At 39.3% G+C, this 72089-nt stretch overlaps 3 protein-coding genes and 1 non-coding gene across 4 annotated transcripts; 2 read left to right on the plus strand and 2 right to left on the minus strand.

Annotated features, from left to right (window-relative positions):
* The first annotated feature begins 13491 nt into the window (after positions 1-13491).
* LOC131230582 (uncharacterized) lies at positions 13492-14283 on the plus strand. Its single transcript, XM_058226487.1, has 2 exons — positions 13492-13641; positions 13759-14283. Exons 1-2 carry the CDS (start codon positions 13492-13494, stop codon positions 14281-14283), a joined length of 675 nt encoding a protein of 224 aa, XP_058082470.1.
* A 1307-nt stretch (positions 14284-15590) lies between these two features.
* Positions 15591-20687, plus strand: LOC131230583 (uncharacterized). Its single transcript, XM_058226488.1, has 2 exons — positions 15591-15996; positions 20647-20687. Exons 1-2 carry the CDS (start codon positions 15591-15593, stop codon positions 20685-20687), a joined length of 447 nt encoding a protein of 148 aa, XP_058082471.1.
* Positions 20688-28589: 7902 nt separating this feature from the next.
* LOC131230585 (zinc finger protein 8-like) lies at positions 28590-29870 on the minus strand. The gene has a single exon (XM_058226489.1). The coding sequence runs from the start codon at positions 29868-29870 to the stop codon at positions 29331-29333; it is 540 nt and encodes a 179-aa protein (XP_058082472.1). The 3' UTR covers positions 28590-29330.
* A 22279-nt stretch (positions 29871-52149) lies between these two features.
* LOC131232172 (small nucleolar RNA R71) lies at positions 52150-52256 on the minus strand. Its single transcript, XR_009164786.1, has one exon. It is a non-coding gene; the product is annotated as a small nucleolar RNA R71 (small nucleolar RNA).
* Between the last annotated feature and the right edge of the window lie 19833 nt (positions 52257-72089).

The raw sequence follows: 72089 nt of genomic DNA on the forward strand, positions 1-72089 counted from the left end.
TCCATGGAGCTTCTTTAGACTCCTCACAGAGACTTCTCGAATCCACGAGGAAAGAGAGCAAGAAAATAGAAATAAATTCTAATAAATTCAAATTTTAATTGATGAATGAAATAAACAAGTTCATAACCCATTAAATAGGGAAACCAAGCAACGAGAGAGAAATCAAAAGCAAACTATAACTAAAACTCTTATTTATATAGTAAGCTTATTATTTATAGACGGTCGTGATGTCTACTAGTGTGCAAGGTTTTTGGCCAAAAATAGTAAGTGTCCTATTTGGCTTCACCAAGTTGTTCTCCTAATTATTCTGAGCTCTTTTCGCGTTGGGCGCAACTCCTAAAGCCCAACATATGAAGAGTTATAATCAAACTAAAACTTACTATTTATAGTTAAAACGTAATTAAAATAGGGAAACGATCGTCGATCTGGGGGTATTTCGCAAATCTGGCTTGTGCAACCCGGTATAGCGGGTTGGGTGGCTAAAGTAGCTCGTTCTACCCCAAAATAATATATTTTACGCCTGATAACTCAGTTCGGATTGAGAGATACGTTTGATCTAAGGTCTGACAGTCTGGATCACTTTTATCGTCGAATGGGCTTTTTTTGATCCATCTTGGCCATAAAATTGTCCGCGACCCACTCTACATCACCAGAGATCAACAATGTCATCGGTATGGGCATTTGCCTAAGACATTAAATGAATATGGTAAGGGTCGTCACCCAAAATCAATTATGATAGGCTCATCACCTCTATCGGTGCTCAAGACTCTTTGTAGAATTACCAAATCAGTACAGGTTAAAGACAATGTGCACATAGTGTCCCATACCATCGTACATGGCCCATGAGCTGCAATGAGTATGATTGTCAAAGCCACAGAAGTCACTAGATGGTGATTAAATAGCAATGGTAATTGGGTGTTCTAGATTCCATCGAATGTTCGACAACATTCGAAATTATGATTATTTTTGGACTAGACTGATTCAGTGGGCTGAAGGAATAATGACAAACTAGCTTAGCTAGAGTCGATCAGCCAAATTGCATTTCAAACAACTGAAAAAGTTTGTAACGACCAAACCCAAAGTAGGCAATTCCCACATTTATAGTTTCAGAGACTAATCCATAGCAAGTAGGTATATAATCTCCTAAGCATGTTAACTAGTACATATTCATGAAATAACATTGAATTCATCACTTAGGTATTTAACCAAACACTTGGCGTGTAAAACATGCAATTTACATTTTCACAACATCGAAAAAATTTTGATTAGACTCAGGAAAACCTAGATTAGATAAAAATAAATAAATAAATTACAATAGGATGATACTTTACCTCTGATTACTGCTAGGCTTCAATCAATCAGAAGAAGCGACGGTAAAATCGACAAATTCAGAGGAAACCCCTTTCTTCTAAACCCTAAACCTAAAAATTCTAAAATTTTAACCCTTTTTGGAAATGAATTTCATATTATAGTTTTTCCGGAGTCGCACTGAGGTGAGTCACATAACTCACACTCTTAGGTCTTGATTAAATTGTGTGATTCGACGATTAGTTTTGATGATCTAGTTCAAGTACGATGGGAAGTCCACCAAGGCAGAAGATTTTGTATAGTCTTATGATTGTTGGCCCATTGACGAACGATCTAGAGCTCTTTCGGGTATTTCAGCCACCTTTAGGGCGATTTCAGGAATTGGATTTTATGGACCTTAATAATGGATTTATAGCGGGTGCTGCTAAGTATACGATATAGTTTACAGAATGAATTTCTTTGCTACTTAAGGACATCAAATCGAATTAGTTTGGTTCTCTATGATACTAGTGTACTTTATCATTTCGAGTCATGTACTTAAGGAAATAAAGATTTGATTCATTGGTTAGATAGGTTCTTTAGGGGATCTTCATCATGATATAGTTAATTAGGTTTATTGATGAGCTTGGAGCCCATGCCAAACACAATTTTTTATACATAGCGCAACCTTAGTTAATTTAGTTTAGATTCCTCAATTTCTGTCCATCCACGTAGCAGAATATCTAGAGTTTAGGTTAGCTTAGAGCACTACTGTCCAGTGCCATCGTTGTAGTACGTTTAGGAGTAATATAAATATCCATGACCTACCGTTGTTGGATCTCCAATCCACTGAGTCCTTAGAATATCAAACCATCGGTCACATCCTGCTGACCATACACCTTAATTGTTTGTCCATGTAGGTGATCACAGGTATGTCTCTTTCGTTTGTTTCTCTACTCATTTTTATTTATTTGTTAATTATACTGAGCCCCAAATACAAATCAATAAAATCAGCATCGTTAGTCTTAGTTTAAATCCTTTCCATTCATCATTGTTCTATTGAGAAATACAAGGTCTACTATCACCGTTGAAAGAAAATGTCCTTAGCACAAGGTAAAAAGAATCCATTTAGGAGGACCAATCCTACCCTTCTAAAACTGCGTGATCACTGTAAAAACCAATGGATGAGAAGGTGGCCAATCCCACAAATTTGGTCTTAATTGATCTATCTCAACGTGGGGGACACTAGTGTTCAATTGATCTTGAGTTAAGTACAACTCTGGCACACCCATACTTTCATAATCGCACACGTTAACCGAATACAGGCCTTCATTAATACACTAGGCCTCGTGTTTGATTGAATTGTGACAAAACACAAATGATCTTAAGGTGGCATTTGGATCATTAATTACTTTAAATAAGCTACTTATGCAATAAATAACTTATCTTAATTTCTACTTATTCAACAAATAAGTATGTTTGGTAAATAATATATTTATCAACTAAAAAGTAGAAAAGCATGCTTGGTTTCCAACATCATAGGTAATTATCCCTCAACCATCGTGTGGGACCAACCTTTGATGTGGACTATTCATTCATTGTGTGGGCCCCACCTTTGATGTGGGCCATCCATCATGCGGAGCCCACCTTAGATGTGGGTCATTTATCATAATTAGGGCCAACATTTAATATGCACCGTTCATTATATAGGGCCAACCTTTGGATGTGGGCTACTCATCATTAGGGTTGACCTTTGATATAGACCATCCATCATGTTGGGTCATCTCAATATGGGCCATCCATCATGTAGGTCCCACCTTTGAAGTGGGTCATCCATCATACCACCTTGCTTTGGATGTGGCCTATTTCTCACTATGGGTCAACCTTTGATGTGGGCCATCGATTATTTGGGCCCACATTAACATGTGATCATCGATCATGTGAGGCTTACCGTGGACCATCCATCGTGTGAGCCCCACCTTTGATGTGGAAAATCCATCATATGCGTCCTTTGATATGGATAGTGAGAATGCCTCAATTGATATATACAGTGGGAGAGAGAAGTAGAAAAGTAATATGTTAAAAAGGAAAAAAAAAAAGAAAAAGGAAAAAAAAAACAGAAAAAAGAAAAAATTTATTGAGATAAGTAGCATTTAACACATAAGTTACTTTTATAATAATAATGGAAAAAAGTAAGTTAATAACTTAATATAAGTTAAAAAGTTACTTATTCTGGTGGTATCCAAACAAGCCCTGAACATCCCATCAATGATAAAAAAAAATGAACCATGTTAATTGAGTGGAGAAAAGAAAAAATTAGGCGCAACCATTATTTTCAAGCATCTATTTGACAAATCTCACATTACAAACCAATCATTATTTTGAAGCATCTATTTGAAAATTCTCACTCTGTACTGCTTTTGATTTCAAAGCATCACTTGGTTCGGACAATTCTATCCATGTGATCTATAGGCTTAGGATTATTCCGGCACCTAAGTTGCTACCTACGGTACTATTGAATGAACTGTCCTGATTGATAATTGTCTCATCCCACGTGTCATTTAAAAAGGCTTGGGAACACCTCCGGAGATCATAGGGAGGAGAATTGCCTGTGACCCACAGGAATTCCCATCGTCAGAAGATGTGGGGCCCACAGAGATGCCTATGGCAAATGCACTCAGTCCATTAGTTTGTAAAGGCCACGATATGGTAGGGAGTCCACAAGTCACGTAGATCCAAAACTCGGTGGGCCAGAACGGAAATGTTTATATGGTTGTTGCCACTCAGGTACAATGTAAGTAGAAATATCTTCCTGATACAAAGCTTCTGTGAGCCCCACAGTTTCAAATGGTAAGCATTCAATCCTAGCTATTTCGTGCAGTGTGTCCCACATGAGTTTTTGATCTGCCTGATTTTTGGATGCCTGTCCTATTGTGGCCTTTAGAAACTGATGGACGGAGTGGATTTGTCACAGGAATCTCTGCTGGCCCACATAGCTTCTGACCACATGAACCTGATGTTAGCAAAATCCTCCGTTTATTATATGCACTGTGACACATCAGGTGAGGGGACTGCATAGGGCTGAAAGTCAGGCGGGTTCAACCCGATGGACCCTGACTAACTCGACATTGGGTTGGGCTTGAGCAAGATGTATCGAGTTTGGTCTTGAGCTTGGGCTATATAAACACTAATTGGATAAAACTTGGGTTGGTATCGGGTTGCCTGACCTAACCCAAACCCAATCGATATATAAGTTACTTATAAATAATAATCGAGTGTGGATCATCTGTGTTGAAGGCATAGGGAATTCCAGTGTCACCTGATCTTGTTAGTTCACACTGTTTCTGATTACTCAAGCTAACAAGATATGCCATATTTCTCTCCCAAATAGATTGTGTGCTGCTACACAATGCGATTTTTAGAGTAGTCCTATATTTTAGCTTGTTAGTTGAGAAAACATGAAGTTCTTTACTATAAATGAATAAATAAATATATAATTAATAAAATCATAAATACTAAAAATAAGACATGTATCAAAATATATCAGACTAATGTAATCACGATAATATTAGCATGTATCCACCCGACCACCTGGACCGAGCCCACTTGTTTTGAGCTTGGGTTGAGAATTCCCAACCCAAGGTTCGGTTGGGCTGGCTTAAGGTTGATGTAGAGGAAACTTGGGCGACCGGTTCCGGACTTTCAGCCCGAGGAGTGCCTTTTTCTTTATGTGCAAAAAGATTCCGTAGGATGGCTCACCTGATGGGAAACGGATTGGCTACTCCCCCTCCCACCATCCTTTTGGCTGATGGTTGGTGCTCTGTGGGCCCACCATGATGTATGTGTTTCATCCATTCTGTTCATCCATTTTTACAGATCATTTTATGGCTTGATCCCAAAAATGAGAGGGATATAAATATCAGTTGGACCACACCACAGGAAAACAAATAGTGATTGGAAATCCATCATTAAAGTCCTCCAGAAGCCCACTGTACTGTTTATTTGACATCCAATCTGTTGATTAGATCATACAGACCCAGATTAAGGGAATAAACAAAGATCAGCTTGATCCAAAACTTTTATGGCCCCCAAAAAGTTTTTAATGGTTGATACTCATTCAACACTGTTTCCTGTGATGTGGTCCACTTGAGATTGGGATATACCTCATTTTTTGTGTCATACCATAAAATGATCTATAAAAATAGATGGAGAGTATGGATGAAACACACATCATTCTGGCCCCACAGAGCACCGACCACCAGCCATTGGCTGGTGGCAGTGGGAGTAGCCAATCCGTTTCCGAATCGGATCGGGGACGCGGATTTCCTGCGAAAGCCTTTCGCAGGAAGTTCCTGCGCTGGAAAACGGGGTGGGGCCCAGCATGATTTTTTTGAGAAATCCACCCCGTCCATCTGTTTTCTGAGATATTTTTAGGATGATAAGACAAAAATGAACCGTATCCAATACTCAAGTGAACCTAAAATGTGATTATTGAAGGTATACAGTTGAAATATTTGTGGGCCACAGAAGTTTTGAATCTGGCTAATATTTGTGTTTTCAGTTCATCCAAGTAGAAATGACGTTATTAACGGTATGGATGTCATGTAAACATCACTTTCTACCCCAGAAAATTTTCAACGGTAGGAATTTTCCTACCCACCTTTTACTCTAGTGCGGTCCACTTGAGTATTGGATCCTTCTCAGTTTTGGTCTCAAGTTCTAAAATGATATCAGAAAACGGATGTACGGGGTGGATTTCTTAAAAACATCACGTTGGGCCCCACCCATTTTTCCAGCGCAGGAACTTCCTGCGAAAGGCTTTCGCAGGAGATCCGCGTCCGTTTTCCATATTGTACAGAACAGTACACGCGTTGGGAGTAAAGTAGTCTTTTTCTTTGGGGGTCACATAATGGGTTTGGATGCACTATTGAATTGGATTGTAATTTCCTTGTCAATCAATACTAGGTGTCTGGACTCCAAATTGCCATCATGGTGGTCTTATGCTGGACTTGAAAGGAACGTCACAACAACGTGCAGGATGCATTATTACAAGGTGTCATATTCAGTGAAGGCATCCCTTGTAAGTGCCTGACCTAGCAGAGATCTAAGCAAACAACATATATGTCAGAAATCTGATCCATTCATCAGGCAGTATACACTGTAAACATGCCTAGGATCGAAAAAATAATGCAGCCAGGTGAGAGTGTGTTGGTGTGTGAAAAATTAAAAATAAAATAAAATAATTTTTTTTTTTTAAAAAAAAGCCATGGAATGAAAAAAATAATGTTGTACGGCTTAATACCATCCATTAATTGGAGTGCTTGGATAGCGAAATCCCAAGCTAATAAAGTCATTAAAGCCTAAGCCAATGCCGGAAGTAAAGCCCAGGTCCATTGAACCTAGTGAGAGCATCGGTGAAATTAGAGGTGGGCATCGAGTTGGGTCTAACTCGACTCGATCCAGTTTTGCCAACTCTCTGACCCGAACTCGATCCGACTCGAGACCAAGTCCAGTAGGCCTGATTCAATCCGAACTGAATCTTGGCTGGGCTGACCTGAACCGAGTCTGACTCGGTCAGAGAAACTAAGTCAGATGGAGTTGAGTACGATTCGAATTGGGCCACCAGAAAAGTCGAGCAAGGCGATCCACCAATAAGGTCGAGCCATGGCGGGCCACCATGTCCTAAAACGATCTCTCCAAATGGATGGATGGTGTAGATACAACACATACATCAATGGGGCCCAAAAAAACATGATGACATCCCTTGAGTAGCTAATTCACATCTGTCTAGAGCCAAGGTGGGCCACGACCGAGGTCCTGATCTCGATCGGACCAACAACGGCCTGCACCCAAGGTCCCGAGCCAGGGCGGGCCGCCAACGACCTACACCTGAATCCCAAGCTGAAAAAATACAAAAAAAAAACCTTAAAACATAAACATACCTGATGAATGGATGAGGATGATCGGTAAAGATCGAGTGCTGAGCTGCTGGTTGGCCTATATTTCGATCGGGTTCGGTGCGGCATCGGCGCGGGTAGGGTTAGAGTAGATAAAATGATAAATGTAAAAATAAAAAATAAAAAGTTTAATTTATACTACTCGATTCCGGTCTGAGTTGGGTTTTGGATCGGATCTGACTAGATCGGGTCCGTTCTGATTGGATCGGGTCGGATTCGATCGGATTGGGCCAGATCGGGTTACTCAACTTGGTTGGGATTTGGATCAGGGTGGGTCTACTCGATCCGAATTCGACCCTAGCATTCGGTTCGGGTCGAGGCGGGTCTTGCCCAGCTCTAGGTAAAATGTGGAAAGATATCTTTCTCGACCCAAGAGGTTACTTGCTAGGACGTGGAGAAACATTTGAGTGTTGAGGAAAAGTGTGGAAATGTAGAGATTTTTTCCAGCCCACTTCTAGGGTCAGTGCTCTATCATCGGCAACGAATCCCATTTGGAGAAGTGTTGAAACTTTACGGGTGCTCAGATTTTGTGGGCCAGTAAAGAGTGTGGTACCTTCGAAGTTGTCGATTTTTTCAATTGTCTAAATTGTTGTTTCTTGATTTTTTTTATTGACTATTAGGGTTAGTGTTATGTTCTAAGTGTTGGCTTTATTAAGATTTAAGACCGTATACTGACTAAAAGAGAAAGGGAATTCTAAAAACTATCTATATTGAATTGTCCAAGTACCTGCTTACATTTAATGTGTAATACCGCGACCTTTTATATAGAAATTTACTTGCATGTAAAATGACCAATATGCCCTCATTCTAGAGAAGTTTATGTGAAACAAGGTCATTTACATTGGAAATCCAACGGCCTCTATTAAATGAACTTGTTTCCAAAGCATGGGAAAACCAACGGCATCTATCCTTAGCTGCCAAGAAATACATACGGATGAACCTTAAAAATACCACGGAGAATGGATGGAACCGGATGAATTTGGATCGTCCAGAAGGTCGGTTTGGTTTGGACGTTCCAATACTAAGAACGATTGTGATCGGCTGAATCGTGGCTAAGGATATTTTTATCAGTGGTAAGCAATTTGGGTGCTTAATATAATGTACATGAGAGAAATTGCATGGGTGGCCAAAAATTGAGAAAAAGCAAGTCATATGGACCGAGACGAGAGAAAATTAATGCATAACTTTACGTTTGGTTATTCATTCCGTGCGTATGATATGTTGTTTGTTTTCCAAAATAAAGTTATTTTACGGAATTTTTTTTAAAATTTTTTTTAATGAAATTTTAGTAATTTTAGGAAGTTATATGTTTTATTATTTTTAGGTATTTTAAGGTTGGGAGAGTCTTAGAGTAGCTCAAAGTCCTTGTGTAAGTCATGTGAGAGAGTTTAAGTTGCTTTAGAAATTTAATAATTATTCAAAAAATTTACTATTTTACGATAGTTTTATTGTTTTGAAAAAATTGCAAAATTAGGATTTTGGCTTATATAAATTATATGAACGGGCTTTTAGACAGACTTTCCATTAATAATAATAATAATTTTGTTTCTCATTTTTAAAAGATTTCTCTCTTCTTATGAATTCAAGGCTTTTTGTTTTAAAGAAAAAACGCTATCATCTTCTCTCTACGGAAGCACTTACTACGGAGTTGCTACACGTTAGTATCAAAGTCATCATGCCAATAATATTGAAGTGGTGGTGTGATTACGCATGAGAGAGTTATGAATACGTGTAAGATGCATTTGCATTTTCTACTAGTACACGTCTTCTTTCCTCTTGCTATTCTCATGTGTGAAGCCTAATTTTGGTGAGTGCTCTCTCTATCAGGTGTGCTGTCTATAAGAGAGGAATGCATGTATAGTGAGGTGATCTTCCTTCAAGAGGAGATTCCTTGCACAGTGGAAGCATGAGAGAGAGAGAGAGAGAGAGAGAGAGAGAGAGAGAGAGAGAGAGAGGCATAAGCCTTGTAATATCTATTTTCTTTTGTTCTAGTAATGAAGTAATACCTATAACTGCCTTGTAGACACGTTGAATCAATTAAATATTTATCTCTCGCCTCTTGTTATTTCTTGGATCTTTTTGTTCGTGATTTTGCTGCTTGTATCAATTATGTGTGGGTATTTTTGGAGTCTAAAATTAATGTTTTAACTACAGTGACTTTTGAAAGGTAAAATCATCTCTTTTTGTTTATATGTAAAGTCCATCTATTTCTAACAAGATCATTGCCGATTGGGGTGTTTTCACTTGGGTTTCCTTCACTAGAGTGTAGGTTTCCTCACGACATCATGTCATCCCTTACATGGGCAATGTTCCAATTGTTCTGTCAGTATCATGCAAATCATGTAGGTCAAATTTGTATAAGAAAAGTCGACAGGTAGAAATAAAAAAAGAGTTGAGGAGCCAAATTTTAGCATTATGGCATGTTCATAGTGCATACTACTTGATGAATGGCCCAGATCTTGACACGTGTACCATCTACAATTTGTCCAGATCTTACAGATTTGTGGGCATCACTATACATGGTGAGGGCCCACAAATCGATACATGTGGCACTTGTACTTTAAAGCAACAAGATAATTAGAAAAAATAATATTAATAATAAAGGGAAAATAACAAAATACCTTCTTTATGGTTTAGCCCTAGAATCACAGTCCTTATTAATGTGTTGGAAAATTATAGAAATAATATTTTCTGTAAAATGTGAAAATCAAAAAATTCGAGTTGATCTGAAATAAGGACAGGCTGAAGCATGTTTGGAATGTTGTCCTTAAAGCGTTATTTGCCCATACTCAAGCGAATTGAATATGCTGAAAGGTTATAGACAAACCACTTCTAGGATACGACGAGCTTGATATGGGTCTGCGTTCAGCAAACACGAAGGCCCATTAATGGAACTTTGTTACACAGTCTGGCAGAAATACATAAAAAAAAAAAAAAAAAAAATTCAGAAGAAAAATAGAGAAGAAGATTTTTGTGAATAAGAATACTGCACTAGTCTGTTCTTCCTGTTCTTCAGCTATTGAACCGTTCTAAACCACACCGCTGGTCTGATTTTCCGGCAAGGGTTCAGAAGAACTTTGCAGTATTGCTGGAGTCACTGGTCTAATGGAGTAGAGAGGCTATGATTCACATGATTATGCTGGAGTGAGTTGTGATGGATTGGAAACCCATCTAGGTTCTCTTTATATAGAATATGGTGGCTAGGGAGTTATGGTCCAGGGACATAAATCTCATCAATTCATTTCTAGCTGTTGGAAAACTAATCATTATTTGATTGTTTCTAATTGTTGTGCATGGCTCATAATAGCAGTTGTATGCTGACTGTTGTGTGAGCTGGCTAGCCGTTTTCTATCTGTTGGGCTAACCATGCAGCAGTTTCAACATGGCTCTGCAATGAATTGCATAGCTGTTACACATCTGCTGCAACAGTCATATTCCAGTCTCTATATATACTGAGGGACCTCTCTCTCAGTCCTCTAGTCTCTCTTCCAACCAGCCACATGCCTTAGCCACTTAGTCGCACCGCAACTCACACATGTCTTGCTCCGGTTCGCGAAGGAGCAACCCTCTGTGACATGATGCGGACGTGCGAAGTGTGCCACTAGCGCCTCTACAGCCACACTATCTCACATGCCCATGCTCTCGCACCAAGCCCATGTTCGAGACCGAGCTCGTGCCTGAGCGCGCGGGTGTTCCAGTATGTACATGCAAGTTCCATTCTCCTTTGGACCATGTGGGTAAGTATTATAATACTCCACCGCTATCATATATATTCAAAAAATTTCTCCTCTTTTTCCAACGTAGGACTATTCCCAAAACCCACAAAAAAAGGTGTTTTTCAAACTTTTTATAATATATATATAATTTTTTATTATTAAAATATATATTAAAATCAATATTTTCCAGCATAATGTTCCCATAAAATCGCCTACTTTTAAAGTTTTACAAGAAAGAGCCTTTGTAATTAAAATCCATTCACTTGAATATTTTTATTCTACACATCTGCCATTGGTTAATGTCAAAAGATGGACAGGTTACCCTTTTCATGTTGATTGATATGGGGGTGGAGATTAAAATCGACCCTGACTTACACATGTTTCAATCTAAGTCAATCTAAGTCATCGAATGGACCCCACATGTGGCTGTTGATCTTGAATATTAGATCAATCTTTGTAACCATCCATTTTTCTCATAAAGAGTTGGACTAGTTGATCATCCAAATCAGCTAAATTTTTAATCTACATCAAATAAATGTTGGACATCACCAGATGAACGGCCCAGATCCCACACAGGTGTTATTACATTTACAATAGAGGATAGCATTCAGCTGGCCACTAGCATAGCGCCCCTCAAGGGCTGATATGTAACGGTTTTCTGGTCCAAATGCTTGTAAGCAAGCGGCTGTTGGATGCGGACTGCCTACTGACGCTGCCAATAGCGAGGTGGCTACCGGACGATGCTATATGGGCTCCACCATAATGTATGTGCTTTATCCAAGCCGTCCATCCATTTATCCATTTTGGATCATTATTTTAGGTTATGAGCAAAAAAATGCGGCATATCCAAGTCTCAGGTGGACCGCACCACAGGAAAACAGTGGTGATTGAATGATCACGATTAAAAACTTCCTAGGGCTCACTGTAATGTTTATTTTCCATCAACCTGTTGATTAGGTCACACAGACCTGGATGAAGGGAAAATAAAAATATCAACTTCATCCAAAACTTTTGTGGCCCCGAGAAGTTTTTAATGGTGGGTGTTCAATCACCACTAATTCCTGTGGTGTGGCCCATATGAGATTTAGATCTGCCTCATTTTTTGGGCTCAAGCCCTAAAATGATCTGGAAAAATGGATGGACGGCATGGATAAAACATATACGTCATGGTAGGGCCCACAGTGGACCGTCAACTGGCTACTGGCAGCATCAGTAGGCCATCCGAGTCCGGGGGCTGCCGGCCATTCTCAAGAATAAATAAATAAACGGGAAATTTATCAAAATTAGTTTAGTTTTTCCAATATATTCCAAAATGGGATTGGAAATCGCATATCATTACAGAAGTAATCCTTTAGAAAATATTTCTTAAAATCCCAGCTTTGCACTTTAGTGAAAGTGGGCTGGATTGCTAAAGAAATTCGCAAAATACAAGCCATTTATTAAGAATAATATGTATATGACAACTTTAGACATCTTAGATCTAATATTGATTTGGGAGTGTGACTCACTTCAAGACCGAAACTGGTACGACTTGTTCTGATTTGGTTCCTTAAAAGAGTGGTGATTCGTAACATATCAGATAGATTCGAATACTACTGAGACAAGTGGAGTGCCATGTTTTTTCAAACCATATTGACACAGTAAAAAAATAGTGATGTAGGTAAAATAAAGAAGAAGAGAATAAAAAGAAAATGAAAAAAATGTAATTCTATTTTACCCTAGTCAAGCCACTTTACACACACACACACACACACACACACACATAAAGTGGCTTGACTAGGGTAAAATAGAATTACATTTTCCACCAGATTCAGATAGCTGAAGAAGAGTTGGAAGGTGTCGATTCCAGCATGCAATCAGCCCCCTCAGAAGATCTATCTCGCTAGTACATTGAAGCCAAACACAAGCTTCACCAACTCCGGATCATGGAGGAGGTGTTCTGGAAACAGAAGTCTAAAAATTCTTGGCTTCTCAAAGGAGACAAAAACACAAAATTCTTTCATTCCGCCGCAAATGAAAAAGTAAGAAGATGCACCATTTCTTTCATCAGAAATGCAGCTGGGGAAATTGTCTCCTCGAGCCAAGAAATAAAAAATGAAGCGATTAAATTTTTCAAAAATCTTTTTCAAGCTGACCAAACCAATCCCAATGCAGATTTCGACAGGCTATCCCCCAGGTTATTACCCCTCTGGACAATGATTCCTTGCTTGCTCCTCCTTCGATGGAAGAGGTTAAAGCTGCTGCCTTCTCGGTGCCTCAAGACGGAGCCGTGGGTCCGGATGGTTTCTCCGCGGCCTTCTATGCTTCATGTTGGGACATTATTGCTGAAGACATCCTTAAAGTAGCAAAGGACCTCATAACTGGGACTACCTTCCCTAGAGCTTTCACTTCAAACCTCATCTGCCTTATCCCTAAGTCTCCCGCAGCTACGTGCTTTGCTGAATTTCGTCCCATAAGCCTGTGAAATGTTATTTATAAAAATTTTTCTAAGCTACTAGCTAATAGATCGATTAAGCTCTTTACTTCCCAAGATGATTTCACAGGAACAGGGTGCCTTCGTGAAAGGGAGATCAATAGCAGATAATATTGAGGTAGCTCAAGAGATGATTCATCATATCAACAAGAAAGTCAGGGGAGGCAACCTCATCCTCAAATTGGACCTTGAAAAAGCTTATGATAGGGTAAGTTGGGATTATCTGAAGTAAGTTCTCCTCAGGTTCGGGTTCAGCCAACGATGGGTCAGGATCATGGAAAGCTGCTGGGGTAACAATTGGTTTTCCATCCTTATCAATGGGAAGCCGACGGGTTTCTTCAGATCTTACAGAGGCCTGAGGCAAGGGGATCCTCTCTCCCCGACCCTCTTCATCATTGCGATGAAGTCTTTCTCAGTGAATCTCAACCTAATGCTCTCGAGCGGAGGATGCCAACAGTTTTCCATTCGTCGTAGTTGCCCCAGTCCGTCCCATCTACTCTTCACCGACGACATTCTTCTCTTCACCAACAGTAAAAAGGAATCCCTCCTTCAGCTAAATCAGCTTATGCTTATCTTCCAGACAGTTACAGGCCAAAAAATCAGTCGTCAGAAGAGTCGATTCATATGCTCAAGAGATTTAAAGCCAGCCATGATTAGAACTACTGAAAGAACCCTCGATTTTCAGAAAGTCAGGGACAATCTCATCTACTTGGGTGCCCCCCTATGTAAAGGAAGAATCAAAACTGCAGCCTTTCAATTCTTGTTGGACAAAGTGGACAGGAAAACTTCAGGTTGGGCTGGAAGACTGATTTCTCAAGCAGGCAGATTAACGCTATTCGTCATGTTCTAAGCAGCCTCCAATCCATATCATGGCAGCAATGCATATCCCCCGACAGGTGACGGATAAATTGGAAAGCAAGTTTTCAAATTTCTTTTAGGGCTGGGCGGATGGAAACAAAAAACTTCATTGGCTAGCTTGGAAAAAGATTGTCAGACCCACCGAGGAGGGAGGTCTGGGTATCAGAAGATTGAAAGATGTCTTAACTGCTCACCGTCTTAAATTAGCATGGACGGTCAAATATGGGGATCCTTCCAGTCCCTGGGCGAAACTCATGAAAAGCATACATGCCAGGGACATCCACGTTACTGATCAAATGTCAGCTTCACCAAATGCTTCTCCTCTTTGGAAGCAAGTTTGAGAGCTCTTCCCTATTCTCTCAAAGCACATTCAGTGGTCAGTCGGCAATGGGGAGCTCAATTTCTGGTCTGACAACTGGATGGGCAGGGGCCCTCTCCAATGCCTACTCGAATGCCTTGTCCCCTCTGAGCTCCAATAGCTGAAAGTGCGACATGTCCTGGGTCGTTCTGGACCCTTCCCTCTATCTCGGGTTTTTTCCTTTCTCCCCTAGCACCTAATCGATGATATAATTAATAGAAGATTTTCTATTTGTGAGGAAACTCCTAAGTGCGTATGGCCGCAGAATCTTCAAGTCGATTCTCCATTCGCTCAGCCTGGATATAGTGCTGCGCCCTCCCTCCCCTCCTAACCAGTGGTCTAAATGGATCTGGCTTCGTATTCTCTCTCCAAAATTCTCCATATTCATGTGGAGGGCTCTTCAAAATGCGTTACCCGTCGATATCAGGGTCCAAGAGAAAGGCGTGGCTATGACTTCTACGTGAAAATGCTGTCTACAAGGTATGAACCCGTCGCCTCAGCAAGAATCACTTCCCCACCTATTTCTTGTTGGTCACCATTCGCAGGCCCTTTGGGCAGTATTCAGCTCGATGTGTGGTATTCCTCCGTTACTTCACAATTTGATTGCAAGCAAAATGTGCCATTGGAGAAATGCTTCAGCTCCTGGCGCAGTGCATTGTTCGGTCAGATTTCTGCTGCCCATACTTATTCTTTGGAAAATCTGGCGAGCCAGAAACATTGCAGTCTATGACAATATCCCGATGACCTTGAGCACTTCAGTAGCCCGAGTCAGGTGGTGGGCAAAATTGGTCCTAGGCACAGATTTAATGGAAGCTGTCAGCGGGAATTAGGAGCTGAAACCCAGGAAATCGACTGTTTATCATAAATGAAACGACTTTATTCTGGTGAAATGGAGCCAGCCCTCCCTGGGATGGGTGAAATTAAACATTGATAGATCGGCGATGGGTAATCCGGGTCCTTCGGGTGGGGGAGGCATATGTAGGAATGATAATGGGACATTTCTATTCGGCTTCTCCATGGGATATGGGGTTGGATCTAATAATATGGCAAAACTTCGCACGATTCACGACGGGATGCTGATATGCTTGGAAAAAGGCTTCGACAGGGTTATAGTGGAATCTGATTCAAAATTGGCTATTCATAGCCTCTCTAATCAGTCCAAGACCCCTTGGAAGTGGGATTCTTGGTTGTCTCGTATTAACCGCTTACGTAGCCTGGGTACTTTTGTTTTCACTCACATTCTCAGAGAAGGCAGCGAGCCGGCGAATGGTTTGGCTCGGGAAGAGAGTCTTCTTCTACAGTCCTCGATCTACCTCCATTACAGGTGCCTTCCTCCTATTGTCCAAGGTAGGATCTTTTTGGATAAGGTCGGTTTAGGTGTGCTTAGACCGATGGATTAGCTCCATTGCTTTGTTTTGTTTTACTTTTGGTGCGTCTTGTACATTTCTGCTTGCCTTCACTGTTGTTGTTCGGGCCTGCATTTTTTGTTGGGGTCTGCCCTGATGGTGGAGAGCCTTGTATAGCCTTTTTCCCTGTGGAATGAAAGTTTAGTTCTATATATATATGTGGGAAAAGGTTCTATGCGGTCGAGCTCAAGGGAACTTCCCATGAGGTCGAGTTGTGTGGGCCCACCGTGATGCGTGTCGAACAGCTACCCCATCAGTCAGATGCACCATTCCATGGTGGGCCTAGGGCTTAAAAATCAAGTCAATCCATGACTTGTGTGGGCCACACCACATACAAAAGTCGAGAGGGGTTTCCCTCCATTAAAACATTCATAATCATTTGTTGGGCCCACTGAGATGTGGTTCACAAATCCAGCCCATCCATTATGTGTGTCCCACTTGGACGAGGGGTCAGACCAAGTTTCATATGCATCCAAATTTCAGGTGGGCTCCACCAAATGCCTTTATATGTTTTAGGCATGTATTTACATGATTTTAGATGGTATGGCCCACCTGAGTTCCGTATATGGCTGATTTTTGGGATATATATATATATATATATATATATATATATATATATATATATATATATATATATATATATATATATATATATATCCGAATGCTCAGTTGCACACTACTTCGCATGAAACTCGTGTGAACTTTTTTGAGAAGTCATCATACGTGATGTGACTCTAAAATTTGAATGATCCACGTGAAGCAGCACCTCATGAAACTTCTCAGGCCCAATTTTTACTTTGATCCAAAACTTTGGTGGGCCATGAAAAATGAAAACAGTTTCCTCATTTGATTTGCATTTCTCCTTGCTATGGCCCACCAAAATTTTAGATCGGGGTGACAATTTATACTTTGGATTTCATGGGATTCGGCATCACATAAATCGTTCGGATTAGACGCCCATGACACATGTGCAAAGGTACGAACGTGCATAGGTGCGCAGGTGAGCGTGACTCTCTCTCTCTCTCTATATATATATATATATATATATATATATATATATAGAGAGAGAGAGAGTATATATATATATATATATAGAGAGAGAGAGAGAGAAACGCTCAGCTACGCACCGATTCACATGTCATTACGTGCGAACCTTGCTATCAACCGTCGGATAAGGCAAACGGTTTGAATGAAGGCACTCATAGCGCAAGTTTGAAAGAGTGAGTTTCCTTCTTCGGCACGCCTCTTCACATTCTTCTTTAACTCTCCGAAGGATGCGACGGAAGCCTTTCACATGAAGTTCTTCCATTGGAAACCTAAGTGGGATCCACCGTTCGGTTTTTGAGAAATCCAATCCGTCCATCTGTTTTGTGAGATCATTTTAGGACATGAGGTCAAAAATGAGTGGGAGACAATATTTAAGTGGGCCGAAAACATAAGGAATAAACACACACAATTGAAATATTCCTAGGGCTCAGAAGCTTTGAATCAGGCTAATATTTGTGTTTTTAGTTCATCTTAGTGGTAATAACATTACGAATGGAATGAATGGCGTGTAAACATCACAGTCGACCCTAGGGAGGTTTCAACGGTAGAAAATTCCCTACCCACATTTTCCTTTAGTTCGGCCCACTTGAGTCTTGCATCCTGTCAATTTTTTGTCTCGAGTCCTAAAATGAGCTCAAAAAATGGATGGACCAGGTGATTTCTCAAAAACATCATGGTGGGCCCCACCTAGGTTTCTAGCGCATGAAAGGCTTTCACAGGAAATCCGCGTCCGAAAAAACTGCGCTGCAGATTTCCTGCGAAAGCGTTTCGGATGTTAGAAACCTAAGTGGGACCCATTGTGATGTTTATGAGAAATCCAATCCGTCCATCCATTTTGTGAGATCATTTTAGGATATGAGGCAAAAAATGAGTAGGATACAATACTTCAGTGGGCCGAAAACGTAAGGAATGAACACACAGTTGAAATATTCGTGGCGCCATAGGAGCTTTGAATCAGGCTAATATTTATGTTTTCAGTTCATCTTAGTAGGAATAACGTTACAAATGGTATGGATGGCATGTAAACATCATTGTCGACCCCAGGAAGGTTTTAACGGTAGAAATTTCCCTACCTACCTTTTCCTTTAGTTCAGCCCACTTGAGTATTGTATCCTGCTCATTTTTGGCCTCATGTCCTAAAATGATCTCACAAAATGGATGGACGGTTTGGATTTCTCATAAACATCACGGTGGGTTCCACTTAGGTTTCCAGTGTGCGAAAGGCTTTTGCAGGAACTTCCTACGAAAGGCTTTTGCAGGAACTTCCTACGAAAGGCTTTTGCAGGAAATCTGTATCCGAAAAAACTGTGCTGCAATTTCAGCTTTCGCAGGAAGTTCCTACGTTAGAAACCTAAGTGGGACCTACCCCGTCCATCCATTTTTTGAGCTCATTTTAGGACCTGATATTAAAAATTAACAGGATGCAAGACTCAAGTGGGCCGAACTAAATGAAAAGGTGGGTGGGGAGTTTTCTACCACTGAAACCTCCCTAGGGTAGACAGTGATGTTAACATGCCATCCATACTGTTCGTAATGTCATTACCACTGAGATGAATTGAAAACACAAATATTAGCCTAATTTAAAGCTTCTAAGGCCCAGGAATATTTTAACTGTATGTGTTCATTCCTTACGTTTTCGGCCTACTTGAGTATTGTATCCTGCTCATTTTTGGCCTCATGTCTTAAAATGATCTCACAAAACGAATGAACGGATTGGATTTCTCAAAAACTGAACGGTGGGTCCCACTTGCATTTCTCAAGTGGTAGATTGAGGAAAGAAACTCATGTTTCAACACTGAGGTCTTGGTATCGATTCCCTAGTGGGGGTGGCTAACAGTGGAGTGTGTACTAACATTGGGTGTGTACGAACAAGCTAACCTAAAAAAGAAAAAAAAAAAAAAAAAGGTTTCCAACGTAAGAACTTCATGTGAAAGGCTTCCACCGCATCCTTCGGAAAGTTAGAGGATAAGGTGAAGAGGTATGCTGAAGAAGGAAACTCGCTCTTTCAAACTCGCGCTAAGAGTGCCTTCATCCAGACCACCTACCTTATCCGACGGTTGAGTGCCGGTTCGCACGTTATTACATGCGAACCTTGCTATCAACCGTGCATTTCCTTTTATATATATATATATAGACACACACACACACACACACACACACACACACACACACACATATATATATATATGTGTGTGTGTGTGTGTGTGTGTGCGTGCGCGCGCGCTACACACACACACACATATAGTTTTAGTCCCTAACTTATTTTATTAAGCTAGGACAGGGTAGTTCCTTGCCCAGCTCTATCTCTTAAGCTCTAGTCGTGGCTTAATCCACCTAAGAGGGCCTTTCCTAAGCTGGGCTAGCCTTATAACGAAAAGAGTGAAGTTATCAATTAATGATTAAAATAATCTCATATATAAGAGTGCCTTTGAACCACACATGTATGTGGATTTGCAATTGGAAGCGCTCAAAGATAAAAATGTTTTCCTTGATCGGCTACATTCTCATTAAATAGATGTTAGTCATTCCCATGATGAAACTTATAGCTAAAGTTCTATTTCAGGTTCACATTAGATAAATGTGATTAAGAAGGCTTAAGTAATATTGTACTAAGAGATGTACAACCACGTTGATGTTCATACATTGAGGTGTGAACCACCCTCTATTGTGAAAAATAAATGAAAATATTATGAGTGATGAGACCTATCAACCTTCAATCCTAAGAAACTACAAATGATACTAATCATAATCGAAATAATACAATTATTTCATTAGTCTTCTAAGCGATTAATATATGACCTGATTAAAAAGTCAAATCATGAGAATATGAGATTAGCCATATATCAAATGTGAAAACATGCGTATTGTAGATTCGACATGTATCTAGTATAGTCTAATTTTTAGTGTGGATTGTAGCCACATGCATGAAACCATTACCTATATAATTCGTTGATTTGATCTAATCATTGAATCATGTGAATAGCTTGTTCAGTATATGACTCTTTATGTCCTTATCTATCATTCTCTTGCACATAAGAGGATGAAATTAAGTGTCACTACTTTATTGTACATGATGAAGGTCCGTAGATTGGTTGTACTTGGGTATGCAAGAAAAATGGCTTAATCGATTCTGAATTACATATCTGCATGAAAAAAAAATATCCCGTGACAGTTACAAAGTTTTTAAAACTATTAATAAACACTTGAAAACTTATCCACATAGAAGTATTGGGTTTTGATAAGGTTTTGTAAATAATATTCTTTCAAAAAAGTATACATAGTATATCATTACTTTAAAAGGATTTTAAACCAATGTTTGTAAAAAATGAGTTTTTTAAATAAACTCGACAAGTTGGATAATTGCATATATTATTCGAGTACCTTCAATCAAGAGTTAACTCTACTAGGTGTAGTCGCAAACTTGGACAAGCATAACAAAGGTCAATTATTGAATTCTGGCTAGTTTGTCACTTAGTACTTAAAAACACGTGTGAAAAGACAATAGTGTTCTTGTTGGTTTCATGCTTCTAATTCTTTTGATCAGGCTCTTTTAGTATTTGTTACTTGCCGCAGGGAGGGACGTGATGAGGTCAATCACCGTCTTCCTCAAGGAATAACTACTCTAAATCTGCGGAGCTCTCTAGACTCCTCACAGAGCTTCCTCGAATCCACGAGGAATAAAAGTAGGAATAATTCCTAATAAATTTGAAATAATTTGATTGATGATAAAAAAATAAAAATAAAAATTTACAATCCTTTAAATAATGAGCTCAAACCTAGGACAAAGTTTTAGGCTTAGACTCCAACTCAAACACCCTAAAAGCATGACTTACTATTTATAGGCGGCTTCCATTTCTACTAGACTTCATGGTTTTTAGCCAAAAATAGTAAGTGTCCAATTTCGCCCAACCACGTTATTCTACTGACTTTTCTAAGCCCTTTTCATGTTAGACACGACTTGTACAACTCGAAGGATCACAAGTTATACTCGAACTAAAACTTACTATTTATAGTAATTAAACATAAAATTAAATGGTACTTTTGACCGTCGTTATGATGGAATCTTGTAAATTCAGCTTGGGCAACCAATCTAGCTTAATTAGCTTCTCCTACCCCAAAATCATATATAATATGTCGAAAAACTAATCTCGGTTTGTGAGATAGGACTGATTTAAGGTCCTAACGGTCCGGATCATTTCTGCTTCCAATCGGGCCTTCTCTGGTCCACCTTTGCCATGAAAGTGTCTACGAGTCGCTCTAAATTAGTTATTATGATGAGGCAAATGAATAATTTATATTTAGTTTTCCTATAATGTTATTAAGTGGGAGAATGTTGGAAATGAGTTTTTGTGCCTGCTTGTGGAAAACGTGGGTGGTTCCACATAGTTATCACTCATAACATTTTAGGTTGATGTCCTTCTCTCTTTCAAATTCAAACGAGAGATGGTTGTAATAGGGTAGATAATTTGAATAGCTAGGATAAGCCCTATCATATCTAAAGTCTTCCTCATCCTCTTTGTTTTTCCCTGTATTGTTATGGTAAATGTATAATTCTTCAGAAAGAAAATTGAGAGAAATAACAAGAGAATATCGATTGTCCATTAGGCTAAAGTGGGACATCTATCTTCAGGACCCCTAAAATCATGTAGATACCATCAAATCCTGTGTATCCACCCATTTGGGACTTTAACATACACCCACATCTCTCTCTCTCTCTCTCTCTCTCTCTCTCTCTCTCTCTCTCTCTCTCTCTCTCTCTCTCTCTCCTGCATGTGTATGTAATGTAACCTCAGATCTAGGCTTTGATGGAAAACCAAAAAACTTCTAGAAGACACAAAAAAGGAAGAAAGACAATTGAAGATCTCATGAATTTCGATTGCAATTAACTAATCAAGCACTTTCTAAAAAAAGATTCTTAGCTCCAACTCCATGCTCCCAAAGAAGCCCCAATATTTTTCTTTTGCTTACATCCAAGCCTTATATGACGTCGCGGACTATTAGATGGAAAATAAACATCACAGTGGGTTTAAAAAGATCTCAACGAACACATTATTATCCCCATTGCTTTTCATTGTTGGTCCACTTTAGCTTTGGATTTGCCTTATTTTTTAGTTCACGTGCTTAAAATAATTTGAAAATATGAATGAACGGTGTGGATATAATACATATATCATGGTGGGATGACAGAACTTTGCCTAATTTAAAGCTTCTAAGGCCCAGGAATATTTTAACTGTATGTGTTCATTCCTTACGTTTTCGGCCTACTTGAGTATTGTATCCTGCTCATTTTTGGCCTCATGTCCTAAAATGATCTCACAAAACGAATGAACGGATTGGATTTCTCAAAAACTGAACGGTGGGTCCCACTTGCATTTCTCAAGTGGTAGATTGAGGAAAGAAACTCATGTTTCAACACTGAAGTCTTGGTATTGATTCCCTAGTGGGGGTGGCTAACAGTGGAGTGTGTACTAACAGTGGGGTGTGTGTACTAACAAGCTAACAAAAAAAAAAAAAAAAGTGAACTAAGTCAGGCATCATTCACACATGTTCAAGTGAGCTAAGTCAAGCATCATTCACACAAAGCCCAATTTGGAAATGCCTTTCAGAACAGACTTATCGACGTTAGAGCGCTTGTACTATTACATCAAACCTCTATCAACCGATTCCTTTTATTTATTTAACACACATTACATCGAACCTTTCTATCAACACAATCATTAATTTTTTCTCTTTTTTTCTCCCTACACACACACACATATAGTTTTAGTCCCTAACTTATTTTATTAAGCTAGGACAGGGTAGTTCCTTGCCCAGCTCTATCTCTTAAGCTCTAGTCGTGGCTTAATCCACCTAAGAGGGCCTTTCCTAAGCTGGGCTAGCCTTATAACGAAAAGAGTGAAGTTATCAATTAATGATTAAAATAATCTCATATATAAGAGTGCCTTTGAACCACACATGTATGTGGATTTGCAATTGGAAGCGCTCAAAGATAAAAATGTTTTCCTTGATCGGCTACATTCTCATTAAACAGATGTTAGTCATTCCCATGATGAAAATTATAGCTAAAGTTCTATTTTAGGTTCACATTAGATAAATGTGATTAAGAAGGCTTAAGTAATATTGTCGTGTACCTCTATTTTTTTATAATGTATCTTTTATCTCTTATTAGTAATTGGTCATTCTTTTTTCTTATATTGTGCACTATTTTTTACTTGGTATGTAAATCATCAACATTTATTTTGAGATCTTGAAAGATATTTAATTATCTTTGTTAACAAGCGGATCACCCACCTATATAAGTAGAACAACCCTGAATTACTAAGAGATGTACAACCACGTTGATGTTCATACATTGAGGTGTGAACCACCCTCTATTGTGAAAAATAAATGAAAATATTATGAGTGATGAGACCTATCAACCTTCAATCCTAAGAAACTACAAATGATACTAATCATAATCGAAATAATACAATTATTTCATTAGTCTTCTAAGCGATTAATATATGACCTGATTAAAAAGTCAAATCATGAGAATATGAGATTAGCCATACATCAAATGTGAAAACATGCGTATTGTAGATTCGACATGGATCTAGTATAGTCTAATTTTTAGTGTGGATTGTAGCCACATGCATGAAACCATTACCTATATAATTCGTTGATTTGATCTAATCATTGAATCATGTGAATAGCTTGTTCAGTATATGACTCTTTATGTCCTTATCTATCATTCTCTTGCACATAAGAGGATGAAATTAAGTGTCACTACTTTACTGTACATGATGAAGGTCCGTAGATTGGTTGTACTTGGGTATGCAAGAAAAATGGCTTGATCGATTCTGAATTACATATCTGCATGAAAAAAAAATATCCCGTGACAGTTACGAAGTTTTTAAAACTATTAATAAACACTTGAAAACTTATCTACATAGAAGTATTGGGTTTTGATAAGGTTTTGTAAATAATATTCTTTCAAAAAAGTATACATAGTATATCATTACTTTAAAAGGATTTTAAACCAATGTTTGTAAAAAATGAGTTTTTTAAATAAACTCGACAAGTAGGATAATTGCGTATATTATTCGAGTACCTTCAATCAAGAGTTAACTCTACTAGGTATAGTCGCAAACTTGGACAAGCATAACAAAGGTCAGTTATTGAATTCTGGCTAGTTTGTCACTTAGTACTTAAAAACACATGTGAAAAGACAATAGTGTTCTTGTTGGTTTCATGCTTCTAATTCTTTTGATCAGGCTCTTTTAGTATTTGTTACTTGCCGCAGGGAGGGACGTGATGAGGTCAATCACCGTCTTCCTCAAGGAATAACTACTCTAAATCTGCGGAGCTCTCTAGACTCCCCACAGAGCTTCCTCGAATCCACGAGGAATAAAAGTAGGAATAATTCCTAATAAATTTGAAATAATTTGATTGATGATAAAAAAATAAAAATAAAAATTTACAACCCTTTAAATAATGAGCTCAAACCTAGGACAAAGTTTTAGGCTTAGACTCCAACTCAAACACCCTAAAAGCATGACTTACTATTTATAGGCGGCTTCCATTTCTACTAGACTTCATGGTTTTTAGCCAAAAATAATAAGTGTCCAATTTCGCCCAACCACGTTATTCTACTGACTTTTCTAAGCCCTTTTCATGTTAGACACGACTCGTACAACTCGAAGGATCACAAGTTATACTCGAACTAAAACTTACTATTTATAGTAATTAAACATAAAATTAAATGGTACTTTTGACCGTCATTATGATGGAATCTTGTAAATTCAGCTTGGGCAACCAATCTAGCTTAATTAGCTTCTCCTACCCCAAAATCATATATAATATGTCGAAAAACTAATCTCGGTTTGTGAGATAGGACTGATTTAAGGTCCTAACGGTCCGGATCATTTCTGCTTCCAATCGGGCCTTCTCTGGTCCACCTTTGCCATGAAAGTGTCTACGAGTCGCTCTAAATTAGTTATTATGAGATAAGGCAAATGAATAATTTATATTTAGTTTTCCTATAATGTTATTAAGTGGGAGAATGTTGGAAATGAGTTTTTGTGCCTGCTTGTGGAAAACGTGGGTGGTTCCACATAGTTATCACTCATAACATTTTAGGTTGATGTCCTTCTCTCTTTCAAATTCAAACGAGAGATGGTTGTAATAGGGTAGATAATTTGAATAGCTAGGATAAGCCCTATCATATCTAAAGTCTTCCTCATCCTCTTTGTTTTTCCCTGTATTGTTATGGTAAATGTATAATTCTTCAGAAAGAAAATTGAGAGAAATAACAAGAGAATATCGATTGTCCATTAGGCTAAAGTGGGACATCTATCTTCAGGACCCCTAAAATCATGTAGATACCATCAAATCCTGTGGATCCACCCATTTGGGCCTTTAACATAAAGCCACATCTCTCTCTCTCTCTCTCTCTCTCTCTCTCTCTCTCTCTCTCTCTCTCTCTCTCTCTCTCTCTCCTGCATGTGTATGTAATGTAACCTCAGATCTAGGCTTTGATGGAAAACCAAAAAACTTCTAGAAGACACAAAAAAGGAAGAAAGACAATTGAAGATCTCATGAATTTCGATTGCAATTAACTAATCAAGCACTTTCTAAAAAAAGATTCTTAGCTCTCCTCTCAAATTCTCTCAAAATTATGTTATAATCTCCCAAAACTTATTACAATGCATAGAAAACAACTATGTATACAAATCCCTACAAATTCCTAACTAAACTTTCAACTAATCCTAACATCCTAACTAATCATAGTGATTTTGCTGTTGTATGTCATTTCCTGTTATAAAGTTGGAAGAGTTGTTATATGGGTTAGCTAGTTGTTTTAGCAACTAATTCACTAGGTTGGAGATTAAGAAGGGTTTGTTATATATGATTAGTTGAGATTGTCTTATAAATTCTTCTTCTTTAAATCAACGCCAGGTTTTGTTTTGAAATTGAGAAGGCTTTGAGAAAGAGGGAGAAGTTTCTTTTTACGAGTTGGAGAGGTGTTTGGTTGCCAATATCAATACAAACACCTCAGATTCTCAAAATCTCCCTTTTCCACTTTGCCTTTCTAATCACAAGGTAGAGTTCTGTTGAGCTTTCTGTCCAAGCATAAATCCAGCTCTCTCTCTCTCTCTCTCTCTCTCTCTCTCTCTCTCTCTCTCTCTCTCTCTCTCTCTCTGTGTGTGTGTGTGTGTGTGTGTGTGTGTGTGTGTGTGACCCATCGCCCCTACATGTGCTACATGCTCCCAACATATCCATGAAGGTCATGAGTATGAAAGTAGAATTTGGATACGTCATGCTACATGGGTCCATTACAACATGGTTTTCCAAACCTCTTTGTAGTCATGTGTATGAAAGCAAATTCTTTTAGCATGACCCTAACTTGCAAGAGTGAGATATATGGTTACCATTAGATGTTTAGACGAATGGAATTAGTTAAACTTCATACTTCATAAACACTTAACCAGCACATTTGACTGTTTTAAGTAGATTTTTACATGAACTACATCTTTCATGCATAGGCTTTAATCACTATCTCAAGGTTATTTAATCATACCTAATCAACCAAGTTAAGGGCACAATATTGAATCATACCAACATTCCTATAATCTTTTGATCATTTTATGAAGGGCCCAAGATGATTTGTGGGAATCCATCATGCTTTTGAAATGGGATTTTCATAAAAACTATCACACTAATGCAATATCCAATCGCACAGATGCGCACACACATTCCTATCATTTTTATTTATGAATTTATAAGGAGCCTGACATTGTTGAACACAATATGAACCGATTTCATGCATAGGCTTTAACCACTATCTCAAGGCTATTTAATCATACCTAATCAACCAAGTTAAGGGCGCAATATAGCATCATACCGACATTCCTATAATCATTTTATCAATTTATGAAGGGCCCAAGACGATTTGTGGGAATCCATCATGCTTTTGAAATGTGATTTTTGAAAAACTATCACACTTATGGAATATCCGATCTCTCTCTCTCTCTCTCTCTCTCTCTCTCTCTCTCTCTCTCTCTCTCTCTCTCTCTCTTTCTCTCTCTCTCTGTGATTGTTTATGACATGATTTACATGCCTAGGCCTTGACTTAAACATAAGTGAAGGTATCATATGAGTTGCAACCCATCACCCCTACATGTGCTACGTGCTCCCAATGTACCCATGAAGGTCATGTGTATGAAAGTAGAATTTGGATATGTCATGCTACATGAGTCCATTACAGCATAGTTTTCCAAACCTCTTTGTAGTCATGTGTATGAAAGTAAAAATTTTTAGCATGACCCTAACTTGCAAAAGTGAGATATATGGTAACAATTAGATGTTTAGAAGAATGGAAATAGTTAAACTTCATACTTCATAAACATTTAACCAGAACATAGAACTGTTTCAAGTAGATTTTTACATGTAATACATCTGTCATGCATAGGCTTTAACCACTCTCTCAAGGTTATTTAATCATACCTAATCAAGCAAGTTAAGGACGCAATATGGAATCATACCAAAATTCCTGTAATTTTTTATTTACTTATAATTTTATGAAGGGCCCAACTTCAATGCACACAATAAGAAACAAATCTCAGCGTACACATTTCTCCTACCAACCAAAGACGATTTGTGGGAATCCATCATTCTAATTTTGAAATGGGATTTTTAGAAAACAATCATGCTATTGCAATATCCAATCACACGCACATTCCTATCGGTTTTTTTTTTTTTCTTTTAAATCAATTTACAAGGTGCCTGACATTGGTGAACACAATATGAACCGATTCTCAGTGTACACATTTCTCCTACCACTCAAAGATGATTTGTGGGAAACCATCATGCTTTCGAAATGAGATTTTTGAAAAATCATTACACTTTTCCAATACCGAATTAGAAACGCACATTTCTATCATTTTTTGATCAATTTACAAAGAACTTGACATTGGTGCATGTAATATGAATTGATTCTCGCTGCACACATTTCTCCTACTACCCAAAGATGATTTGTGGGAATCCATCACGCTTTAAAAATGGGATTTTGAAAAACCATCACACTTTTCCAATATCCAACCAGACATGCACATTCCTATAATTTTTTGATCAATTTACAAAGAGCCTGACATTGGTTCACACATTTCTCCTACCACCCAAAGAAGGTTTTCGGGAATATAGCACGCTTTTGCAATATTCGATCATATCCACATTCCTTAAAAAAAATTTGATTTACAAAAACTCCAACATTGGTGCACACAATATGAACCAGCTCTCAGTGCACACACTTCTCCTACAACGCAAAGATCGTTTGTGGAACTGGTCATGCCTATAAAATGTGATTGTCAAAAACCCAATTAGAAATATCTGTTAGGATACCTGCTATGCCGCTCTCCAACTCTCACTCCACCCTGTTAGGATACCTCTTCTCTTAGAAAAGCTTGTGTAGCTAATTTTAAATCACTATCAAGCTTATATGGTGTTGCATCTCACCTTCAAACAATACTAGAAAGAAAACCAGAAATTCATTTCATATTAAACCCCATTTTTTAATCATAAGCATCTTCATAGAATTCATGAAATATGAAAACATACAGAAAGCCCCATTTTTTAAAATCACAAGTACAATCTTCATAAAACTCATGAAATATGAAAAATACAATGCAATAAAAGACATAGCTTAGCACCACTAATATAACTTTTCTAGTTATTATAAGCAACTCATGCATCCAATATTGTAACCAAAATATAACTTACAATATGACAATCCCAATAAACAAATATTTCAATGAAACTTTAAGGCTAACTGCCCTAAAGCAAAAAAAAACCTTATATTGTATAAACCACTCACAATGTTTTATCCTATATATAAAACCCTAATAAGATTAAGGTTAGAGAATTAAATATAAGGAACACAATGTAACTACCTCCAACTGCTGTGAGTAGGCATCTTTAACGCAATGCACGTATGGTGTAGAGGGATCCACACCATCAGTCCTTGTATGTGCGGATGTATAAACTTCATGATGGCTCTGAGGACACAACAACCGGCGAATCAGGGCAACATGCCTCGATCGCGAGGCAAACTTCAGGCGAAGTGGCTGCGAGATTCAAATGAATTGTGCAGTCACAAGAGGGCAGCAGCATCTTGATGAACATATATGTGGTTAAATTAACTGTACAATAAAACCATCTATTCTATAGATAGATATGGATAAATACCCATATCTATGGTTCATGGCCCAGTCGAAGCTCCAAATCCAATTCACCATCATCAACATCTTGTCCCTTCATTTGTTCTTCCCTTCCACCTGTGGGATCAGATGGTATGCTTGGTCCCACATGCAAATCGTCTCCGAAAAGACTCAATGGATGCAGCTGCTCTAGGGGTGGATTATCTGAGCGGAGTGCCTGTGGGTGTCTGGCACCGGATGTGGAAGCAGGAAGATACATGTGATAATTTCTTAGACTCTCAGAGACTGGTGGATGATAAGCCGGGTGGTTGGGGAAGTGAGGAAGGAAGCCTAGATTGGGAGGATCACTGTCGTCGGGCTTCATGGAGACTGAAGGAAATGTCTGATGGCGGATCCTGGCACGATCGCGCCTGTGAATATTCATGTGCCCGCCTAAAGCTTGTGCCGTCGAGAAGCCTCGCTTGCAAAACATGCATTCGTAGGATCGGCCGATGCCCGCATCGTCGTTGACTGAGTCAGACCGGTCGGCTTCTGCCGACAAAGCCTTGGAGTCTTCAGGTTGACCAGTTTCCATCATAAAGACTTAGTGGTATGTAGTGATGTGTGTCACAACCCTTGTGAGTTTGAAATGACCAAGTGAAATGATCTTTCAAAGAAGGGGGAGAGAGAGAGAGAGAGAGAGAGAGAGAGAGAGAGAGAGAGAGAGAGAGAGGCACTATGACAACTCTTAGAACAAATCCTATGAGCTTGATATGAAGAAGGGAATGATCTATCAAAGGGTAGGAGAGAGAGAGAGAGAGAGAGAGAGAGAGAGAGAGAGAGAGAGAGACTTATAGGGGGAGGGAGATGCGGAGGGTGAGAGAGAAGAGACAAGAAAAGGACATCGGCAAAGGGGACATGGTTTTGACGTATTCTTCGCAAATCTATTCATTTGGCCGGCTATATGAAGTGGATCCACCTTACTCTCCACATTTTTTTTCTCTATTCCTTTGGCATGAGTTGTCTCCAATTTCTATCTCTTGTTGCTTTTCAACTAGTCCTTTTTCTAAAAGGATTTAACGAGTCTTGTTCTCTCCTCTCTCTCTCTCTCTCTTACCTTCACCTCTAACTATTCAAAACCACTTCACATCTACAATATCTGATTCGTTCACCTTGTGGACCCCACAGAAATGATGCCCTAACGAAAAATAGGGCAGTATACACTCATTGAGTGGGCCATAGTGTAGCGCACAAATAAATGGACCGTAGAAAGAACCTGCTTTAGACATCTATTCTTGTTTCGTAGACTATGCTCTACATGATGAGTTTCCTGACTGGGTTTGACCAAGGCTCTACATGGTAGGGCCCACCTGATGGATGGACATCATTTACTGTTCACATGCCTTGCAAGCAGAAGATCCCATGTTATTAATTCAGCAAGTCCTATAGTGGGTGGGCCCAAAAAATCACATGGGTTGGAATGGGTATATGTGGACAGCCTAATCATCAATCTAAATTGTCCATGTGATTCAACCCACTTAATTAATTTCCCACTGTGCAAAAGTAAGACAGATCAGATGATCCAAACCATCTAATCAATACCACGTGCAGTTCAATTAATCTGTCCCTCCATGTGTGTCCCTAAACTCATGGGAATGATCATGGACAACTAGTTTGCACCCTATTCCGGAGCAAATGAGTTGTATTGGTCTCATGGATAATCGAGATATCAATTAGGATAGTCAATGAAGTACAATCTACTCTTCATGGTCCACCATGTCAAGATCACCCTAATTTGATGATCCTAACCATCTGAAACATTAACAGCATTGTATGGATGCGATCATCCGCAGAAATGATTCTTGAGATATATGATCAGTCCACAATGGGTTCCTATAGATCAATGATCTCTTTCGTTTTACCTTATCACGTTTGTCCATTTTTCAAGCGTTGTTAGGATGGTTAGGATGGGCTGATAAGTTTAATTGAGTTTGGCATGTTTCATGGACCACCGTGCAATAAAGACATTGTTCACATGAGAGAGAGAGAGAGAGAGAGAGAGAGAGAGAGAGATTTCTTAGGGTTCAAAATCATTCTGGGTCTAATATACAATTCGAACCATCTATTAAGTGGATCCCATCATGGATTGCTCAACAATTTAATGAATCATATTGAACTCACCATCCTACCAGTGGATTTGAAATTCGATGGTTATAAAAGGCAAAGCCAACTTTGTGGATGGATAGGATCGTCTGGTTGGGGTGATTTTTTTTCTTGTGGCCTATATGTGTGTCGATGGACAGTCCTGATCCATTGATCAGATGTCCATGTATCACTACAAAAATCAGGAGCATCATAAGAAGACTGGACCGTTTCTCATATGACACAAACCATTGGAATGACCTTAGGCAGTTGGATGAGAATGACCCTACAAATGATAAAAATACCATTTATGCTTTATACAGGAAATTTGTACTTTTTGAAACATACACCCTTTCTTTCCATAGTTTTGGAATGACATGGTACAGTCTAGTAATATTCTAATGCCAGAAGGAAGACTAGAGGGTGGACCATTTTAAAAATAAAGGGAGTAGCTATCTTTTATTGTTGTTGTAGCTATACAGCTGTTAGAATAAAAAGAAAAATGACATGATGTATAAAATACAATGAGATCATACTTGTTTACTAGAGTGATCATCATCAAATCATGAATTGACTGTGATCAAGTAAAAGGTTCCACCACTTGGGAGTGGTGGGCCCACCAAGCAGGCCCATGCTTTTAGTAGATTTCATGGTGATATGGACCCACCCATTTCCTCAGAACATTTTCTCTCCCTTGATTTCAATGGTGTAGTCTGCTAGAGTGGACCATCCTAGTTTTCACCTCAAGTGATCTTTTTGCATGGCCCACCCTTTACATGGCTTGGATGGTCTAAAAAGTGACATGTCGCCTGGAATGAAAACATTGTGTCATTGAAAGTTCACATACAAACGTTGTACGTTAACATTTCTCTTCACCTTAAGCGACATACAAATGGCATTGAAATACACGAAGATGGTCGTTTGCAAGCTAAGATAAAAGCGTGTTGTAAGTTGTAACCGCGTTGAAAGGTGTTTGAACGGGTTTGAGTGTAGAAAGAGATGAGTTGTAGCTTGACTTTTTGGACTATGAAAGACCTGTGGCCTATGAATCTTATTAAAAATGGTTTATCTTTCATAACTACCCTATTCTAATTTAAGTCCCTAAACAAAGAGAAGCAAATGACATTCTATTTTTATGTTATAAAAACCCTAACGAACAAGAACGGTTGTCATTTGGCATGGCCCACTTGAAACTTTTCCTTGAAGAGTCCATACAGGAGAGAGATGATACTCCTCTTTGGATTATTTGGGTGATCTACCTATTTGGGTTTCTCAAGCCCAAGCCTAATCTCAAGTAGCAAAATGGGGTTTCTCAAGCCCAACAACTCAAATTGAAACCCAGTCGAGTCAACTCAAAAACTCATTGAGTTTTGTGAAAACCAGCATGAGTTTTTCTGAGAATTTTCTACATTATTCTACAAGAAAATCTCAAGTTCAACTGATTGGACGACAAGTTACCATCTGCCCGACCTATCATGTTAGCGCAACATCCAACCTGTCTAATAAATTATCTCCATCGTGAGGATCAGCTTGTGCAAAAATCAGCCACATCCATTCATGAAGTGGGCCACATTTGTATTTTGTCATTTATCAGGTGATACACATTATTTTTTATGTTGTGGCCAACTTAATAAGTGGATTGGGCTGATTTTTGCGAAAGGTATTTCTCATTATGGAGCCAAGCTATAGGTTGGAATTAAGACCTCTTATTTAATATTTTGAATCGACTCTCGAGTCATGGTGACATCTGGTTGACTCAGGCAACTCGCACCTAAGCCGAGTTTTTGAACTATCATCCAAACTTAAATTTAAAAAAATACAATGTGATTTTGCTTCTGCCTAACCCACAAAAAGGATGTTGGTGTTTTGAAGTGGGCCCGAGGATAGAAGATGATCAGAAGCTTAGATTGGGCCTTGAGGAAAATTGATATACACCAACATGGCCCCAGTGGGTCTACTTTTAGGTAATGAGATTCTTGACTCTCTGCCCAAGCTAGTTGGGCTTCTCTTGCTGAAGCCCAAGTTGCAACAAGTGGACAAGCTTGGCCCCACATTATTTGGAACGGCCCGATGGCCGAATCCAGTCACAAAATCCAATTAGGCCTTCTTTTTTTCTTTTTCTTTTTTAAATGATATTGGTTAGGATGGAAAAGAAATGCCTTATATGGGCTCTATGGGTTTTCTTGGTAATGATCTTCTTTTCTTGGACAAATGAATATAGCCATTCCAAACAGTGGGCCAAAAAACAATGTGAAACCATGTGATGATGGAATGAGTGTACATACATATGGGCCTGGGTCGGGCCTGGGCCTGATCATCAGTGATGATCAAGGTAGGCCCACCTTATCATTAACATTATTCATTTTAGATTTTGTGCATCTTAATCTAGAAGTTAGCTAACTCCACATGCCTGTGGAGATCTTCTGTCCATCCACACGCAGGCACACGTGCCAATATGGAACATGTCTACCAGATTGAGTTATCAATCTTTGTTGGAAACGATGCTCCAGTCTTATGTTTGAAAAACAGTCTGTCTCACTCCTCAGGTGGACCACAGTTTACAAAGAAACTGATAGATAGTTACAACAAATTTTTCTGGCCGTCCATTTGTTTTGAGTGTGATGTAGCACATCTGAGGTGTCAAATCGTCCTGATGTTTTGGCCAGAGGATCAAAACAGTGTGGCCCACCTAATGGAAAACCCAGATGTCACACCCATGCATAATGGCAAGTGTGCCTGCATATAAATCAGCAAGGCTTCCACTGTCGAATTAGCCGGCCGACAGGGTGCAAAAACGCTATCCTTTTGTATTTTATGAAGGGGCCAACACATACTCCAGTCCATCGCTTGATGAACGAGTCTTGGTTTATTGCAACTCCACTGGACGCGTTTTGGTAGGGTTGGTGAATCCGGACTGTCTATCTCTTGGGCCCTTTCATCTGTGGCCCACAGCAAAGAAATCAAACCACTAATACAACGGCAAGTGTCCATGTGGTCCTCAATCCTCATGCGGACTTGGAAATAAAAAACGGTAATTAGTACATACCGAAAGGGGAATGCCCCATCACCGTTTATTTATGTAGAGTGGACCATCTAAAGTAAGGACTAGAAGATGGACGGTTATGATTCATCAATCATGTACCACATATAAAAGAACTGTATAGCTTTTGTGTGCATTTGGTTTCTAGAAGCACAAAGGTGGGGGGGTTAGGGCAAAAGCACAAAGCAGTTTAAAAGAAACGCATTCTCCCGTCGTAATTTTTTGTCTTTCTCATCGAGGAAATGGCTCAGTGCACTGAGCGAGTGAAATGTTTCCGTACTCCCCTCTCACACGTGTAAATAAGGCACACCTGCACAAGATCTAATCCGTTCGTCAGACAGGCCACATAGTGTTGATGCCTTGTTTATAACATGAGACGAGCCGAACATTGGTCAGTTTCTCTTGACAGTCCTTTTTTTTGTACATGTGTGGTGCAATCTCATGATTAAATCAGTATGGTTTTTGATAAAAGGATGCAATTAGTAGATCCCTTATGATGAACGGCATGGATCTTGCAGGAATGGGTTCCATGCATGTTGTTGGGATTTTGAATGATGTGGGTATAGAGAAAGGAAAGGAAGGGAAGAAATGGGGAGGGGGCACGTGTCAAAATTCGGTAGTTGTAGCTTTGATTAGGAAGTGTGTGTCCAAAGCCAAAACAACAAGAATGGAAAGAGCATCAACGACAACAACGTGAGTGCTGCAACCACTCTTCCAACACCTTGACTCTCTTTGCATTTGCTACTATGCTGTTGAAAACGCGTTTAAGTCGCATAAGGTGAGAGAGAGAGAGAGAGAGAGGGGCTTCACGGGTGGGATGCATCTTATCGATAAAATGGCCGCCCGGCTCATCATGGTTGGGCTAAGAGAACTCAACCTCATTCTGAGGTCAACCTTTTATCTTTTTTTAATTTTACACACGCATGCACACCTTACATGGGCACTCAGAGGGGGAGAGAGAGAGAGAGAGAGAGAGAGAGAGAGGCATGCTCACCTACACACGTGTGCACCTTTGCACACATGTCATGGACATCTAATCAGAACGGTCAATGTGATGCGGAATCCCATGAAAATCTAAGGGATAAATTTTCACCGTGATCTAAAATTCTGGTGGGCCATAGAAAAGAGAAATGCAAATCAAGGGAGGAAACCATTTTCACTTTTCACGGCCCACCAAAGTTTTGGATCAAAGTAAAAAATTAGGCCTAGGAATTTTCATTAGGTGCTGCTTCAGGTGGACCATTCAGATTTTGGAGTCACATCAGGTATAATGAGTTCTCAAAAAGTTGGCACGAAGTTCCATGCCAACCAGTGCACAGCTCTCTCTCTCTCTATACGTATACATACACAGACCTTCATACGTAAGCACATACCCACCTTTGTACATTTGTCATGGGCACATAATTTGTACTGTCCACGTGATGCAGCACCCCCGAAACCTTACAGGCCCAAAATTTTTAGCCTGATACAAAACTCGGGTGAGCCATTTTAAAAAGGTAAATTTTCCTCAATGGATTTTCATTTCTCTTAACTATAGCCCACTAGAGTTTTGGATCGGGCTAAAATGTGGGCCTATGGGTTTCAGGGGTGCCACATCACGTGGACCATTCAAATTTTGTGCCCATGATATGTGTACAAAGGTGCGCACAGGCTCTCTCTCTCTCCATATATATATATATGTCAAGCTGTGTGGGCCCCACTGTGATGTGTGTCTAACATCTATTCCATCAGTCAGATGCACCACTCCATGGTGGGACATGGGATTAAAAATAAATTGAATCAATGACTTGGCTGGGCCACACCACATACATTAGTGGAGAGGGGTTACCCTCCCATTAAAACATTTATAAACACTTATTGGGCCACAGAGATGTGAGTCAAAAATCCAGCCCATCCATTGTGTGTGTCCCACTTGGATGAGGGGTTAAAGCAAGTTTCAGCCGCATCCAAAACTTAGGTGGGCCCCACCAAGTGCTTTTATATGTTTTAGGTATGTCTTCACATGGTTTTAGATGGTATGGCTCACATGAGTTCTGTATACGGCTGATTTTTGGGATATCCCATAAACTAAAGGGGACCCATCAAATGCACGGTGTTGATGTTTAACACACTTCACGGTGGGGCCCACACAGCTTGACCTCATGCAAAGTTCCCATGAGATCGATCTCATAGTGCCATTTCCCATATATGTGTGTATGTGTGTGTGTGTGTGTGTGTGTGTGAAGAGAAATGCTCCCATATGAAATATGGAGCATTCATGTGAACAGATTTTGGTAGCCTCATATTAGGCCCTAGAGTGATGTGTTGATGACCACTCCCACGTCAGATGTGTCCCCCCATGTTAAGTCATGGCCCAAAAATTAAGCTGATGAATAATTCGGGTGGCCACATCAAGCAAAGCAATTGGTACAGGGACATGACCACCCTTGATGATTTATAGGACCCACAGTGTTATGTGGAACCCATTCGATTCATCCCTTCTTCCTTCCCTTGGATGAAGGGAGATGCAAAATATCAAGCCACTTCCATACCAGGTGGACCGTGCACAAAGTCAATAGTACACATTCCCATCTCCTTTATTTCATGTGCTGTGGCCTATATTTTGGACCTTAAACTTAACATTGGGTAAAACATCTAATATTCAAGGTGAATATCATTAACAAATCATGGTGGGGCCACCCAAATCTGTTCACATGGATGTTTCTTATGTTACAGTGTGCAAGTGAGCACCTCTCTCAGTGTGTACACACATAGACATATAGGGCGCAGGGCGGCCACAAAGGTACATGTGATACATGAAGAGCATCCTTAGAAGAAAAGATGATATGATTGATTGTGATCACCATCAATCCTCATCCAATGGATAGAAGATAAAACCTTTGAAAAGGTTGGTACTCAAGTCCAATCCCAAAGATTTTTTGGTCATCCCTAACCTAAGGCATGCACATAAGAACAATTGCCACCAACCCATGAGCCCCACTTTACAAAAATGCTACACTACACTTTATTTGTGGATGCATGAAACCCAAAATACATACATATGATTGAGAGAGAGAGAGAGAGAGAGAGAGAGAGAGAGAGAGATCAACGTGGTGCATTTGTTGTGATGATACGATAATACCATCTACATCCAATACGTAGAAGGTAAAAAATAAAAATTAAAATTAAAGGGTTAGTGTTATCTGATCTGGTTGAATTTTGGGGCCTCTCTCATCCAAGATTACATAATCCTCCACTTTAATATACTTAATGTTTGCGGATGCATAGAAGAGACAAAGAGGAGAGGAGAGAGTTTGTGTAAAGACTTTATGCATTAAAAAATCAAATCAGATCTAATTCTAATTATGCATGATTTAACACGAATGTGAAACAATACAATGAAAATATTAAAGAACGATCAACCGCTGTTTTTATTCCTTCCCACATTCCTTTACACCGTCTATCTACACCTAGTACACCTAAAGTTTCAATTTAAGACTTTTGAGCTATTGCTACAAAGCTTTCTTTTTCATAGAGGGGTCCCTTCTTCATTCGCACGGAACAACCAAAATATGCTTACCTTGTTAAGATTTCAAAATTTCCTATTCACTTCTTTGTTTAAATTCATAAATTCTCCAAGTTCATCCCTCCTCAAATTCATGGAACTAGAGAAAATACAATTTTTAAAAATAAAAAATAATAAAGACTTCATGAATCCTCAAAATGAAAGACTTTTAAGCAAAAGAAGTAAGTTTTTGTAATAAATAATTATCAAAACCATGGATTTGTAGTTTGATTTCCAAACAATAGAATTTAAAATTTATCAAATTCAAATCCAATGCAAATCAATAAATTTGACAAGTTGACATATTTACCAAATTAATTTATATTCTTATTTGCTTGATCCCAAATAGGGCCTTAAGGCCATCCAACAATAGTTGGACGTTTGCGCATGTACACAACCCAAGAATGTACAAAACTATCATATCATGTACACAACACAAGAATGTACAAAACTATCAAATCTCATGCTATTATAAACATCTCTCTCTAAATACCATCTTATTGCCGTTGTCCTAGAGCCCACCATACCCCACGGCTATGATTAATCAATCTAAAAATAAATAAAAACTATTAATTTCATAAAGCTATGTTTATAATGATTTCAAAATTCATTTTTTAAATCAAAATATTTATCGAGAGTATATATGTTCAATCACTATACTGAACAATTATTTTGATTCATGATATAAGGCTAAATCCGTAAGTATTGTCATAGAGTGCAAGCTTATTTTAGTTCATTGTCCACTGTAGTAGATATAAATTTCTAGTGGGCCATACCATAGGAAACAATAGTTATTAACCATTAAAAACCTTTTGTAGGCCACAAAAATTTTGAATCAAGCTAATATTTGTTTTTTCCTTTCTTCCAGGTCTATGTGACCTTATTAACAGGTTCAATGTTGGACACTACGAAGTGTTTTTTTATGGTGGGTGTACAATGACCACCGTTTCTTATGGTGTGGTCCACCAAAAAAATTTATCTACTTCATTTTTGGGACTATATATTAAAATAAGCTATAAAAACATTCGGACAGCATGGAAATACATATATATATATATATATATATATATATATATATATATATATATATATATATATATATATGGGCCCTACAGTCAAAGTCTCACCCACATTGCTGCTTTTGAGGTCACAATGCAAGTCGTGATCATGCATTCCTTATATACTCAATAATAATAATAATAAACAAAGCATTAATGAAAAAAAAATTTATGATCCTTTATTGTACTTAAAATAGCATATATACATTCTACCGAAAGTTACACCATGTTATTGATGATAGTTAGCTGTCCACATCCAATAGAGGGAAGGTACAAAAATTTGGAAGGAATGTTGTTGCCTAATGTTGGAGACTTTTGGGGCATACCCAATCCAAGGTGCATGCATAAGATCTATATTGTCACCAACCCATGGGCCCCGTGTTTCAGAATCTTGAACCGTGATGCATGAAATTACCCTCATCCCTTTCAAAATTTCAGTTTAGTTTGGGAATCCCAATGGCGTAATCTATGCTATAGAAATGGATTTTCCAAGTTGCTTAGAGTATAAATGATACAATCATTGATCTAGATCTTTCATCATGTGGGTCCCACCTTTGATGCTTATCACTTTTAAAATTCCACGGTAGGGAAAAGAGAGTGTGCATATTTTCAACGTTGTACATGTGATACTTTGAATCCAAAGGCTCACAAGTTCTACAGTTCTTCCAAACCTTTAATTGATGGCCTCATGTGTAGCACAGGGCACCCACGGCTGTGTATTGTGTGTTATTGGAAAAGCTTTGTGGCCCACCTTGATGTATGGGTTTTATCTACACTGTCCATCCATTTTTTAATGATCTCTTTAAGGCATGAGTCCGATCAAAGGCAGATCCAGATCTCAGGTTGACCACACCATAGGGAAAAAGTAGTGATTGAACTCCCACCATTAAAAACTTCTTAGAGGTTAAAAAAGTTTCGAATTAAGCTGATATTTATGTTTTCCTTTCATCCAGGACTGTGTAGGCTAATTAACAGGTTGGATGTTAAATAAACATTATAGTGGGCCCTAAGAAGTTTTTAATGGTGGGAGTTCAATCACCACTACTGTTTCTTGTAGTGTGGTCAACCTAAGATTTTGATCTGGCTCATTTTTTGGCTCAAGCCCTAAAATGATGTGAAAAAATAAGTGGACAGCATGGATAAAACACATACATCATGGTAAGGCCCATGGAGCTTTTCTAGAGTAGCGCATGGGTGCTTTTCACATGGTTTCACGTCTCATGATTGTTCCTTTCAAGACATGCTGCTGTGGCCTAAAGATGCCCAGACGACAACCGGAAGGGACGTAGGTTTTCCTACATGGAGACCGTGCAACATGTGGGGTCCACCCTGATGGGTGTGACATCCACTCGGTTCACCATTTGAGCCAGCTCATGTTTATACGTAAGCCCAAAATCTAAGTCAATTCAAAACTAAAGTGTGGGGAACAGTAGAGTTGGGCATCGGACCAAGTCGGACCGGATTCGGTCCAACCCGATTCGGGCCGAAATCGATGTGGTTGGATCCGAACCCGATCCGATCTGGCACCGAGTCCAGGCCATCAGCGTTGAACCGATCCGATGCACGATTGACCTGACTCGAACCAAGTCCGACTCGGTTAGGGAAACCGAGTCGGATCGGATTAGGTACGATCCGGATTTTTTAACGGTGAAAATCATTATCCTCGTTGCTATTTTCAGTGTGGTCCATTTGAGCTTCTGATATGGTTCATTTTTTTACCAAATGCTCTAAAATGATCATGAAAAATGGTTAAACGGTATGGATATAATAAATACATCATTGTGGGGCCCACGTTGAAGTCGTTTGAGTTGTTCGTACAACACGGAGATCGACGCTTTAAAAGTTACAGCTGTATAACAGCTGTGAACGAGCGTCAGTGTCAAGTCCCGTGCACGTTGGTAGTATACATGTACTGACGTTAGCAAGTTAGGTGGGTCTGATCATGGTGCATGTGTTATATCAAAACCATCCATCCATTTGGCGAGCTTGTTTTAAGGCTTGAGACGAAAAATAAGATAGATCTAACTATTAAGTGGGCCACACTGAAAAAAGCAATGAAGATTGAACGTCTATCATTGAAATCCTTTTTGGGGTCACAGATGGAAGTTTTGGATGATTTCAAATTTATTTTTTCTCTTAATTGAGGTCTTTGTGACCTTATGAACAGATTGGACAGAAAATAAACATTATGGTGGGCCCTACAAATTGTTTAAAGGTGAAAATCATTCTCAGTTGCTATTTTTGGTGTGGTCCAGATGATCTTCGGATATAATCCATTTTTTGGGATAATGCTCTAAAATGATCTGTAAGTATATATGAACTATGTAGATATAATAAATACATCACTATGGGGCCATATAACTTTGATCTCCTTTGAACCGTTCGTACAACTCACAGCTCGAGGAGCATCATCTTGGCACGACACATACCTACACGGCTACACCTAGCGCGTCATAGCTGTGTGCAGTACACCAGCAAATCCTTTTGCTATTGTACACATTAAACTCTGTTGGGGCCCACATTGAATGCATGTGATTTATCCATGCCGTCCATTCATTTTTGCAAATCATTTTCGTGGTTGAACCCAAAATCATACAACCAAGTGGGAGGAAGTATGTAAAGGTCCCAATGGATGGTTGATGTAACCTTTCTTCCAACATCTGGAAGGGTAGGTGTACATGCAATCCTTGACTGGTTGCACCAAACCGTCAAAGTCCTTGCCTTTTCTCTCACCATCTTACATACACTCTTTCAGTTGTAGAATTTTTCACTATCAGATGGATAAAGGAAAGGATAAAATAGAAGAAGTAGAAGATCACCATCATGATGCATGGGTGAACTCCTTCATCAAGAGGACCCAAAGCATTGGGAGCCGTCCATCACAGATTGATCCATGCACCATCCATCGCGTCTCGAGAAGCATTCGCCAGGGTGACCCCGATGCATACGAGCCACAGATCATCTCGATTGGCCCATACCACCAGGCCAAGCAAAGCCTACAAGCCATGGAAGACCACAAATGGCACCATCTATATACACTCCTCTCTCGAGACCATGATCATTCCTTGATGTATATCCAAAGCTCAAGCAGACCATACCACAGGAAAAAGTAGAAGTATCAAAAGAACTACTCCAGATCGGGTAGGATCAGATCGATCCGGATCCATTCAGATCGGTTTTCGGGTCGGGTCGGGTCGGATCAGGGCCAATCCAAACTCGACCCGAATAGATTTCGGATTTGCATGGGACTACCCGATCCAGACTGTCGGTTCGGTTCTGATCGGGTCGGATCAGGTCTGATCAGGTCAGATCCACTGGATCGGGTCTATTTTTCTCAGCTCTAGGGTACAGTGGATAGGGTGAAACCATCGTTAAAACTTTCCCGGGGCCCACCTTCACTTTTATATACCATCTAACCCTTTCTTAATTAAGGTAAGCCTTATCAGGATGAAGGTCATGATTAATAGAAGAAATATGGCCAGAGTTAAAATGAAGGTAAAAACCAAATATAAACTTGGACCACAGCTTGGGTGGGCCAAGAAAGTTTCCATTGCAGGCGTCCCCATTACATTCCCAATGTTCCTTATGGTGTGGCCCAGTATACTTGATTTTCAATGTCATGTCGTAATTGTTAAAATTAAATTACGTATTTATAATTCTATAAAATAATAAAGAAACAGAAAAATGAAGAACGGGTTAAATTAAGCACGTGTGATCACGTTGTCTTTAAAGTGTTATTCGCTCATTCTTAAAGAGATTGAGAATGCCGATAGGTTACAGGAAAACTGCTTCTAGGATACGATGAGCTTAAATGTAGTTCTGCATTCAGCAAATACGAAGAACCACGAATGGAACTCTTTATACACAATTTTGTCTGACAGATAAACAAAAAGAAAAATTATAGATTCAGAATGAAGATTAGAAAAATTTGACCACTACTTTGGTCTGTTTTTTGAGGTCTTCTGGATAAGGTTCGTATGAACCTTGTTGACTAATCAAGGTACATAATTGCTCTTCTTATTAGGTTGTAAGTGAGAATGGGTTCGAGTGTTAGTGATAGTCCAATGACCTGGGCACTACTTATATAGGACATGGTTACTGACTGTATTGGTCTAGGGTCATAATTCAATATGACCGTTATGTGGCTGTCGTTAAGAAACTAGCCGTTATTAGCAATTTCTGATCGGTATGCATGTGGGAAAACAGCTGGTGCATGCTAGCCATTTAGATTCACTACCTAGTCATTTTATAACAGTTAGGCTAGCCACATGCAACAGTTTCTACATGGTTTGGTTTAATGTTGCATGTGCAGTTAAACATTTCTCTAAAGATTAGTGCGAAGTGCAAAGTGCGTCAGTAGCACCTCTACAACCACACTGCCTCATATGCCCACACCTTCACATTGAGCCCATGACTGTGCGTGCATGCACGTGTTCCAATGTAAACACGTAAGTCCCGATACTCCACAGATTAACAAAGTAAATAATAAGGTACATATATTTTTATTTTAAAATATTTTTTAATCAATATTTTTCACAACAGTATCACCCTGCCCCAAATGATGGACGGATTAGATGTTACACACGTTTAGGGTGAGAACAAAAACCCAAGCAGTGAGGCCCACCTTTGACATTAAAATCTATATTGAATCTGGATCCCGTTTCATTGGGCCACGTCATGATTATAACATCAGTATTGTTGTAAACTGAATCTAATACAGTAGTGTCTGATGATATGACCCAATAAAAATACAGCAAATGAGAAATTTCTGTTTCCCAACAACATAATCCAGACTCATTTATATTACCATGAATTGGACAAGAATTGCATGTGCCCCCGCCCACATGAAGTTCTTGTAGGTGGAGGCTATGTGAGACCCATCAAAATGTCCGTGAGAAAATCACTTTATCCATCAATTTCGCAAAATAACAATAGAATGGGAACTCGAAACACAAGTAGATTCAAATATCAAGTGGGTCACATAATAGGAAAATAAACAATCAACACCGCCACCATTGAAACCTTCCGCATCCCACCGTGATGTTTATATGTCATCCAAACCATTTATAAGGTTATTTTTATTATAGGTTGTTTGATTTGCTGTATTTATTTAGAATTTGGTCTGAATTTGGTATTTATTACTTACCTTGATAAAATCACATGTAAAATGTTGACATATTTGGTATAGGTCTTGTAACACCTCAAAATTCATCACCTGATTAGGGTGACTCGAGTCTCGAGTTCTCAGGTGTTAATCACATAAGGGTGAGTCCATTGACACTGACACTAACAATGCCCTGATTTTGGCCACCTGAGTTTGATGTTCAAGATGTGGAAAACTCGAGAATTGCCTATAAATGCTGCATATGAAGAATTCTCTCACACATGTTATCAATCAGATTTACATTCATTTCATACATAAATAAATCAGAGTAACGCATTTCAAATTCAACATATATCAAAGAGAGAACTGGATAAATAAAGTATAAAGAATAGGACAAATATCTAAGTAAATCAATCCAAATGGTACTCGCATGATTTATACAAACCATAAATGAGCCAACACACAATATGTCAATATTAAGGGAAAGCCATAAAAAGAAACTAATTAATGGCTTAAGCTCCCTAAGGCTAAGCCAACAAAGGCCTCCCAACTCGCCGTCGAGCTCTATCTTGAGTATCTTAAGTTCCACGCTCCATCTACTTGCATCCAGTGTTTGTTTTTGAATTCGAGATGTGAGTGGCTAACTCAGTGAGAACTCCACCCAAGAGTACATAGTGATATATTAATTAAGTATACTTTCAAGAAAAGGCACAAGTCATAATCTACGATGCATCTTATTTAAATACATGGGTGTATGCACATTTAGGCTGTAACATTCCAAATTTTTGATATTTTGGATTTTCAAAAACCCTTGAAATTTTTCATTATAATTAACTTATGTTGTCACTTACTGACCATTAACACTCGATGTTAGCCTATACGAGGTGGTACTAATAAAAAACTGCACAAATCTGATTAATTAACTATAGGAAGCCAACGAATTAGGTTGATCACTTAAACATCGAGTTTTGCTACGTGATTTTACCACACAGAGCCTAAATCTAGCCGACCTATGGCTTATTAATCAAGACAAATGCAACTAAATAAAAACTATTAAAATTCGAGATAACTAGTGGTCAAATTTTAATTAACAAACCAAATTGAACTAGTTATCCTTTTAGCATAAGAATTAATGGTTTAAGGTGATTATGATGAATCGTCATTTTCACTAGTTGTGAATAGGCCACGCTATGAACTTAGCTAATCTAAACCCTAATCATTGCACACAACAAATCTTGTTACCCAATTCATTCAAGAAATATTGTGATTATTTGAACAAGTTCTAAATTACTCATTAGTAAGCCACTAAACCCGAGGCTATAAAAATATGTTTGTCTTAGTGGGCTTGACGTCCATCGCAAGGCATCGAGCCGAGATCGCATATCGAATTATTCAACTTAGACTCGTAAGGGGAGTGATTGAGTTGTACGAATACCTTAGATGAAAATCTGGAACTTAAGTGAAATTAGTTTCTTTGTTATTTTACAAAGTTGTAACTTTCGGACCGTCAATTCATAACTAAATTCATGGTACCTACTAAAGACATTGTCCCACACATATCCATATAGCCATGGGCCCGACTGATTATCAGTGACCGTCGATTTAAGTTAGAGCCTTCTTGGTTAATTAGCACGCCCGATCATCGAATGTTTATGTCCAAACATATATCACCTTATAGGACACATATTCCATAGCTTAGATTGACCCATATGCCTTTTGTTGGGTCCTATTAGTGGGAAACAACCTCCTTTAGGGTTAATAAAATGAATAAAGGGTCATTGGGGCCATATGCGCACCTTCTAGCACTATAAAACCCATTTTATTTCAGACCCCCTCTCTCTATAAGAATTTTCCTTTGCCAAAGGAGAGAAAAAGAGAAAGAGAAAGAAGAAGCATGAGAGTAGGAGTGGGGAGGCTTTGGTACTTCCTTTCATCGGTTTCCTCCAATCAAAGCCCTAGCCTCGATCGTTTTCCTCTGCCAAATCTACCCCACTCGTGATTGGAAAGTAAGAAACAAACCTACTTCCCAACCTAGGTTTTTCTAGGATGAATTGCATAAATTTCACATGGTTCTTGATGTTTGTATAGGAATTTATGATTTTTTTTCCGAATCCCTAACCTTAGAAGCTCAAAATCAAAGATTTCTTCCTAAAGGTGCAGACCATTATCTCTAGGTTATCTTTTATCGACCCTTGATGGTCACAGTCAATGATTAGATGCTTGTAGATGAATTCGTGTACGCTAATATATATGTTAACATTTGATTTTTGCTATAATATATGATATTAGTTGAATATGGATGCTCACATATTTGATGAAATGCCTAAGTAGTGGAATTTGTTGCTTTGTCCCTAATATCATTAAATGAGCCACAAGTGATTTTTGATTTTTTGAGTTACGATGGAGCCCACCTTATGATTGAATCATCTAGATTTTTAATTAGTCTAATCAACATGTGGTGGGCTGCATTTGTTGGACAGATTGGATGTCATAAACATAATACATAGTGTGTGTGTGTGTGTGTGTGTGTGTGTGTGTGTGTGTGTGTGTGTGTAGAGAGAGAGGGGATATTTTGGTCATTTCATCCCTTTGGAAGCCCTTCTCGCAAAATAATAACAAGTGGACACGCCATTTGGTAAAACTGATCTTTTTTATTTAAAAAATAAAAAATTCATTTGTTAGTAAATAAGATTTTTTTTAGTACAGAATTTTGAGTTTTCGTAATATACCTTGGCTCATTGAAATCTCCTGGAGGTTCCTTTAAATGGAGAAATTATCAAAATACTTTAATGATTCTTTCTTTAAAAAGTGGTATGCTTGAGAATTGTGGGACTCATATGGTATGCTTATGACATCCAACTATCCAACCCGTTTAACATTTGAACCCCACCATGATACTATTTTTTAAAAAATGAACAAGCAAATTATCAATGGTAATTTAAAATAATAATAATAATAATAATAATAATGATGATGATGATGACACCCCACTCAAAATAGAGTGATTAACTAAACAAAACTTGAACTATAGCTCAGAACCAAAACTCCTTACACCTTCTCGACATGGGCTCAATTAAATACAAGAAAAATATGGCAGGTGGAAATTCAATTTTCATCAACATCCATCACGAACAAGATCAAGCCATGTGGCCATCTAGGATTAGTGCAAATTAGGCTTCGAAATTCGAGTTTAGCAAAGGGGTAAAAATCTTATTTTCACCACGTACTCCTACTCCCCGAATTCAATACACAACAGTTGAAGAAGACTCAAATGACTGGTAGAGAGAGAGAGGGGAAAGTAAAGTATCCTGAACATCCATCCATCTAGTTGACCCCAACCATCTAGATATAACAATTTTTCAACGTTGATGGAGTGTCTATAATCCTAATGCAGAGAAGACCTCTATTGGTTCTTCCAATGTTCCTGTAAGTTCAATTGAAATGATTTCGGTGATGTGAATGGTAATTGCGTGGTGATGTATTATATCCACCTCGTTTATCTGATTTGCGTTATTATTTTAGTACATTAGACCAAAACTAGAGTGTACTACACAAGAGGAAATAATGGTGATTCAATGACTACCGTTGAAACATTCATTCGGCTACAAAAGCTTCTTATTAGGCTAACTTTTTGTGATTTTACTTCATCTCATTATGAATGACCTTATAAACAGTTTGGATGACATATAAACATTAGTTTGGATGGAAGATTTCAATGGTAGGAAAGTCATTCCCTAGTTTTCCATCTTGTATGGCCCACTCGAGTTTTGAATTCACCTCATTTTTTATCGTATGTCCTAAGATGATCTCACAAAATAGATGAACAGGCCAGGTGGATTTCTCAGAAACATCACGGTGGACCCCAGATAGCATCTCAGTAGCCATATCGCTACATGTGATGTCAGTACACAATCCGCTCCTAGATTCTCTGGACGAACGCGGATTACGTCCTACCCCTCCCATTTATAGCTGGGAATGGGCATGAGCTTTGAGTGGCCACCGTGACGTATGGGTTATATCGACACCATCCATACATTTTTCAGTATCAGGATATAATCTCAAAAATTAGGCAAATGCAAGACACAAGTGGACCATACAATCGGTATTAAATTCTTACCATTGAAAACTTCTTTAGGGGGGGAGTTTTGGATTAAGCTGATATTTGTGACTTCTCTTAATTTAAGTTCATGTAACTTTATGAATGGGTTGGATGACAAATAAACATCACGGTGGGCCCTAAAAAAGCTTCAATGGTGAGAATAATTATCACCACTACTTCCTATGGTGTGGTCCACTTGAGCTTTAGATCTACCTCAGTTCTGGGATAATGCCTTGAAATGATAAGGAAAAATGGATGGATGGTGTAGATAAAATCCATACATCACGGTGACCACTCAAAGCTCCTGTCTGTTCCTAGCTGGAGACGGGCGGGGGTAGGATGCAATCCATGTCTTCGTTGGACACAATCCACTCCCAGCTTTCTAAGAAGTTACCGCGATTGAAATGTATGTGGGGCCCACTATTGAGGGTCAAATATTACATATCAGACCCCAGTTATTGCCTGATTTTACGTACATGATAATGCTTAATGTCATATTTTAATTGTGTTTTTTTGCAGGATGTAATCAGGAGCGTGGACTGAAAAATAGTATCAAAAGCGTGGATTTGACACTCCGAAGTCACCAGAGCAAGGGACGCACTCCATAGAACCAAGACTGAAGAATTTACATGCCAGGGATCCGAGGAAATCAAGCCATTCACTTAAAGAGGCCCGAAATTGGTGAAGAATACAAGATCACATAGTTCCCGCCATCTGATTGGCTCGAAAATTCGTACATGGCCTGGGAGATATAAATAAACCATACATATTAAATTTCAACTATTGGAGATCTCGAGAAATGGGCCAACGGACAGATCAGCCCATTAATCTCCAATTTGGGGCCCACCTAGTTCCTGGATATGCTTCAATTTTGGACTAAACGCCTTAAACGAGGCGAAAAAATGGATGGACGGTATAGATTTCTCTCGAACATCACGATGAACCCATATGTGCATTGCATGTACATAGGGTACATGTGCATGAGAAGTGCACCGGACAGAGAGTCCGGTCAAACAAAGGGCTGACCCGACGTCCGTTTTTGAAAAGGAAACAGCGTCTAATGCTGTTTTCGCCGGGTGATCACTGTGGGCATCACTCATCATCCAGTTCGATGGTCCAACCCGTCCACTTGTCTTAGGAGATGGCCAAGAACAATGCCTAGGTGTCCTTTTGCCACTATGCAAGCGTCTTCACGATCCCAACCATTCAACGCAAGATGAACGGTGTAACGCGAAGTCTTGTGGGCCACAACAAAATCAAACCGGTCTCGCCCTTCCCCAACGGTTTTTCGAGATAATTCCAATGGACGAAGTGGATTTTCCAGAATACACTAATCACGGGCCCGCCGACCACCTCAGCGCAGCCCTCGTGCGTAAGCGTACGCGCATCCATGAAAATCGACGCTAAGGGGCCGTTCTGTGATCAAGAGGGCGTCCAAATCCATGATCTGGACCGTTCACAGGCTGAAACGGATATCCATAAGCACAGCTAAGAAGTCAATTTTGATGAAGCTGGACGATTAGCCTCCCAAACTGAGGCCAAACACAGGAATTTTTCAACGTTCCCTTGATACGCAAAAACAGAGTATGCGTCCGGATCTTCTACACATGGAGCTGCGTAAATTGAGTCGTTTTCCATGACTCCAGGGGACGGACTACAATTTTTATATAAAGCAAAGAGAAAAGAAAGGGAAAAAAAGAAAAATTCAATTTGGCAGGGGTTCAAGCTGGGGAGTCTACACGTGAAGCAGAGAGAGGGATTGATCGTGGCTGGTCATCTCCTTATGCTTTCCTTTTCATTTTTTTTCTTTCCTAAGAGTTGTTAATTGATCAAAACTATGGTTGGCTAAACCTCTTAGCTAGGGCTAAGAGGTGAAGCTTGTAGCGTGATGGGAGAATTTATGTGTGTGCCCTTTTGTTTAGATTGAATGGATTTTGATTTAATTTTATTATGGAAATGTTTTTAGTTTTTAATGGTCTGTTGTGACTGTAATTACAATGGGTCTGCGATAGCTTTGAGTATTTCTCTTTCTTTAGTTTGATTATGACGTCAGGAAGCCCTGTTGTTCGCCATCGTCTCTTGGGCATGGTCGGATGACGGTATCCTTCCTAACCTTCATAGCATGTTGATTGGTTGGTAATTAGTTTAATTCTGTTGTTTGCTTTGTCTCCTGGGCATGGTTTGGTGATGGAATCCATTCTAATTCATATACCTTTCATCTCTTGAAAACTAAATCAAGTAAGTTCAGTTTAATTTCCATAATTCTTGAAGCAGGCATAAGATCTCCCTGATCTCTACAAGTGGATCCTCTGAATCCCTAGTTTCTTAATTCTGATTTTCTTAAGTTTTACATAATTATTTCACAATTATTCCCTAAGAGCCATTCGATTTAGATTTCATCTTAGGCTAGTTCTATTTCTACCTAGTTTCAGGTAACGTACAAGTATCAGTCCCTTGGGATTCGACCTCAGTCTCACTGAGTTTATTACTACATCACAATCCTATACTTGGGGAGTAAACAAGTTTTTGGTGCCGTTGTCGGGGATTGACGGTTGCGATTCTCTGAAATTAATAAGGTTTAGGATTAGTTAAGATTAGAATTTTATTAACTTTAGTTTTAGATTTTTATTTCTATTTGATTTTTAGAACTAACTTGTTTTCCTGTTTTATAAGATCCTGACATAAGTTTCTAAATTGGTAATTCCTTCCTAATTTCTCTACTTTTTCTACTTTTAAAATTAGGGTTTAAATTTTAGAAATTTTCTAATTCTAGTAGTTTTCAATTTGTAGGAAATAGTTTATTTTTAGAAACTTTCCTCTTTTGTTTTTAGACACTAGGTTAGTTATTTCCCTTTTTAGAAATTAACTTTCTATTTTTTAGTTACTTTCTAATTCTAAATCTTTTAGAATCTAATTTGGTTTCCTAATTTTCTACTTATAGAATTTTTGTTTAGAAACTAACTTTCCTATTTTGTAGTCCTTTAAGATAGAAATTTCTAATTCAGTAAGTTCTTTCTCTACTTTCAATTTTTCAGATCTCTTTTAGTAACTTACTTTCTAGTTTAGGACTTTCCTAATTTATTTTAGAAATTTCCACTTTCTTTTAGGAATTTCTTCTTTTAGAAACTGGTTTGTTTCTATCTTCCTTTTTAAGGATTTTCTAATTTTAGACCTTCTCTTTAGAAACTGACTTGTTTTGTTTTCTTTTGCAGGTGTTGTTACTTAGGGCTTTCAATTTGGTAATTTCTTTCCAACTCTCTTTCTTTCTAGATTTTCTTTTCCTTTCTTAGGATTAGGTTTTGAATTTGATTGAGGGCTGCGAGTGTTTCATGCCCAAGTGGGCCCGTGACAACACTCGACGTCTCTTGACTGAAGGAGGATTGGTTGAGGGGTTGACTATCCATCGCAGGACTAGACACCACTCGAAATCCCCTGAGTTAATTGAAGTGATGGCTAAAAACCAACCTCTTCTACCCCAACCTAGGGTGGAGGACATTCAGGATGAGAATGAGGTGTATCAAGCACCCCCGCCACGTACTTTACGAGATTATTTACAACCAGCGGGGGTGAGTACGCCCTTATGCATGATTTTTTCTGAAAATACAGGATATATGGACATCAAGCCAGGGGTTATCCAACTCCTTCCTAAGTTCCATGGGCTTGAATCTAAAGAACCATACCTACATTTGAAAGAGTTTGATGAAATCAGAGCCACTTTATATTTTCAAAATGTGTCTGAGGACACTGTCAGGCTGAGACTCTTTCCTTTTTCCTTAAAAGAGAAGGCTAAGACGTGGTTACATTCACTGCGTCCTAGATCCATTAGCACATGGAATGATATGCAAAGGGAATTTATAAAGAAATTTTTTCCGCATCATAAAACGATTACCCTTAGAAAAGCAATCATGAACTTTACCCAGAAGGAGGATGAAACATTTTACTAATGTTGGGAAAGGTTCAAGGATTTGGTCAGTTCATGCCCACAACATGGCTTTGAAACGTGGCGCATTACAAATTTTTTCTACGATGGACTGACATCTTCCATGCGCCAAATGGTCGAGACAATGTGTAATGGAGAATTCATTAATAAAAATGTCGACGAGGTATGGGATTACCTCGATAGTCTTGTTGAAAAAACACAATCATGGGATTATTACCCAAAATCGAACACCACGTCTAGGCTGACTCAATTAAAGGAGAAAGGTGGATTGTATCTCTTGAAAGAAGAGGATGATCTCAAGTATAAAGTGACTACGCTTATAAGAAAAGTTGAGGCCATGGAAGGAAAGAAGGATAAGGTTAATGAAAGTGTTTGCGGCATATGTGATTGCAACATTCGTACAACTGAAAATTGTCCTACGATACCCGCCTTTCGAGAAGTGTTGAATGAACAATCCAATGCCGTAAATAATTATCAAAGACCTTTCAATGGACCAACCTCTAATACGTACAATCCTGGTTGAAAAAATCATCTAAACCTTAGTTGGAGAAATGGACAAACTGCTACCCCTCAAAGTTTCTTCAATCAAAATCCAAATCAGAGGAAACCTCAAGGAGACCTGGTTCAAAATTCCATGCAAGAGCTGACCCATGCAATGCGAGACTTTATGCAAAAGATGGATTCATGTATGATGGTTATAGAAAAGGGGATGCTTCCTGCACAACCGCTCCCCAATCCTAAACCACAATACGAGATAAGTGATCCCAGCTCTTTAAATCAAATGGGGCACGCTAAATTCATCACCACTCTTAGGAGTGGGAAGATCATTGATAAAACCCTTCCTGTTAGGCCCGAAAAGCCTCAAGAACCAGAAGAGGACAACAATGATGGATCTAGTGAGGCTTCACAAAAATTAGAACCGGAACTTTTAGAAAAGTCAGTTGCTCCATTTCCTCAACGGTTGGTCGCACCAAAATCTCTCTCTAACTCTCAGGATATCCTAGAGGTGTTGAAACAAGTAAAAGTCAATATTCCTCTACTTGATGTCGTAAAACAGATACCTTCATATGCCAAATTCCTGAAAGACCTATGCACGACCAAACGACGGCAGAGTATTCAAAAGAAGATCTTCTTGACCGAGAAAGTGAGTGTCATCCTAAAGCAAGACGTGCCACAGAAATTCAAAGATCCCGGTAGCCCAACCATATCATGTGTAATCGGGGACCATCGAATTAATCATGCACTTCTTGACTTAGGAGCGAGCGTCAATCTGATTCCCTACTCGGTATACAAACAGTTAGGTTTGGGTGAATTAAAACCCACCCTAACCACACTACAACTTGCTGATCGCTCTGTTCGTGTACCAAGAGGGATAATTGAGGATGTGTTGGTCCAAGTTGATAGATTTTACTACCCTGTAGATTTTATCATCCTGGACACCGAACCCATCAATAATATGAGCACTCAGATCCCCGTCATTCTTGGTCGCCCATTCCTTGCCACTTCAAATGTAATTATCAATTGCAGGAATGGTGTCATGACTATGTCTTTTGGGAATATGACATTGGATTCAAACATTTTTTTCAATAACGGCAGAAACTTAGAGGATGATGACGATTTTCACGACATTAACATGATTGACTCTTTAGTGGAAGATACGACACCTCTGACCTTATCCTCTGACCCTCTAGAAACGTTCCTGGCCCACTCCCATGATTTTGATGATAACATGATTAGGGAGACGTGTGCCTTGCTTGATACTGCACTGGTACTTGAAGTTAATCGGTGGAGGCCATAATTTGAAGAGTTACCCCAAACTGATGTAGTGCCTCTACCGTCTAACCTCAAGCCACCGAAGCTTGACATAAAACCTTTGCCCTCTGATTTAAAATATGTCTATTTAGGTCAAGATGAGACATACCTGGTGGTGATCTCTTCCCACCTGGAGAAAGAACAGGAGAGTATGCTCATATCTACTCTCATTGAGCATAAGTGAGCCCTTGGATGGACGATAGCGGACCTCAAGGGAATTAACCCTTCGATTTGTACTCACCGCATTTATCTTGAGGATAATGCTAAGACCACTCGGCAATCACAACGTAGACTAAATCCAAACATGAGGGAAGTGGTTAAGGCCGAGGTTCCTAAACTATTAGATGTGGGCATCATATACCCCATATCCGATAGTCAATGGGTGAGTCCAACTCAGGTGGTTCCTAAGAAGTCCGGGATCACCATCGTAGCCAATGCCAATAATGAACTTGTGCCAACTAGAGTTACTACTGGTTGGAGAATGTGCATTGACTACAGGAAGCTGAATACTGTCACAAGGAAGGACCACTTTCCTTTGCCCTTCATTGATCAAATCTTGGAAAGGCTAGCTGGTCATTCCTATTATTGTTTCCTTGACGGGTATTCGGGATACAATCAGATTGAAATCGCCGCTGAGGACCAGGAAAAAACTACATTTACATGTCCCTACGGCACCTTTGCCTCCAAAAGGATGCCATTCGGATTATGTAATGCCCCTGCCACCTTTCAGCATTGTATGACGAGTATATTTTCTGACATGGTGGGAAAATATATAGAGGTCTTCATGGATGATTTTTCTGTTTTCGGTTCATCTTTCAACAAGTGTTTAGAAAGTCTTAAATGTGTGCTGAAAAGATGTGAAGAGAAGAACTTGGTACTTAATTGGGAGAAGTGTCATTTCATGGTTCATAAGAGAATTGTCCTTGGACATATTATCTCGTCCAAAGGAATCGAGGTGGATAAGGCAAAAATCAATCTTATCTCTAACCTACCTCCACCCAAGAACATTAGAGACGTGCGATCCTTCTTAGGACACGCAGGATTTTACAGGCGATTCATAAAGGACTTTAGTCTCCTCTCTCGTCCTTTATGTAATCTACTTCAAAAGGATGCACCATACGAGTGGACTGAGCCATGTCAGGAAGCTTTCACCAAGCTTAAGAGCATGCTGACTAGTGCACCCATCATACAACCACCCAACTGGAGCATTCCTTTTGAACTTATGTGCAACACTTCTGATTATGCTCTTGGAGCGGTTCTAGGTCAGAGAAAAGATAAGAGGCCCTACGTCATTCATTATGCGAGTAGGACTTTAAACCCTGCCCAAGTGAACTACTCGACTACGGAAAAGGAACTCTTAGCCGTAGTGTTCGCCTTGGACAAATTTAGATCCTACTTGATCGGATCCAAGATCATTATCTACACAGACCATGCGGCACTTAAGTATCTTCTTTCTAAGAATGATTCTAAGCCCCGCCTGATACGATGGATCCTCCTACTCCAGGAATTTGACCTAGAAATAAAAGATAAAAAGGGAGTAGAGAATGTAGTGGCTGACCATCTTTCTCGCCTTAATCCCTCTGATTCCCTTGAAACGACACATATCAATGACATGTTCCCTGATGAACAATTGTTCAGAGTCTCCCATTTACCTTGGTTCGCTGATATTGCTAATTACCTTGCCACAAGTTCCATACTGACACATTGGACTGCGCAAGATAAGAAGAAATTTTTCATCAAGGTACGTAACTTTTTCTGAGATGATCTTTATTTGTTTAAATATTGCCCAGACCAAATCCTGAGGAGATGTGTGCCAGACGATGAGCATCAGAGTGTCATCTCCTTTTATCACTCACAGGCCTGTGGTGGTCACTTTTCTGCTAAAAAGATCACGGCTAAGATTTTACAGTGTGGCTTTTACTGGCCCACTATGTTCAGGGACACTATGAGTTTTGCAAAGCTTGTGAGCGTTGTCAGAAATTGGGAGCATTGTCCCATTGAAATATGATGCCCTTGAATCCCATTCTTATCATCAAGGCATTTGATTGCTGGGGCATTGATTTCATGGGACCATTCCCCCAATCTTTTGAAAATCTATATAGTTTGCTCGCTGTAGACTATGTCACTAAATGGGTTAAAGCGATTCCGTGTCGGAATAATGACCATCGCACGGTCATTAAATTTCTAAAAGAGAACATCCTTTCCCGATTCGGAACGCCTCATGCTATCATTAGTGATGGGGGCTCACACTTTTGTAATAGGCCATTCGAGAGTTTAATGAAGAAATATGATATCTCTCATAAGGTGAGCACCCCATATCACCCACAGACAAGTGGGCAAGTTGAGATTTCCAATAGGAAAATCAAACACATTTGGAGAAAACGGTTAACCCTGACCATAAGGATTGGTCAATCCGATTGACTAATGCCTTATAGGCTTACCGTATTGCGTTTAAAATCCCTATTGGAATGTCTCCCTTTAGACTTATCTATGGGAAGGCTTGCCACTTGCCTGTGGAGTTGGAACATAGAGCCTACTAGGCAATAAAAAAATTGAATTTCAATCTGGACAACGCTGGCTTGCTACGCAAACTTCAGTTGAATGAACTCGAAGAAATCCAGAACAATGCATATGAGAACTCGAGAATTTATAAGGACAGAATGAAGGCGTTTCATGACCAATGTATTTTACGAAAATCATTCACGCCTAGTCAGAAAGTCCTTTTATATAATTTTCGATTACATCTCTTTCCAGGTAAGCTTCGATCTCGTTGGACTGGCCCTTACATTGTGGTCACTGCGTATCCTCATGGGGCCGTTGAGATAAGAGACAGCGACAATGGCAAGGAGTTTAAAGTAAATGGACATCGATTAAAACCATTTGTCAAGAAATTTGATTCAGAGGACATGTCCATGCCTCTGACTGCTCCTATTTACCAGTATTGATCTCCTAGTCTGATGGAGGTACAGGTAGGTTTATCGCTTTTATAGGACTATGGTAGTTTGCTTATTTGTCTGGCTAAAGACGGTAAACTTAGCGCTCCTGGGAGCCAACCCAGCTTGTTATTCCGTTTCATTTTCCTAGTTAGTTAGTTCAATGTTTGTGGGTAACAATATTGCAAACCCTCACGAGACTACAACTAGTCCACTAGGGGCAACCTAGGGGTTTAAAGGCTTGTTGCATACGCTAAATGAAATCGAGAGCACCTGCAAAAGTGGTGTGGGTAGGATTTTATTTTTGTTATTTTTTTCTTCTGTTGGTTTCTCTCTTGTGTTGACCCGCTCTTATGTAGATATCTTTAGAAAGCCTCTTGATTCTTTCGTCCAGGTAATATCTTTCCATCACTCCTCTTATATTTTCGTTGTCCTATGTGCATTGCATGCTTATTTCTTTTACATTGAGGGCAATGTAGATTTTAGGTTGGGGGTGGGAGATTAGGTTTCCTAACCAGTGTTTTCTTGGTCTTGAGCAAAAATTATGAAAATTTTTAAATTTTTCTGGAATTTCTTGTGATTTTGAAGTGATTTTGACGGCCATCTTGGATTTAGAATTACAAGATAAGTGATGCTGAAAATTTATGACTCTTGGATTCAGCTATTTGTTAGATTTCACAGTTAAGTTTGAACTATTAATCCATGATTAGAAGTTTTAAATATTGATTGAATCATAATTTTACATGTCACATCTCGCTTACACATTAAGGTTTCATTCGATATTAAAGGATTAATTTGGTGATCACTAAGCTTGAAAGGAACTAACCTGAGAAATTGAAAGGATTGGGCGAATGGTCTACACCATAGGTTTGCTCCCTATAGGTGTAGATTAAATTCCCTATGAATGATATGAGAAAAAGTTTGGTGTACAGTTTTCACCATAGGTTTGCTCCTTATAGGTGAGGATTCGATTCCCCTTCTTGGCGTTACTTTTACTAGAAATTTCAAAAGCATTATTAAAAAAAAAAAAGATAAAGGATGATCTGTGAAGTAAGTTTGGGTTTAGGTTTGGTTGTCATGAATTCTCTTGTTGGTTACCAATGATATCCCGAAATAGAGAAGTGAATTTTAATGATGATAAGCTGAGATTAGACTATACACTCATGGATCCTAATGTTTAGAATTTTTCCTAATTGGTGGATTAATACCTTGATCTTAACTATGAAATTTACCATGCGCGTGAGGCCAGGAGAGAGTAATGTCCAATATTCATGAATCTTAAAATTCTAGTATTTGATTTGTTTTTCAAAAATCACTCGAGTTCATATAAATTGTCCTGTAATTCTCAACTTATTTTTCGCATACTTTGTTTGGGACTAGCAAAATGCTAGTTGGGGGTTGTGTTGAAGGTCAAATATTACATATCAGACCCCAGTTATTGCCTGATTTTATGTACATGATAATGCTTAATGTCATATTTTAATTATGTTTTTTTTGCAGGATGTAATCATGAGCGTGGACTGAAAAATAGTATTAAAAGCGTGGATTTGACACTTCGAAGTCACCAGAGCAAGGGACGCACTCGAGAGAACCAAGACTGAAGAATTTACAAGCCAGGGATTCGAAGAAATCAAGCCATTCACGTTAAAGAGGCCCGAAATTGGTGAAGAATGCAAGATCACATAGTTCCCACCATCTGATTGGCTCGAAAATTCATACATGGCCTGGGAGATATAAATAAACCGTACATATTAAATTTCAACCATTGGAGATCTCGAGAAATGGGCCAATGGACAGATCAGCTCATTAATCTCCAATTTGGGGCCCACCTAGTTTCTGAATACGCTTCAATTTTGGACTCAACGCCTTAAATGAGGCGAAAAAATGGATGGACGGCACAAATTTCTCTCGAACATCACGATGAACCCATATGTACATTGCATGTACATAGGGTACATGTGCAAGAGAAGTGCACCGGACAGAGAGTCCGGTCAAACAAAGGGCTGACCCGACGTCCGTTTTTTAAAAAGAAACAGCGTCCGACGCTGTTTTCACCGGGTGATCGCTGTGGGCCTCACTCATCATCCAGTTCGATGATCCAACCCGTCCACTTGTCTTAGGAGATGGCCAAGAACAACGCCTAGGTGTCCTTTTGCCACTATGCAAGCGTCTTCATGATCCCAGCCATTCAACGCAAGATGAACGGTGTAACGCCAAGTCTTGTGGGCCACAACGAAATCAAACCGGTCTCGCCCTTCCCCAACGGTTTTTCGAGATAATTCCAATGGACGGAGTGGATTTTCCAGAATACACTAATCACGGGCCCGCCGACCACCTCAGCGCAACCCTCGTGCGTAAGCTTACACGCGTCTGTGAAAACCAGCGCTGAGGGGTCGTTCTGTGATCAAGAGGGCGTCCGAATCCATGATCTGGACTGTTCACAGGTTGAAACGGGTATCCATAAGCACAGCCAAGAAGTCAGTTTTAATGAAGCTGGACGGTTAGCCTCCCAAACTGAGGCCAAACACAGGAATTTTTCAACGTTCCCTTGATACGCAAAAACAGGGTATGCGTCCGGATCTTCTACGCATGGAGCTGCGTAAATTGAGTCGTTTTCCATGACTCCAGGGGACAGATTACAGTTTTTATATAAAGCAAAGAGAAAAGAAAGGGAAAAAAAGAAAAATTCAATTTGGCAGGGGTTCAAGCTGGGGAGTCTACACGTGAAGCAGAGAGAGGGATTGATCGTGGCTGGTCATCTCCTTATGCTTTTCTTTTCGTTTTTTTTCCTTTCCTAAGAGTTGTTAATTGATCAAAACTATGGTTGGCTAAACCTCTTAGCTAGGGCTAAGAGGTGAAGCTTGTAGCGTGATGGGAGAATTTATGTATGTGCCCTTTTGTTTAGATTGAATGGATTTTGATTTAATTTTATTATGGAAATATTTTTAGTTTTTAATGGTCTGTTGTGACTGTAAGTACAATGGGTCTGCGATGGCTTTGAGTATTTCTTTTTCCTTAGTTTGATTATGACGTCAGGAAGCCCTGTTGTTCGCCATCGTCTCCTGGGCATGGTCGGATGACGGTACCCTTCCTAACCTTCATAGCATGTTGATTGGTTGGTAATTAGTTTAATTCTGTTGTTTGCTTTGTCTCCTGGGCATGGTTTGGTGATGGAATCCATTCTAATTCATATACCTTTCATCTCTTGAAAACTAAATCAAGTAAGTTCAGTTTAATTTCCATAATTCTTAAAGCAGACATAAGATCTCCCTGATCTCTACAAGTGGATCCTCTGAATCCCTAGTTTCTTAATTCGGATTTTCTTAAGTTTTACATAATTACTTCACAATTATTCTCTAAGGGCCATTCGATTTAGATTTCATCTTAGGCTAGTTCTATTTCTACCTAGTTTCAGGTAACGTACAAGTATCAGTCCCTTGGGATTCGACCTCGGTCTCACCGAGTTTATTACTATATCACAACCCTATACTTGGGGAGTGAACACCCACCATGATGATTGTAAAATATATACCCCGTCTATCCATTTTTTGAGCTCATTTTAGGACTTGAGACCAAAAGTAAGTAGGATAAAATACTTAAGTGGGCCTCACTAAAGGAAAAGGTGGGTAGGGAAATTCCTACCATTAAAACTTCCCTAGGTCGACAATGATGTTTACATGACATCCATACCATTCATAACATTCATAATGTCATTCCTACTGGGATGAACTAAGAAGACAAATTGATGTAGAACTTGACACAATACATTCCTAGCATGGGTGGACCAAAAGAAGGTGGACCGTAAATTGATCAGAACTTTTGATCTGACTATTGTTACGGGGCGCATAACTTTTGACGTTATAAATGTTATGAATGATATAGATGGCATGTAAACATCACTGTCATCCCAAGGGAGGTTTCAACGTAAGAATTTTCCTACCCACCTTTTCCTTTAGTGTAGCCCACTTGAGTATTGTATACTCCTTACTTTTGGTCTTAAGTCCTAAAATGAGCTCAAAAAATGGATATATAAATGGGGTAGAATTTTCACAAACATCATGGTGGGCCTCCCCTATGGAATTGGAGGAGAGCGCGAGTTTTATTGAGTATTTTGAGCCACGCCGCCAAACATTTTTTAATCTCAACCATTTACCCAATCAAACGACTAATGTTGAGGTGCGCATGAAACTAACTACAAAATGGTGCATAGATAATCATTCCTCTACGTGTGTGGGGGGGGGTGGGGGGGGGGGGGGGATTATGATGTCAACCTCATGGGAGCTTCCCATGAGGTTGAGCTGTGTGGGCCCCACCGTGATGTGCATCAAACATCTACCCCATCTATCAGATGCACCATTGCATGGTGGGCCACAGAATTAAAAATCAAGTCAATCCATGACTTGGGTGGGCCACACCACATACAACAGTTGAGAGGGGTTACCCTCCCACTAATACATTCATAATCATTTATTGGGCCCACTGAAATGTGGTTCATAAATCCAGCCCATTAATTGTGTGTGTCCCACTTGGATGAGGGGTTAGACCAAGTTTCAACCACATCCAAAACTCGGGTGGGACCACCAAGTGCTTTTATATGTTTTAGGAATGTCTTTACATAGTTTTAGATGGTATGGCCCACCTGAGTTCCGTATACAGCTGATTTTTAAGATATCCCATAACCTTAAGGGGACCCATCAAATACATGGTGTTGATGTTCAACAAACATCACGATGGGACCCAAACTGCTCGACCTCATGGGAAGTTCCCATGAGGTCGACCTCATAGTACCATTTCCTATATATATATATATATATATATATATGGGCCATGAAATCGAGCTGTATGGGCCCCACCGTGATGTATGACTAACATCTACCCCATCTGTCAGATGAACTATCCCATGGTAGGCTACTGTCATAAAATTCTGTTCAATCCATGAATTATTTGGGCCACACCACACACAACAGTTGAGAGAGATTATTTGCCCATTAAAACCTTTATGATCACTTATTAGGAGAACCAAGCTGTGGTTTACAAATCCAGCTCATCCATTATGTGTGTCCCACTTGGATGAGGGGTCAGACCAAGTTTCAGCCACATCCAAAACTCTGGTGGGCCCCACAAAGTGATTTTATATTATTTAGGCATGCATTCACATGGTTTTAGATGCTATGGCCCACCTGATCTCTGTATAATGCTGATTTTTGGGATATCCCATAACCTAAAGGGGACTCATCAAATGCAAGGTGTTGATGTTAGTCACACATCACGGTGGGGCCCATACAGCTCGACCTCATGGGAACCTCATAATACCATTTCCCAAGAGAGAGAGAGAGAGAGGGAGAGAGAGTTGCAGTTTTTCTGTTTACCTCCCCCTGAAATTCTATTTCAGGAATTGAGTTGATGGCTGACATACTTATAGTTAAAAAAATGTTACAAAGTTAACCCCACATGCAGAGCAGTACCATCTCCACACATGGCAGTATGTTAGGCATATGAAAAGAAAAAAAATAATAATAATAAGGGCTCGACAGGATGGGCAAGACCGCCCAGTAAGAAAGGCTCCCATCATTAATTAATATGGACCATCCATCATGTACGTCCCACCTCTGATTGTCCATCCTCTCAAAGACCACTCTGCAAGCACAATCTTACCTTCGATTCACTGGCTAAGGAAACAGACACTCCATATTGATTAAAGTAGAATTGGTCGAATTAATGATTTAGGTCGTTCTCCCACCTTTGATTGTTCATCCCTGTTGCAAGATTACTTTGATCAGATGGTCTTATTAAAAGTCAAAGAAGTGAATGATAGGCATTGATTGTGCTGGAAACAGTCCAATGGTTAATTTATATAATTCATAAATGGGTCCCACTTAATTAGGTATATGAAAGGTCCATATTGATCACACTAAAAACGTTTCAATAATTGATCTTGATCATCCAACTGATGGGTCCCACGTTTGATTGTCCATCCCTCTCAAAACTTAGCTTTGAAGAAATGATCTAGTTCTCCATTCATTAGCTAGGGAAATGGACCGTCCATCTTGCCTACACTAGAAATGATCCGGGGATGTTGGTCCTACCTTCCATTTTGCACATCTTCAAAGATTACTAGAATGATCCTAATCGTTGAATCAATGGTCATGGAAATGGATGATAGTGAAAAGGTCAAATCATTAATTTAAATCATCTACCAATTGCACCTTTGGTATTGGATGATCCAACGGCTCATTCATTGGCAATGAAAATAGATGATCCATATTGATTATATTAGAAATAGTTTGAACATTGATCCAGATCATCCATCACATAGATCCCACCTTTGATTACTCATCTCTCTCAAAAATCGCTTTGATCAATGATCCCAACCACTAGGAAAATGTATAAATAGCCTGATCATTGATCTAGACCATCCATCATGTGGATCCTAACATTGATTGCCTATCACTCTCAAACAATCACTTTGATTGGATTATTTAATCAACCATTCAGGTAAAGACCATGTTGATTTTTACTAGAAATTGACTCATTGATTTTTAATCCATCACATCTGTCCCCCTTTGATTGGATTATTTAATCAACCATTCAGGTAAAGACCATATTGAATTTTACTAGAAATTGACTCATTGATTTTTAATCCATCACATCTGTCCCCCTTCGATTCTCCATTCCTTATTTAGGACATTTATCCCATGCAAATGGTAGGCCCCACCATGAAGATCACCTGGGCCCACGACTTAAGAAATGGGCTCCAAGAGGCCAAGCCCACTAGCTGAGTCCTCTATACGAAAACACTAAACCAATGACGCGTCTTGGGCCGAGTCAACTCATGTCGGCTGGGCTCAACCAAACCCCACCCAAAAAGACTCATATGTCAACACCAACCCAATCTAACGTGATTTTACCCGGCCTCAATTATCCGAGCCCAGGCTCACTTTCGTATTACATTATCCAAACCTGATTAGAAGTTATTGGTTCAGGAAATGAAACTTAATCTAGACCATTGATATAAAGATCTCCACAAGGTATGGCCTTTAGGGCCCGTTTGGATACATCATTTAAAAAAAAAAAAAAAAGGGCTTGACACCAAAACACCAATTTAAGCCGATCCTACTTTCACAAACCATTGTCTAATCCCCCGCTTGACCAAATAAACACTAAAAAGCTCACTCACCGAACTACTGATATATGTCTTCGGCAAGTCGGCTGACCCAATTTCGGAAAACCCTCTTTTGCTGGAGTTGTATCAAAACAGGCCCTTAGATTAGAGTCAGGTCGAGGCCGATTGGGACCCATGGCCTTTTTTTACTCAACCCGGAGCCAACCAAAATATAAATCAGGTTACGAGAATCCAAACCGGCCCCAACCGAAATGCGACACTGCCTGACCCATCCGACGTAAAACCTGGTTGGACAGCTGTGCTGAGGTTGAGCCCAGCCCAAGTTGCTAAAACTCTGTCGGGCCAGCTTTCATGCAGACTCAACTCTAGCCCATCCAGATTGGTTACTGGGCCTAAAACTCAACCCGAGCTTAGACCACAGATCGCTCAGATGGGCCCAATCATGCCGGATTTGGGCCCGTAATGGGCCACGCCCAGCCCAGTTCCAAATCCGCTTAAGGACTTCTGCTCAAAGGATGTGTAGGGATTTTTTAAAAATTTTATTTTAACCGTCCATTTGGAAACCATGATCGTAAGCATCCAATCCAACCGATGAATTTTCACGCTATGGCCCACCATGCCAAGGGAAAAAAAAAAACATTGTGATCGGACCAAAGACAATGGGTCCCATGTACAATGTAGGCATTGAGGTTTTGAACTTGTATGCAGTAATGAAAGTCAAAATGAAATTTCTTGAAGGGAGATGATACCGTGTAGGCGCTACATTACACGTGTCAGGTTTATCTTTCATTCAGGATTTCCCATTTAGTGGGACCCATTATAAGTGGAAATTGATTCGAAGATGATCCTAGCCATCTAAACCGTGGCCTTAAAATCGACGGTTTTAATTAGTTATTTAGGAAATGAAATTGATTATACAATAAAAGTATAATTAGGGGTTGAAAAGTAAAGATATGTACTGGCTACTAATTAGTTATTTAGGAAATGAAATTGATTATACAATAAAAGTCCAACCATTGATATAGACCGTCCATCATATAGAGCCATCTTTCATCGCCCATCCATCCCAAAACACTTAGATCGGATGAGCTAAACCAGGGGTTTAGAAAGTAGTTGATCCATATAGTATACTAGAGAAGTCTAATCATCGACGTGGATTGTCCATCCCTATCAAACCACTCTTTTCTGGTGAGCCTAAGCATTAGATTACTGGTTTAGAAAATAAACTGTCCATATTTAGTAGGGCTGAAAGTTGGGCGGGTTGGGTTGGGTTGGGTTGGGTTGGGTTGGTGCTCAACCCTAGCCCAATCTAAGATTCCTATACCTTAATCGTAATCCAACCCAACCCAACCTCAGGTTGGGAATTCTCAACCCAAGCTCAACCCAAGTGGGTTCGGTCGGGTTGGTCGGGTAGATATATGCTAATATTTTCATTATTACATTAGTTTATTATATTTTCAATACAAGTCTTATTTTTTTGTACCTATAATTTTATTGATTATATATTACGAACAAGCTAATATATAGGACAACTACTTTAAAATTTGTATTGTGTATCAAGCGTGTATAAGCAATCTATTTGGGAGAGAGAAATCCGGTGTAACTTGTTACCTTGAGTCATCAGAAATGATGTGGACCAATGAAACCTAACAGCATTGGAATTTCCTATGCCTTCAACATTAATGATCCACACTCAATTATAATTAATTTATAAGGAACTTATATATTGATTGGGTTTAGGTTGAGTCGAGCAACCTAAGACCTCAACCCGAGCCCAACCTAAGTTTTATCGGGTTGGTGTTTGTATGGCCTAAGCCTGAGATCAAACCCCATACATCCTACCCAAGCCCAATCCAATGTCGAGTCAGTCACGGGTCGGTCAGGTTGAACCTGCCCAACTTTCAGCCCTAATATTTAGCATATTAGAGAGATTTAATTATTGGTGTGGACTATATATAATGTGGGTCCCACCTTTGATTGCCCGTCCATCTCAAATTACTCTTGATAGTATGAGCTTAATGGATTAATGGTTTAGGAAATGAACAGTCTATATTAAGTATATATGCTGGAGAGGTCTATCATTAATGTTAACTATTTTTCTTATGAGGTCCACCTTTTTGTTATCCATTATGAAATTATTTTGATTAGATGATATGACCATCTGATTGATGGTTTATGAAATAGGGGGTCCATGTGAACGGTTTCTCATGGGAGAGGTGTGAAAACATTTAAATATGTAAATCCGCACAAACAAACATGCAAAAAATCCACCAACATGAGTAAATGGCATACAAACAAACGGTTCCCTAGCACACAGGTTTGAGAACTTAAAAATTAGTTACTAAGAAAATGACATTTTCACTGTTAGTGAGTTCATACACACACAGAGAGAGAGAGAGAGAGAGAGAGAGAGAGAGAGAGAGGCATGCTCACCTGCACACCTTTGCGAATATGTCATGGGTATCTAATCCAAATGGTCTATGTGATGTGGCATCCCATGAAATTCCAGGGGACCAATTTTCACCATGATCTAAAACTTTGGTAGGCCATAAGAAAGAGAGATGCAAATCAAAGGAGGAAATTGTTTTCTTTTTCCATAGCCCACCAAAGTTTTGGATCAAAGTAAAATTTAGGGCCTGATTGGGAGCGTGGATTTGGAACCCCCAGGATTAGAAACCCCCTTGGATTTGCAATCCTCCTAGTATGTTTGGCACCCTGGAGTGTGAATCAACTTTAATCCAAAAGTACCTATCCACGGTATATTACGGGAGTTTGAATTTAATTACTAAATCAACTTTAATATCTCTAATTAGTGAGATATGTAATTTTTGATAGAATGGTTGTGATAAGCCCGCTGAAATATATGCTTTGCCCGAAAAATGATGAAATTCCAAGTCTCAAATGGGCCACAAGCACAAGATCATGTCTGAGTGACTAACCAACAATTTTTAATAGTTGATTTACATGGACAATGTTTGGACAGTGAATTACATGAACAATGTTTAGACAGTGTTGGTCATCATTAGTGGGCCATGTGCCCAATAGAATGATAGTGTATAGTGACACATGTGTTACACCTGCAACTATTGAAATGATTTTAGGTGTAATCCAAGCTCTCACCTTGATTACAAACCCCCTCAAAGAGGGGATTGGAAACCTCCTGGATTTGAAACCGCCAGTTTCTTTATGCTGTCAAACAACCAAGGGATTTGAAACCCCTTGTAATCCCCTCCATTCCACGGTGCTAAATGACCCCTTAGGCCTTGGGGTTTTACGGGTGTTGGTGTGTGTATATATATATAGTGCTGGTATATATATGTATATGTATATATATGAATGCTTAGTTGCGCATCAGTTCGCATGAAACTCGTGTGAACTTTTTTAGAACACTTCATATGTGATGTGACTCCAAAATCTGAATAGTCTACGTGAAGCCGCACCTCATGAAATCCCTCGGGCCTAATTTTTTTACTTTAATACAAAATTTTGGTGGGCCATGAAAAACGAAAACTATTTCCTCCTTTGATTTGCATTTCTCTTTGCTATGGCGCAACAGAATTTTAGATCAGGGTGAAAATTTGTCCCTTGGGGTTTCATGGGATTCCGCATCACATGGACCGTTCAGATTAGACACCTATAACACATGTGTAAAGGTGCACACGTGCTCAGGTGCATAGGTGAGCATGACTCTCTCACACACACACACACACACGGAGTTTTCTTCCTTAATTTGCATCTCTCTTTATTATATCCCATTAAAATTTTGAATCAATGTGAAAATTAGTTCATAGAGATTTCATGGAGTGTCGCATCACACACACACACACACACACACACACACACACACACACAGTTTTGTTCCTTAATTTACATCTCTATTTATTATATCCCATCATAATTTTGAATCAATGTGAAAATTAGTTCTTTTAGATTTCATGGAGTGCCGCATCACATGGACAGTTTAGATTTTAGACCCATGACACGTGGGCAAAGGTGCACATGTGCGTAACTGCTATTTATATAATCGAATGCTCAACTAGAACTCGTGCAAACATTTTTGAGAACTCATTATACGTGTTGTGATTCCAAAAATTGAACAGTTTACGTAAAGTAGCACCTAATAAAACTCTGCGGGCCCAATTTTTTTACCTTAATCTAAAACTTTAGTAAGCAATGAAAAATGAAAATAATTTCCTCCCTGGTTTTCATCTTTCTTTGCTTTGGCCCACCAGAATTTTAAATCAGGGTGAAATTTTATCTTATAGGGTTTCATGGGATTTACATCATATGAAGTATTCAAATTAAATGACGATCAAAACACAGTAGATTGTCCGAATCAATCGTTTGACCCTTTTAGTATAATTAAATGACGGGTGCATTCTCTAAATAATTGAAGAAATGGCTAGGATCATTCAATCCAAATGATTTTTAAGAGGGACACATAATGGATGGTTTAGATCAGTTACCAGACTTCTTTTAATATAAGTAATATGCGCCTTACATTCTCCAAGCCATTAATCATATGGTTAGGATAGTTCATCAAAGCTTGACCTCACATGGGGTACGGTTCATATCTACTATAAGACGTTTTCTAACATAATCAATATGAACCATCCATTCTTTAGACCTAAATAAAGGGCTGAGATGGCAAGGATCACGGAGTTTGTGGATGTGTGCACGATCAGTGCAACTGTGCAAGGGCTCAAAAGAAATGATAGCAGTCAGGCTCGATCAGTGCAAGGCATTACCTAAGGCCGGTTGCATACACACCATATGTATGCACGAATCAGAGGCCATAACGTCACTTAGTCGACAAAAGACTAGTACCAACATCTCTACCGAGGTTTACTATACCCACAGACTCCACATGAATACCCACAGCCCAATGTGGCTCACGTGTGACTCATCAGAGCTATCCATCAGGTGATCTCCATCTTCTCTCTTAAAAATCAATCCATTTCACCACTCAGGTGGGCCATTCATAGGAAGAAATTATTTCAACCGTGGGTTTTTTATTTTGTACGTAGAGGAGCAAACAAGCCCTAGTTTTGAGATAGAAGATCTAATCATTGTAGTCACATGATGGAAACCACAGATCTCACACACGTGTTTTCCATGTTAGCCCGTGTGGATCAGCAAGGTTAGCTCCACACGCGTATGGGCAAGGCATTGGACAGCCCCAACAAATGGAATCCATGGACATGAGTTCTACTGATAGTTTCCTCTCTATACGTATATTCAATCAATCCCATGTCACTGAGATTGATGGAATATTTCCAGGTCCATTTCAAAAACTCGAGTGGACAAGACACCAACCATCAAAAGCTTCAAAAACCCTAGCAACTACAAAAACCCTAATAACCGTACAATACAGTGAAAGAGTACGAAAAATACCGTATACATGCACACACAGTTCATACACTGTACACGTGGCATGCATAAATACTCCCAACTCCAAACCATGCTTATCATGGGCCCCACTATATATGGATGATAACCCAAAAATGAAACGATTAGGTGGGTCCCATATGAATATTTTAACCAACGGACAGATGATCATTTTATCATCCTTGAACTTTGATTTCTGTTTGATCAGGATCTGGCAACTGGGTTTCATGATTTTGATGGTCTGGATTTAGTCATTTGTACAAATGGGAGTGTGGATGCTGATGGTGGGCCACATGCAATGGTGACAACCCTAATCAATCATGGCCTTTTGTTTTGGCTCTTTTGAAGTAGACCAAAGGAGTAAGCTGCCACTCAAGATGGAGGGTCATGCAGTAGGTGGAGTATATAAGAGGCCCATGTCTTGAAAGGCTGTGAACTGAGAGTATACAGATGAGAAAGCAGTCCTCTTCTCTGCGAGTATATCTGCAGCTTCAGCTCTACAAGTCTATAAAAGCTACACTACATTTAGAAAGCAATGGTTGTATCTAATTGGGTGCTATTTCTACTCAATCTAAGATAAATTTGGTAGGATCTTTTGTCTCTGGATCCTTTCTAGTGAAGAGAAATAATCTAATAGAATGCATCCTTATTAATGTGCAAATCCATCTTTGTGACTTGGGTGGGCCCAACCAATAGTTATGATGGACCCTTGGATAGCAAGGATGTACCGCGGATCGCATGCGGCTGGAAAATGGCGCTCAACGGTCGATGCAGCCCATCCAATTAAGTGGCTGAAAGATGAACGGTGAGATCATTTCATGTGCTTTTGATCAGACGGTTTTGAACATTCGATCATGGTGATTTCAGCCCCTGAGTGATCCATGGTGGGTTTGTCATATCAAACTGTAATTGGTGATCATAGGGTCCTAGCTGGGTCCCACAGGTGGATCATTATTCTTCTTGGTTGTCCAGAAATTGGATTGCATTTTACTCATCATAAAATTCAAGCTTCCTTTGGGAAATTGATTGGGTAAGTATATGGATATCCATGTTGGATGCTTGTGAATTATGGCAACCTACCCTCATGAGTGAAGTATTCACGGCCATGACGTCGCGTAGCCATGTGACTTCTGCTCTCTTTAACTATGGCCCACCAACCTAAAAATCTAAAGAGTGTCTGTATATATATAGAGAGAGAGATAGAGAGAGAGAGAGGAATGCTCACCGTGCGCAACTTTGCACACAAGTCATGGCACAGAATTTAAACTGTCCACGTGATGTGGCACCCCTAGAAACATTTTAGGTCCAATTTTCAGCCTGATCCAAAACTCTAGTGGGCCATATCAAAGAGAAATGCAAATCAAGGGAGGAAAATGTTTCCTTTTGCCGTGGCCCAACAGAGTTTTGCTCCAGGCTGAAAGTTCGGCTTGTAAGATTTCAAGGGGTGCCGCATCATGTGGACCGTTCAGATTTTGTGCCCATGACACGTGCGCGAAGATACACACAGGTGCTCACATAAGGAGTGCATGTGAGCATTCCTCCCTCTTTCTCTTTATATATATATATATATATATATATATATATGAAATGGTTCCATGAGGTTGACCTCATGGGAACTTCCCATGAGCTTGAGCTGTGTACAGGGTGATGCTCCCCTTCCAAACTGTTTTAATTTATCTGGCCCAAGTAATTCTCATATGGGTATGATTTTTGGGCAGTATAATTAAACATTTGTGTGTAATCTAATAGCCAGAGTAGATTTCATATAAGTATCACAGTGGGTCCTATAAAAATCAAGGGTGGATATCTCTCTCCTAACTGTTTCTTAAGTGCTGCCAATCAGAAACACAAGTCAGCCTCTTTTTTTTTTTTTTTTTACCTCAAAGTCTAAACTAAGACTCAATATTTAATAGTCCGGGTGGATCTTACGTAAACATTAGACACCTGGGTCAAAAAATCAAGAGTACTTTCCTTTAAAAAATACTCTATACAAGCCCGGACTTAGCTGCACCCTGCATCCAGCGATGTGTCTTGGGACCCCTACTGTAGCCCCATCTCAAAGTATGGGTAATATAACCAGGCAGTTTATCCATTTTGCCGGTTCATTTTAGAGCATGGCTCAAAAATAGTAAATCTCTGGTGGACCACACCACAAGAAATAGTGGTCATTTACCATTCAAAACTTTTTTGGGACCACAAAACTTTTGGATCAAGCTGATTTTTGTGTTTTTTCTTCATCCAGGTCCATGTGACCTTATCAACATGTGGAATGGCACATAAACATTACAGTGAACCTTAGAAAGTTTGAATGATAGGCGTTCAACGACCACTGTTTCTTTTGGTGTGGCCACGGAGATTTGAATGTGCTTCATTTTAGGGCATGGCCCTAAAACATGCCCTAAAATGAGTGGAAGGATCGATAGACGGTGTAGATATATGATGTACATACAGTAAGGTAGGCCACATGGTTAGGCCACACCCATTCACCTCCTCTATACAATTGGAGAGCCATGACTTGATTTTTTGGCTGGCCCACCATAATGTGCATACAAAATCTTCTCAAACCATTAGATGCCTAACTCCAATTTAGGCTCAGATCCGAATAATCAAAATAACTTGTGATTCATGTGT

Source organism: Magnolia sinica, chromosome 17 (genome assembly GCF_029962835.1).
Source record: "Magnolia sinica isolate HGM2019 chromosome 17, MsV1, whole genome shotgun sequence".
In the NCBI taxonomy this organism is placed as follows: Eukaryota; Viridiplantae; Streptophyta; class Magnoliopsida; order Magnoliales; family Magnoliaceae; genus Magnolia; species Magnolia sinica.

Bases quoted from the DNA above. Each gene is read 5' to 3' on its own strand.
- LOC131230582 (XM_058226487.1), top strand. From the start codon at position 13,492: ATGATTTCACAGGAACAGGGTGCCTTCGTGAAAGGGAGATCAATAGCA. The intron at 13,642-13,758 runs GTAAGTTGGGAT...ATCAATGGGAAG, and splicing joins TTGAAAAAGCTTATGATAGG to CCGACGGGTTTCTTCAGATC.
- LOC131230583 (XM_058226488.1), top strand. From the start codon at position 15,591: ATGGGTAATCCGGGTCCTTCGGGTGGGGGAGGCATATGTAGGAATGAT. The intron at 15,997-20,646 runs GTAGGATCTTTT...TCTTTTGATCAG, and splicing joins CCTTCCTCCTATTGTCCAAG to GCTCTTTTAGTATTTGTTAC.
- LOC131230585 (XM_058226489.1), bottom strand. From the start codon at position 29,870: ATGGAAACTGGTCAACCTGAAGACTCCAAGGCTTTGTCGGCAGAAGCC.